Genomic DNA, 72,089 nt, shown 5'->3' on the forward strand with positions numbered 1-72,089 from the left:
GTCAAATCTTTTTCAAAATCACCAGAGATGATCTTCAGACCAAGCCTCACAAAAGTAAATAATTTTGATCCTCAAAACCGTTTGTCCGGTACAGCCACTCAAATTCAGCAGAAAAGGCGCCAAACAGGAAGTGAAGTCATATCTCAGCAAATCTTTGAGATATCAACACCAAACTTGTTATGTCACGTGGAAGACACTACAACATGTTCCCATGTGCAAAGGCAACTTCATATCTTCAAAAATGATTGATATAAAGCAAATTGCATTAACCGCTAACGCTAAAATAATGCGTTACACATTTTCCATTCAAAAAGTTCATATGAAGACACTTGAGAATGTTTAGTACACAAATCTGAAAAAAAGTTGACTGTAAGATGAAAAGTAGATTTTTGGTGAATATTTGAAACATGCATGCTTGGCTAATTGCTAGGGTGATTTCCAATGTAATGTCTCCCTCTCTGCTCCTTTGCTCCCCTGCGCGCGTGCTCCAATTCTCACAGACACAGACCTTCCCTTGACACATGCGCAAGCTTCCCGAGACGCACACACACCATTTCATAACATTGTGGCCTGACCAAGCCCCCACTCACTCCTTAGCTTGAAGCCAAGGCCCTTGTGGATCTTGACAGTATTGCATTTCAAATTGAATATCCCATTGGTAAGTCTGCAGCATGGATTTTTCTATACAGTGACAAATTCGAAGAGGAGAGGCATCATCTGTAAATAAGTTGGAAATGTGATGACAGATCTCACCTTTAACAATGAGTGAAACTGTGTGTGAAAGTTGTGATGTTTCATCAGCTGACGAACATTTCACTTTGACCACAGCAGGTAAACTGACCAGGCCTGACCATCTCATCAGTTTCTCCCCTGTGAGGGACAGTCTGCATGAGGGGGCTCTGTGCTTATGTGCCTCTTTCCCAAAGAAGAAATCACACTGAGACACAGGAGGAGACTGAGAGAAGTAACAGCTCAGCTCAACTGAGTCTCTCTCACTCATAATGTACGAGGACGCCCTCAGTGTGGGGGGAAACCCTGTGAAAATGATAATAACACATTTCTTAATAACAGATCACTCTGGTGACCTTTGTTGTTGTGTCAACACACAGCATCATAAATTTGACTTTTTTAGCCTCTCAGCTTATGCTGAGGTTATTAAAGGCACAACACATACAGCGTAGCTTTGTGTAGAAACAAACGCATCACAATAAAATAACATACATGAATGATGACAGTGACAGTGATTACTTGACCAGATCCTTGTGATACAAAGTCTGTAAACTTCAGCAGAAAAGGCTTTGACCAGATCCTGGCCTAATGATGACATCTCTGTTTTATCAGAAATGTGAAGACTATTTTACCATCTCCTTGCCCAATGCAGGCCAAACACAGCAGAACAAAAGATTAAACAGTTTTAACATTCAGGCTCAGTATAGCTTGTGAGAACCCCCGTCATGAAGTTACTGATTGTAACTTTAAAGAATAGTAACAACGCTGCACAATGGTTTGTATATATGCCCCAATTATTTAACGTGTTTTCATGCCTGAAATAATATCCCTGCTTGAATTAAGAATGTTCCAAAAGTTTGTTATTCAAGGCAATGCAACGTCTTCTGTCAGAGGTTATTTAAATGTCTGTGACAAAACATTGCCACGTTGAAAAATCCATTCAACAGCCTGGAGGAAAGAATTGGATTAAAGAGATAGTGGAAGCTGAAGGGGGTTACATTTAAAGTTTGTGAACTATGAACTGAACTAGTTCATGTAGAAAGTGAACTTTCCCAACACTGCATATTGAACCCCACTGTTTAAAATAACAGTGGGGTTCAACATGTTTATGGGTGGGTCACCCAATGAGACAAGTATTATTTCATTATTGTTCAACACTGACTACATTACATTACAAACATCTGTCATAAAACAAGCAGTTAAAGTTGCAAACTGACCTTGGGCTTTTGTGAACTGAGACAGATCTAAAGGAAAGAGAGACAAGGCTCCTTGTTCAAAAAAGGATACACACTGACAAATCATGTTTGCACTTTTAGACCACTTTAGCAATGATTTTCAGTGATATTTTACTATTGCCTATCAAAAAAAGGGAAACATCTGATCTGACAAAGGTAATGTATAATTAAGGGAGTTAAATTATCAAATGTGAGTAATTTCTTTAATTGTTTGGTTTTTCATCAATTAATTAAATGTGTGTGACAATTTTAACCACTACAGACCATCTTAGAATTAGTTACCATTAGTGTTGGAAATGTGCCAATGTGTTTAACACTAAGGTTCGGCTGGACTTTAAAGCTAGATAATAGGATGACAAAATATCAGTGGAATACTTACAGTTTAGGTGGGCAATGAAAAGGATGCCGTAGAGAAAGTACACCATTTTGCAAACTGCCGTGTAACTGAAGGATTTGAAAAAGTAACTGGACTGACAAATATAGCTGACATAAAAAGGGAAGTAGACTGAAAAAGGGTCACTGAAACCCACACACCTCAGAAAGAAAAAACGATATCTGTTTTCTGTGATGATATTTATGACCTCTGCATATTGTCATGAGTAGTTCTTACATTTTTTACTTTCTGCATTTCAGTTTCTTTTTTTGATACATGATGCTCACCTGGCTGTGATGATCATAGATATGTTGTTGTTGTTGTGACAAGACTCAACCCTTTCAAAACAAACAAAGCAACAAGAAACATATTAGGAATGAGAGACATCAGGATGATCTGATTTTTTTTTTCTGGTTTTAGTAAATGTGATAAAGTATCCGACCCTTAGAGGTTTATGGGTCACTGCTTGGAGTAGAAAATCTGACCTGTAAAGGTGTATGGGTCACTGTGTGGAGAGAGAGATGAAGGTTCTGTGTTCACTGTAAATTCACAGCTCACCCCTCTGCTCCTCACTGACTGCAGACGTCTGAATAAATCATCCTTACTCACTAGAAACTGGCAGGAAAGGTCTCCAGATGCACTCTTTGATGTCTCAGATTTGAGATAAAACTGAGGTTAATCTCCAGTATAAAGTTGGCAGCTGAGGGCATCACCAAAATGCTTGGGTATGTCACAGACAATGGAGGTGGAGCCATCGTGAAGGACCGTTATGTGTGGCTTCTGCAATCTGTCTGTATTGGGAGAGCAGACATTTATCAAATATTGTTTTAGATTTTCTATGGAGTTTGAATTGGGCCATGTCATATATGATTTTAAAAGTCTCTCAGTTCATGCTGAGGTTACTAAAGACTCAACACACACAGCGTAGCTTTGTGTGGAAAAATCACCCACAGAGTTCTGTTCATTCAGGATGTGGTCTTGCCCTCAAGCTCTTGACATGCAGTCACTTCAGTTACCATGGAGACTATTGAGATCATGCATATCCTTTCCTGAACTGTTAATGACAATATTGGCACCAATATGTTTCAGTGTGATAATTATGGAAAAGTGTGACACTTACATCAATATAAAGAAGACATTATTCCTCTCTAGTTATATCTAGGCAACAAGGTTATGACCCTAATGTTCATTCGTGCTTCTCACAAAGTGATATTGATGTACACAATGTTTTTAAAGAATACAATAGTGGTAACCTTGTCAGTTGTGATGATACTATTTCCACAACAGCTCACCTACTGGTGAGTCTGTTTCTGTGTTTGGCCTTTGATGTCCATTTCATTCTCTCTTCATTTTTACAGCTGAGGTGATTTCATATAGACGTAAAACTGAATAAAAACCAACGCATGTTAAAATTGAGGACCCTGTTCTAGTAAATGATCATATAACCGTGGAAGGGAGCTTTCAAAACCACATTGTCTGTGGGTTTCACTGCCGAGCTTCAGGCTGCTAATGAAACCCACAACTACTTGCCTATTTTAAGAACATCGCTTTTATAAAGAGCTGCAAAGACCCACATACATTTTGTCCTCTCAAGGGCAAGAAAAAACTGCTGTTAAATTAGACAGATTTTCCACTGTACATTCTGGAGTCTTTGTTTAACTCATGTGTTGCATTGGATCATGTCATATATGATTTAAAAAGCATTTCAGCTTATGCTGAGGTTGCTAAGGCACAACACATAAGAAAGATAAGAAACAAACGCATCACAATAAAATAACATACATGAATGATGACAGTGACAGTAATTCCGTGACCAGAACCTTGTGATACAAAGTCGTTAAACTTAAGCAGAAAAGGCTTTGACCAGATCCTGGCCTAATGATGACATCTCTGTTTCATCAGAAATGTGACGACTATTTTACCATCTCCTTGCCCACAACAGGCCAACCACAGCTGTTTAGTTTGTGAACTCATTCAAATTCCTGCCACTGTAGATGTTTTAGGGGTGACAGCGCTCCCTCACTAGTCCACGTCTTCCTTAGTTTTGGGGAACAGCCGGTATGGTCTGTCTCAGCCTGTCTGAAACAAAAAACACAATCACAATGAATTGCAGTGCAAAGGCATTCGAGCATAGTTATTGCTTTTTTTTTACAATTTGTGCCAAATTGCAGTGCAGAAAAAAATCAAGCATTGTTAATGATGTGGGATGTTTTTCGATTTGTACCAAACTGCAATGCAGAAAAGTTCAAGTACTGTTATTGCGATACATTATTGCAGATCTCTGTCGCTAAGTTGAGATCTTGGTCGGTCAGTTGGAGATCTCGGTGGAAAACCTCTGCGCATGCCTAAATACTTTAATTTACAGCTTACAGCAAGTAGTTGTGGGTTTCCTGTCTGCTTCTCCGCAACCTGCCTCCTTATTTCATTAGTATTTAATGCAACACTTGTTGTTTGTTCTCAGTAACATGTGAATGGGTAAAATGGCATCTTTCACAGTATTTCTGCCATCCTTTTACTTGTTTTGGGTCATCACTCCTTACTGTAAGTAATTCCTGTTTTCTGTTTCTGTTTTGTAGCCTGATGTTAAACCATTTGAGTTATCCAAGGACCGTTCATGTATAATACTATTGAGATACAACTAAAAACCTCATATTACCAATATGCTTTGACATCAGTATTATGTAAGAAATCAGTGTGTTATATGCTATTCTCCATTTAATCATTTGGCTCTTCGGTTTGTTCTTGGTACGTTTTGTATAGGTAGACACAGTTCATACTTCACTTTCAGTAAACTATCTATTGACTCTCAGTTTGAGTGGTTTGTGGGTACTAAATTCTTGGAGTACTGAATTCAGAAAGCTATTAACTGATAGGGAACAGAGCTGATGAAGTTACACATGCAGGGCTCATCTTTGACAGTTGTGCTGATGTTTTTTCATCTCATTTTTATAGTCCTGTTTGCATTCACTCATGTCCATGGTAAGTTTACAAAACATTAATAAAACATATTCATTAAAATAATATAGGTACCCTGTAGATGTCTTAGTGAATATGATATGCAAGCATAAGAGTCATACATCCTTTCAACAAACAAGCAAATATGAATCAAAAGATCTATGGAAGACTACAATAATTTTAAAGTCGTAACATGTACACATCGGTTATTTTTTTGAACTAATGTATTATATGTGTCCTTAATGACAATGACATGACACATATTATTACTTCTGTTTTAGGACTTCCAAAACCTGAGCTGTCTCTATCCTCTTCAGTAATTTTGCCGACAACCAAAGTCCATCTGAGTTGTATAGTCCCTCAGGATCCAGTGCCTCAGTGTTTTTTCTCAGTGGGAACACACACCAACTCTTCATCATCATGCCAGCTGACTCTCACAGGAGAACAAATGAAAGTCTGGGGACATGTAAACCCACCTTCAGTGCTTCCAGTGAAATGTTTCTACATTGTAAACAGGTCTGGTGTTAATCGTCCCTCTCATCCCTCTTCTCCTGTTTCAGTGTTTGTGCTGGGTGAGTGAAGAAGCATCACTACTGTTAATTTCACTTAACATTCACTCTGTTTGGCATTTCTGAGTTCATTCCTGCCTTCTGTCTGCTGACAGATCATTTGCAGAAACCCACGGTAAGCGTGCATCATGACCGAACAAATAAGCTGCTCGACATTGTTTGTGAAATACCCAAGCAGTCCTGGAATGTCACCGGATGCCAGTTTTATTCTGGACATGGGGAGAACTTTTACCCGACAGCTAAAATAGCATCTGGAAACTGCCATTTTTTTTCTGTGGACGAGGATGATTTATTCAGACGTCTGCAGTCAGTGAGGAGCAGAGAGGTGAGCTGTGATTATACAGTGAACACAGAACCTTCATCTCTATCTCCACGCAGTGACCCATACACCTTTACAGGTCAGTATGCTCAAAATATTATTAATTTATTAATAAATACATACTGTAAACATGACTCCTTATGTCTGTCTGATGTCTGTTCTAACAAGTTTTGTTTTGTTCTTCTTGACATTTTTGTAAAACAAAAATAACTTTAAAAAAAATTGTGAATCAGAGATCATCCTAACATCCTGCATTCATTGTGAATTGAAAGGATTTCTTGCAACAGTAAACCAGCCTCTGACCAAAAATACTCCTTTAACATCACCAGAAGCAGGTAAGTCATTTTTGCAACTCTCCAGGATAGAGAGCAGTAATAGCTTGTTCTTGGAATCACTTTGGACTTCTCATTAGATTCAAAATTCATCGATCAAATTTAATCTTTCTCAAAGAACTATTCCAAAGGTCCTCAAAGAACTATCCCAAGGATGCATTAGATTAGAATAGACTAACATTTTGCGCAGAGTGTACATCTACCTAGAAGTGCAAAAATATAGTATTATTGTGCATTGCGCAGTGATAAGTGCATAAGTGCTACTATATCTTACTTGTGACTTATAGTGATGCTATATATCGCGTGTGAACCTAAGCCTCTAGGTTTCAGTAAGTTTTAATAGTTTTCTATTTTAACATCAAGTAACCCCGCTGACATAAGAAAACCTTTTGATGTCTATGGTTAACACAATAAGACAACAGCCATATCTCTTTACAGACAGCTGTGAGAGTTCTGCGGTAAATGTTAAGATTGAGACCACATTACTCTGCAAAGTCCTTTGATTTAATCGTAGTTGAACTTTCTAACCTCCTGTTTAGGTTTAAGGCCTCAATCTACATCAGTTGAGCTCAAAGGTACCACAAGAGGTGATGCACACACTGCCACAGGTGAGTTCCTTGCTTTTTGTGGAAATACACAATAAAGTCAGCCCAGTTAGTCTGTTTTTCAGCATGACTGAATGTGTATATGAAGATTATTTTAACAATCTGAGTCGGTATGTATGTATATATGATAAATATAAAGATATGTTTTATAGTCTCTCCAGGTTCAACCCTTCACCTTACTTCAGAGTACACCATGGATGCTTCAGGTAGGTGATACATTAATTATCACACTATGACACATTATCAATGTTTTTCTTATTTAATTTAATTCTTGCTCATTCTCCGGCCTGGATTACCACATGGGCCTATCAGGCACACACCCAGGGGCCCAGAGGTCACAGGAGCCCTAAAACCCGCTGCTCCAGGGTTGACCCCTGAGACCCTAAAAGGCCCCTATCAATCCACAAAGGGATACATGGGCCCCCAGTCTGAACACAAGTGGTCTAGAGCTAGTCTGATCCAGTGACGTCATTAGGTCCAATCACTAGGGGCTATAAGTATTTGAACCCCTGCCGATTTCACAAGTTTGCCCACTTGCAAAGAAATGTGTGATCTATAATTGTAATGGTAGGTCTATTTTATCATTAAGAGACAGAATATCAACAAAAACTGCATTTTGCAAATCTGCAAAGAGGAGTGGACCAAAAATCCCTCCTGAGATGTGTGTAAACCTGGTGACCAACTAGAAGAACAGTCTGACCTCTGTGCTTGCCAACAAGGGTTTCTCCACCCAGTACTAAGTCATGTTTCGCTAGGGGTTCAAATACTTATTTGCCGCAACAAATGCAAATAAATTCATAACTGTTATAAAATGCAGTTTTCTGGATGTTTTTGTTGATATTCTGTTTCTAAAAAAAAAAATGGACAACGGTCTTTTTTATAGTGTCTCCAGGTTCAACCTCTCACCTTCATTCAGAGTACACCATGGATGCCTCAGGTAAGTGATACATTCATTATCACACTATGACACATTACCATACGTTATTTATTAGCACAGAATAAACACATACATGATCAGTTGTTATGTCATATTCGATGTACCAGATTCTGCGATGGCCAGATTTCTATTTACTGTATGTATGCTTGTATGTACATTATGTGTATGTCAACTGCCCTGAACAATACTGTTGATGAAAAAACATTGGTCTGTTTCCAACCAATTATTTTCTCACAACTACAACACTGACCCTCTCTACAGGTAAAGTCTCTGAGCATGGTTCACCAGATTCACACTTCTGTTTGTGTGACTGTCACAGCTAAAACTAAATTTAACAACGGAAAAGTGGGTAACACTTTATAGTAACAGACCACAATAAATAGCAAAATAACCGTTATCAAAAAGTTTGTTGATGATTGTTAATAGTGAAAACGGTGGTTGTTACGACCGGCTCGTGGGTCGCAACATAAAAACGGTAGAGACAGACAATGTGGCGGATTGTAACAAAAGACTATTTATTAACTAGAAAGTTTGATGCAAAGGAGAAAGTCTAGGGGTTTCCAAAGATGCGTGGATGCGTGAAGTGGGTATGTACGTGAGTAGGAGCGTTTGTCGAAAGTGTGTGTGAGAGTAGCGGAAGCTGAGAAGGGCCTCCCATCAGCCGTAGCAGTGCTTTTATATCCACACCTGGCGCCAGGTGTGGATAATCACTGCTCATCATGCTCCGTTGCAGGTCCACAGCCTGCTGCCTCCATATGGCCAGTATAGGGACTGCAGGCAGGGTAAGCAGGGCACAGGGGGTCGTAACAGTGGTTAACAGTCGGGAAATTAAGGTGATAAAAATGTTTTGAAAATTCTCTTGCCAAGCTTTGCTCTGTGTGTTTTCCCCACTCCCCTCCTCTTTTCCCTATCTCATGATACCTTTCATTATATCAATTATTTGTGCATCTCACTTATTTATTTCAGTGTCACAGGGAACAGTGCTGATCTTGGCGATGACTAGCCTGTGCATTGTCCTGGCTGTCGTGTTAGTACTCTGTCTCATCTGGACATGCCGTATGTGATATTCATGACATTTAATTCATAGAATAGATCTAGGAAAACACATTCATGCTAAAGGCAACACATTTGCAACTTTTTGAGGTCTGTTTTATAAGCAATCATCTTGAAGTAAAGACTCCTGTCATTCCCACTAGTTGCCCAGGCTATACACTGTGTAGTTCGGTGGTCTGGGACAGACAGAACGACACAGACACAGATCGACATTGCCCTCTATATCTCCAAAAGTCACCCGCTGGCACATTAGCAAGCTTTTATTTGTGTCAGATGTGCTGTTGTTAGTGTTATTGTTTGCATGTCTCAGGAGTTAGCTTGCTAGTTTTAGACCAAAACATCTTACTTCTGTATTAAAAGAAAGATACAGCCTTATTTACTCTCTGATAGGCACATCTTATTTTCTCTTTCAGGGAAACATAAACAACAGAGGTAAGATCATATGTGTTTTATTCTTTCAGATAACACGTTTATCGTTTTAAAGGAGCATAAGCAGCAACTGATTTCCCGTGTATCTTACAAACAGTTCAAAGGGTACTCTAGGCAGGACCAGACAGAGTAAGATCCTATATGTCTTCACACTCACCATATGTGTAGCCTATGTACTGGGAGGAACATGTTAATTTACAGACTATTTTATTTGTGTTTGTGCTTCAGAGAATCACCCGGACATTATGCCTGCACATAGTACAATTACAGTAAGTATGTTTACTGTCATTGATACTCTAGATCAATATAGGTTGATAGGTGAAAATTCACCCTAGTTACCTCAGGACTCCGGAGCAGCATATAAGTATGTTTATTAGACAAACAACAATTGCAATCGGGCTCACTCCCAGCACAAGGCTGAAAGTGAAGCAATGATAAACACATCGCACAAGGTTTATATAGACAGAAGTTTAGCGTTCAGCAGAGATAACCGCGTGGTGGATTTATGACGTCCAAGGCAAGGATGGAAGTTTTGCAAGAAGCACAGTTCGACCCTTCTTATCACCTCTGGTCTAAACATGCTCTTGTACATATGCAGACTAAGTGGCACCTAATATTCTAAGTTACACACACGCAGAAATACCATGTTCCTGCTTTCATAAGCACATGATTCATACAAGGAATATATTAATACAAAGCACTTGATTATTATTTTCATATATAGTCATTAACAGTGTTTGGAAAGTATCTCTATCACAGGTAAAACAGTGAAATTACAAACTCTGTTTTTCATCCTTCAGACTGTTAATGACACTGTTGAAACCTACACCATGATCACCTCAACACCCCTGACTGTAGCTCCAGGTAAAACAAGATCATTTTGATTTATTTTCATTTACAAAAAAGAGTTCTTCTTCTTCTTCCACAACTATGTGTCACTAACACAAGGTCTGTATTACTCGGCACATCTTGAAGACATCCTGATTAGAAGTACACAATGTATGTTTGCAGAAGTCAGACAATTACAGTTCTCACATTTGACTCTGTTCATTTAATCTTTCAGATGTTGACAAAAGGGAAGACATTTTCTCTGAACAGGATGATGTGAGTGCACTATGTGCAAAGTACTGTGCTTTGGATGTATAGCAAAAATCAATAGCTTTTCATTCAGATTAATTTACGGGGCCATCAGATATGCTTAGCTGTGTTTATTGCTACTGTTGTCGTTTAGTATTGATATGATGGTTGTAGTGTACCCTGTTGTGCTATAATACTTAAGCAAAGTTGTTGGGTATGAGTACTTGGATGGATCATGAGAGGTTTAGATGCTGTGGTCCCCAACCAATAACACAAGTAATTGAACATCTTTTTCTGTGAATACTAAAAACTACTGTATTTTACTATGTGTTAAATGTCTAAATCTCATTTCACCATGTTGTTTTTCTCATTTTCAGTGCCAGTAAAAGGCCATAAACTACTTTCATTTTTGTTTATTAAACCTTTAGTTATATGTGTAGTCTTTTTGTTTTTTAACAAACTCACTTTTGCCAGTTTCATGTCTACAACTCTATATCTGACACACCAAGTATCTCCAACCAGGGGGACCCCACACACATCTTGGTGCAGGACCACAGGAGCCCTGTTGTCACACAGCAGGACATGACCTACAGCCTTCTGCAGGTGCACTGATACAGCTGCACATACAGCATATAGCATTTATTATGCTTTAAAAGGCTTGTCTTGTGTTTTGGAATGCCTGCATATAGAGAAAATAGCTACAATGACTATGGCCTATTGAGGGTTTGGTGGACACCTTATCCAATTAAATTTCTGTTGTATTTTAGTTAGAATGCAAAGATTTCAGGAGGCTAGTTGAATACCGGTTTGCAGTATATAGGCAGATTTACTAACGGTAAATACGCTGTTAAATAAGCCATGCCCACATATGCATGTTCCAAAATTGCCCGGAATTACTGCCTCTCTGAGTATGTCTGCTGCTTAGTAGGCTAGTTATTATTGTTAGAGTTTTAGATAAGAAATTAAAACTTTTAAATATATTATTTATGTATCATTATGATATTGCTGTTATATATTGTTGCTTGGTTATATGTATGTCTAAAAATTATATTACTGTGTATAACATATTAGCGTATTTAAAAATGGTCAATAAAATTTGAATAAAATGGTTGTTTTAAGTGCAAGTGTCGGCGACATAAGTATAAACCAAGCTTAAGTCTGCCACTTCCGTCTGAATGAACAAAAGCCTGGTAGTATAAGTGCATTCACTGACATTTGTAGAACTGTTCTAGAATATTTAACCCAGTGGAACCTTTGGACTTTCAGACTATGTGGACAGATATGGGCTTGGCTATGTTTTGGAAAATAAAAAGGTATCGTCACACCAATGTTCGGTGATTAAACCCCTTTGTTAGAGTGATTACAAACACATTGTTATTCATTTCCATTTAAAGTCAAAGGGCTTCCTCTATTGGACATGTGTCATTGTAGGTGTATCTCAATCTCGTAGTTCTATTTGTTGTGACAAGGTTACATCAGCATGACAAACAACCCACATCTAGAACACAGCAGCAAAGCTTAGATGATTACAGCAATAGAAAATATAGAAAGTACAACAGAAATCTCATATATATTCATAAATATGATTTATAGAACATAAAGTTTGACAGAAATCTGGGCATACCACTCATATATATTCATAAATATGATTTTTTTCTAAAACAACAGAAAAGTTCAACAGAAATCTCATATTTATATATGATTTAAAATCCAACACCTGGAGGAGCGAGAGAACCCAATTCATAGATTCACTTACATGTAGCTTCCTTTTCCTCTTCCGCAAAAGCATTCTTGAGACATGGGGAAAAGTCCACCAATTTGAACTGCTATCAGGTTTAATAATGAACATATGAAGGGTTAATGATAGAATGAACACAATTATTCTCCTCAATTTAATTTAGTCAGTCGTTCTCATATCAAACTTGTGATACCTCATAAGTAACAAAATGTATTGAAGAGACCTTTTCACCAAAAGCAATATTTAAAAATAAGATTGTTTTCCAAATGACACATGCATGTTTTTACAAGGTTTCACAGTTGTGTCCCCACTTTTAGCCAAAACCATCAGACATCCCATTAAAATGTAACAAGATTCACAATGAAAATGATATTACATCCATGATATCTCAACACTGTCATTGGATTTCTGAGGACATTGAGAGAAATTTATTTTATTATTATGGCTACTACATAAACTTCTTTTGTGAAAATAATGCCTACTTTGGCACACTAATTTGTAACACTGTCAGATGTCAACTTAAAAATTAAATGTGTACAAAAATAACACCTTCACTATTATTTTCAATCACTGACTTAACGGATTTCAGTTTGCCAAATCCAAATAAAAGAAAGTTTTGCTGTGCTTAAAAAAGTTGTATTTGGTGTGATGGCACTAGTAACTCTGGTCAGGCTAAAAGTACTAAAATGTTTAAAAAATGGTCGACTGAAGTGGATTTGTGACATGCGGATAACCTTCAGTGAACCATATAAAGGCGAGATACCGGTAGTTTAACATTAAGTGAAATTACGCTAGTTACAGCTACGTTTGTTGAACACATGTAGTTGGGTTATTTTATTAGGCTCATAGATTTATCATAGAGGCTCATAGTGGCTAACATCGTGAAACTAGAGTCTCCGCTGTGAAGTGTGTACGATTTGATTAGAAAGCTGAAACAAACAAGTTTAGCAGTGGACGTGTACGTAGGTATTTCTTATGTCATTACAAAGATCTACCAGAGAAAATAAACAAAGACCAGTGTGTTTCATGGACACCAGATACAGATAAGTATCACCTACAATGTATTTCTGAAGATCCTAGTACAAGCTCATTGTATGGAGTGACAGGCCGTTGTGTGTTTAGGGACATACCAAACTTCATTGTAACACAAATATTTCCTCCTGATGTTATGCACTTTGTAATGAGGAAGTTCTTCCTCATGTCATAAAATTGGCTCTGAGGCGTCTTCACCAAGAAATAATTGACGGTGTGCAGGATGTTTGTCACGCTTTGGCATGCTTCACTTTTGGACACAATGACTCTTCAAAAAAAACCTCCTCCAATATCTGAAAGACTTCTGAAAAGTGGACAAAAGTGTTCAGGACTCTTCCATTCATTATTTCAGATAAAATACCATAAGGCAACAAGTATTTTGCATTTTGACTTCATAACGTGCATAAACATTCACATAATAAAACATTAAACCTCTATATAATATATACAAAAAATATGTATATAGTACTGAGACTACATTACAATGCATAAAAGAATAAAAGAAACGACTGGCACTTAAGGTACATGACTAAATGAAGGCCAAATGTGAAGAGGTGAAAGATGTCATTTTATCCTGTGAGTGGTTGGAAAGATATGGGCCAGTGAATCTCACAGCTAACTGCTACGTCACTCAAAGAGTTTTATGGGACTCTTTACCTTATTGCACATCCTTAGGAAGCCTTGACTTCTGAGTGGTTGGAAAGAGCAAAGACGAGGCCGTTTGACTGCAAGTAGTTTTAATAGAATGAGGAAGTAGGCAGCTGACAGACAAATAGGAAACTGCAAAATTCAACTAAAGATGGTCTGACACTCAAACACCACAATTGTCACTGATGCGTGTTGTGGTTAGTGGCTCAGAGTATTTTACCTGACGATGCATAATTTCCTCTCCACGGGTAGAAAAAGTGGCACACACACGTACGGACAAGGAAGTTAACTCTTTGGATCTCAAACTACTATATTTATGGAGCCGCCATTAAGAGTTGCAACTCAAAAAGGAGATTTCTATGTTTTTTTCCTATTTCATTAGTTTTTCTAAAGAGCTCTATTTTTTCTCTTTTATACAAGTACTGTGTATATTGCATTGCTGCTGTAAGGTAATAAAGTGTCATCTGTTCAACTCAACATCAACTCCTCTTGTGAGTTAGTCAGGGCATACCACTCCCCAAGCAGCATGAAACTAACTCCATTAGTGCAGGTCGCTTCCAGTCTTGATTTCTGGATGGGAGATGGTCAAAATTCAAAGTAAAAGCCCAACAATACTGCATTAGAACAGCACGAACAAAACAATCTTACTTTGATTTAATCCATAAAGCATTTTAACATGTAATGCTCTAAAGCACATGTAGATGCTACACAAAACTTGCTGGGCCAGCCAGGAGCCATTCATTACTGTCAGACATGTTTTCTATTACGTGGGTATAATTAAAAACCTAAAACTTTTAAGCTATTATGTTGTGGTAAAAAAAAAGTTCGACCACAGTTTGTGTTCTGTAAAGACTTTCCTACCGACCCTATTTTCAGTACTGCAGAGGTTCCCACAAACGAAAGCAACTCAATGAGAAAATGCTGGTTAACTACCTGGCAGTATCAACCTTTACAATGCTGCAGGGGATAGCAAGATAGTGGACAGGGGGCTCTGAAGGATGTGTTCTTGGTATTCTTGTGTTCTTTCGGTGGTGATTTTAACTGCCTACACACTACTGCATGTCAAGAGCTTGAGAACAAGACCACATCCTGAATGAATATAACTCTGTGGGTGATAAAGTATACTGTGTACTGGTGTTTATTTCAGGCTGCTGTACCTCATGCACGCCTCACAGTCAATGTTCCCAGCCGTCTCTTTGATGGTGCGCTCAAAAACAAAGGCAGGGTACTCCGTGTCACATGGAACCATCATGGTGCGGCCTCTTATTTTATTGTGATGCGTTTGTTTCTACCCAAAGATACGCTGTATGTGTTGTGCCTTTAGTAACCTCAGCATAAGGTTTTAAAATCATATATGACATGGCCCAATGCAAACTCCATACAAAATCTAAAACAATATTAGATAAATGTCTGCTCTTGTATGTTTCTTGTTGCTTTGTTTGTTTTGACAGGGTTAAGTCTTGTCACAACAACAACAACATATCTATGATAATCAAAGCCAGGTGAGCATCATGTATCAAAAAAAGAAACTGAAATGCAGAAAGTAAAAAATGTAAGAACTACTCATGACAACATGCAGAGGTCATAAATATCATCACAGTAAACAGACATTGTTTTTTTCTTTCTGAGGTGTGTGGGTTTCAGTGACGTTTTTTCAGTCTACTTCCTTTATATGTCAGGTATATTTGTGTCAGTCCAGTTACTTTTTCAAATCCTTCAGTTACACGGCAGTTTGCAAAATGGTGTACTTTCTCTACGGCATCCTTTTCATTACCCACCTAAACTGTAAGTATTCCACTGATATCTTGTCATCCTATTATCTAGCTTTAAAGTCCAGCTGAACCTTAGTGTTAAACACATTGGCACATTTCCAACATTAATGGTAACTAATTCTAAGATGGTCTGTAGTGGTTAAAATTGTTGCACACATTTAATTAATTAATCAGAAACCAAACAATTTGAGAAATTACTCACATTTGGTTATGATTGTGCCGAAGACTTTTCAGTTTGATAACCCTTAATTTAACTCCCTTAATGATACAGTATCTTTGTCAGATCAGATGTTTCCCTTTTTTTGATAGGCAATAGTAAAATATCACTGAACACCATTGCTAAAGTGGTCTAAAAGTGCAAACATGATTTGAACTGTCAGTGTGTATCCATTTTTGAACAAGAAGCCTTGTTTCCTTACCTCTCTTTCCTTTAGATCTGTCTCAGTTCACAAAAGCCCAAGGTCAGTTTGCAACTTTAACTGCTTGTTTTATGACAGATGTTTGTAATGTAATGTAGTCAGTGTTGAACAATAATGAAATAATACTTGTCTCATTGGGTGACCCACCAGTAACCATGTTGAACCCCACTGTTTAAATGTAACCCCCTTCAGCTTCCACTATCTCTGTAATCCAATTCTTTCCTCCAGGCTGTTGAATGGATTTTACAACATGGCAATGTTTTGTCACAGACATTTAAATAAGTTGACGCATTGCCTTGAATTACAAACTTTTAGAACATTCTTAATTCAAGCAGGGATATTATTTCAGGCATGAAAACACGTTAAATAATTGGGGCATGTATACAAACCATTGTGCAGCGTTGTTACTATTCTTTAAAGTTACAATCAGTAACTTCATGACGGGGGTTCTCACAAGCTATACTGAGCCTGATTGTTAAAACTGTTTAATCTTTTGTTCTGCTGTGGTTGTCCTGTTGTGGGCAAGGAGATGATAAAATAGTCTTCACATTTCTGATGAAACAGAGATGTCATCATTAGGCCAGGATCTGGTCAAAGCCTTTTCTGCTTAAGTTTACAGACTTTGTATCGCAAGGATCTGGTCACGGAATTACTGTCACTGTCATCATTCATGTACCGTAAATCCTCAAATAAAGACCGGGATTCAATTAGAGGCCGGGCTTCAGATAGTAGCCGGGGGCGTGGTCGATACGGAAAAATAAAGGCCGGGCCCGGAATACAAGCCTGGGGTAAAGAAAGGTACCGGTAGCCTATTTTACTGTAGCCCAGGGGCGGCGCCAGGGGGGGGCTAGGGGGTGCTATAGCTCCCCCTGGATTAGCCATAGCACCCCCATAGCACCCCCAAGAAAATAATGGTTTATTTATTATTGTTATTTAATTCAATTCTGCGTTATTAATTAAATGTATTGTGTGATAATAATATTTCAATCACAAAAGAAAATAATAACAGATTGAAATGAACAGATTGTTTACGTAGCACGACAGAGACACGTTGCATGCGTGAACGTTGACGTTTCCTGACGATTGAAGGAGAAAGAGAGCTAGTGCACTGTCAAAGTCAAAGTGAAGCGGTAGTATCAACAAATTCACAATAATGGATCGGTTTTTGATACCCAAAATGCCACGAGTAGAAGAATCATGTGACGTTGAAGAAGAAGAAGAAATGAAAGGGGTATCTGAATCTGATTTAGAAGAAGATGAACGTCGTGGTCAAAGAGATCAACCCTACACCTCTCTACTGAGGATGCTAGCCATGCTACACCTGGTCTGCTGGCTTGCCCGGATTTAGCTTTTCCAGCATAGTTTGGTTTGCATTTTTGCCTGTTCTTTAAGAGTTGTATTGTACAATGATACAATGATCTAGCTCTGATTATTGTGGTTTTGAGTGCCTACTGTTTTGTTTCATTCACTTTTAAAAGGGGCCTGCATCTTTATACCGTTTAAGATTTAAGGTGGAATGGTCTGGTTAGATGCGTATCATTAATGAATGCGGTCTCTTTTGGGGATTTTTCTGGATCCGCCTTAAATCAGAAATTCTAGCCTAGGACGAGCAGTCTGTCTGTGCTAGCCAGGTATACATAAGCTTCTATGTTTTTTATTGATTGTGACCTGAAATAATATATACTTTTTGAAAGCATTTCTGACTCTTTGACTGTTTTAGTTCATTCTATCTGCTATTCTAATTTGCCCTCTTTAGTTTAGAATGTATTGAACTGTTTAGTTTAATTTGTCAGACATGGTAGTGGTGACCTGGTGGTCATCTGGCGCCAACTTTAACCCCCACTGAAGTAAGTGAAGTATTTGGGATTGCGGAATCTATAACATGCTGCATGCATTTTGTCAGTGACCGTCGCAGAGGAACACGGCTATGTGCGCGTCCGTCGGAAGCAGCCTAATGATAATAATAATGCGATCGATTTGTATGGCGCTTTTCATGGACCACAAAGACGCTTTAGAGAGCAAACATGTAAACAGATATGACGATATGGTGGGGAGGTGTTGTAGTAAAGAACCATGTGACACATATGCTATCACCCTAATTTCATAGCACCCTCGGTAAAACGCCGAGCACCCCCATAGCACCTGCAGAAAAAAAATCTCTGGCGCCGCCACTGCTGTAGCCTACCAGCATCCGTCTATTCATGAGTACCACGTGACGTCACTGTGTTTAAGCGCCGCCATCTTTGTGTCCGAAAGTCTAGCTGAGTGTCGGTCACAACACAGACAATAGTCGGTCACAACCCGCAGAAAGTTAAAATGCCCTGCTTATGTTGTGCTGATGGATGCGACAATAGTCGCGAAAATTACCCAAAGAAACAATTTAATTGTATACCAAAAGATTTAGATCGGCGGAATAAATGGTTGGCTGCAAATTAGAAGAGACAACTGGCAGCCAACATCTAACTTCAGATTGTGCAATCAACACTTTTTATCTTCCTGCACCACTATCCACGGACATGTTGATTTTGTGTTCAGAGCCTGGGAATGACTGACATGTTAAGTGAAATGCAGCACGTTGATACAATCGTGAATAATTGCTGTGTCTTATCAGAGCTAAACTCTCCTGAGCAAGCTAGAGTGCTAATAGTTAGCGAGCTGTTTAGCCCTTCACTAAAGGCGTTAGCTACACCTAGCTAGCCCACATTGGCACTCTTAACCACCACTAAAATAAATCGGTTCATAATCGCTGTTTGAATTACTAAGATGTCATGTGATGACATACATATTTTTTGTCTCCAAATGCCATATCTTGGTGTCGTTCACCCATCCTGCAACTGCATATTGATGTACTTTTGAAAGCCTTAAGGCTATCTCCGGTGTATGGGGATGGATTGTGTACAAGATAAATATATATGTCGGGAAAGGACAGTTGGGGCAGACGTTTCGCAGACTTTAAGGGACAAAATAAAGTTGCCGATAATAAATATGGATCGCAGCCAATAATCAATGTTTTTTCTAAATATCGTTGTCTTTCTGCTTCATTCAGATGTGCTGTGTTCGTAGTCATGACTGTTCGCTGGCTAACTATGAAAGCTAACTAACTAACCACTAGAATTAGACAATACTACTTTTAAAAAGTCTAAATTTTAAGAACCTATCAATAGAAAACAATACCATTATTATATTTATATTATTATTATTATTATATTATTACTATATATTAATATATATGACTAACTAGCTACTATTGGGTACAAATACAATGGGAATAACGGTAGAGTTGGACACAAAGATGGCGGCAGGCTTCACGGAAGTGACGTCTTTGGTACTCATGAATCAGCACAAAGCAGACATCACAATTGCATTTCATAAATACATGTTCTCCTCATGTTTAATGTTGTTGGCTAATTTCATGACTGTTTGCAATAAAAAAATTAATGTTTCAGCCTTCAAGGCGGATTTGTTATTATACAGTTATTTGCCTAAACGGTAGAAGACATTCCCCCAAAATACCTCTTTTTAATGATTTTGTTGCCGTTTCGTGATTTCCGCTAAGAATTTTTTTTTCTTCAGGCTAATATAACTTTAACGTTCCAGGTGTTGCGTAGCAACCCATTACTTGCTGACTTCAAGTTACAATGACTTTCCGCTATGTTAAATGACTGGACTTCTTGCAGAATGATACGAATAAGAAGCACAAAACCCGTTGCCAATCGCAGCGGTCATTAACTTTTTGCAGTAGTGAATATCAAGAAATTGCAAACCTGCTAACGTTGGGGTGCCCCATTCAAATTGCCCCTAATACAAGCCTGCCCCAAATACCCGGTGCGCTGTGCAGCCTAAGGAAATAAAAGCCCCGGCCACAATTTGAGGATGTACGGTATGTTATTTTATTGTGATGCGTTTGTTTCTACACAAAGCTACGCTGTATGTGTTGTGCCTTTGGTAACCTCACCATAAGCTGAGAGGCTAAAAAAGTCAAATTAATGATGCAGTGTGTTGACACAACAACAAAGGTCACCAGAGTGATATCAAGAAATGTGTTATTATTCAAATGTGTTATTATCATTTTCACAGGGTTTCCCCCCACACTGAGGGTGTCCTCGTACATCATGAGTGAGAGAGACTCAGTTGAGCTGAGCTGTGACTTCTCTCAGTCTTCTCCTGTGTCTCAGTGTGATTTCTTCTTTGGGAAAGAGGCACATAAGCACAGTGCCCCCTCATGCCAGCTGTCCCTCACAGGGGAGGAACTGATGAGATGGTCAGGCCTGGTCAGTTTACTTGCTGTGGTGGTCAAAGTGAAATGTTCGTCAGCTGATGAACCATCCCAACATTCACACACAGTTTTACTCATTGTTAAAGGTGAGATCTGTCATTACATTTCCAACTTATTCACAGATGATGCCTCTCCTCTTCTTACCAATAAAGCACAAAAGTATTGTCACCGTTTGGCCTTCATCATGAAACACAGGACCTGGAAAGGGATCACAGAATTAGGAATCTTTGACAAATACGTTTAATGTAAAATGCAATCGCAATTGTACAGAGGATTTTCAAATTCCAAAAATTCTTACAATGTCCGGATATTGTACAGTCTTACCCAACGTGCACCATAAATTAAAATGTGTGTTGTTGTTCCACTGTAGCACCTTCTGTTCCTCCAAAAGCCCACCTGGTGATCTCCCCTGCAGTCATCAGAGAGAGTGACACACTTCAGATGACTTGTGAAGTACCTCAGTCTCAGTCTGCGTCTCTGTGTTTATTCTACCCTGATGGGATAGAGACTCCTCCATACAGTCACCCAGCATGTCAGATCTCCCTCACTGGTGTTCAGCTCCTGCAGTGGACATGGCAGAGTTCCCCTCTAGAGGCTAAAGTGGGGTGTTATTATACAGTAACATCACCAGGGCAGCAAATCCAACAATCTGCTCACTCTGACCTTGTTTCAGTGACTGTTCTAGGTGAGCATCCCCATAGTTTAGTGTTAATCTATCATTTAATGTTTCAATATGTTACTACTGATGACATATACTCCTGTAGCTGTTAAGATATAGGTGCATTTCTGAGAGATTTGTCGGTTTAGAAAACTGGACAAAAATATTTGATAAATGTCTGCTCTCCCAACACAGACAGATTGCAGAAGCCACACATAACGGTCCTTCACGATGGCTCCACCTCCATTGTCTGTGACATACCCAAGCATTTTGGTGATGCCCTCAGCTGCCAACTTTACACTGGAGATGAACCTGAGTTTTATCTCCAATCGAAGACATCAAAGAAGACCTTCTGGAGACCATCTGGAGACCTTTCCTGCCAGTTTACAGTGAATAAGGATGATTTATTCAGACGTCTGCGGTCAGTGAGGAGCAGAGGGGTGAGCTGTGATTATACTGTGAACAGAGAACATCCATCTCTCTCTCCACGCAGTGACCCATACACCTTTACAGGTCAGATGCTGTATCACACTTACTAAAAGTGAAAAATAAAAATCCAGATTATTCCATGTCTCTCAATGCAATTATGCCATCTATTTGTTTTTCGACAGAATTTAGCCTTGTCACAACAACGACGTGTCTGTCATCATCACAGCCAGGTAGGCATCATGTATTTTAGTGTGATGTGTTGTCATTGCTTACCCATGGAAAGTCCTCAATATTTCATATGTCACTGTAAAACTACTTTTATGATTTTATAATGAAATTAATCTAAACAACCTTTAAGTAGAATGTCTCAAAATAATTAATGTTTATTGAATAATGTTTCACATTCTTACCCAATGTGTGTTAATGAAAATGTGTGTTGTTGTTCCACAGGAGCACCTTCTGTTCCTCCAAAAGCCCACCTGATGATCTCCCCTGCAGTCATCAGAGAGAGGGACACACTTCAGATGACTTGTGAAGTATCTCAGTCTCAGTCTGCGTCTCTGTGTGTATTCTACCTGGATGGGATAGAGGCTGCTTCATACAGTCACCCATCATGTCAGATCTCCCTCACTGGTGTTCAGCTCCTGCAGTGGACACAGCAGAGTTCCCCTCTAGAGGCTAAAGTGGGGTGTTATTATACAGTAACATCACCAGGGCAGCAGATCCAACAATCGGCTCACTCTGACCTTGTTTCAGTGACTGTTCTAGGTGAGCATCCCCATAGTTTAGTGTTAATCTATCATTTAATGTTTCAATATGTTACTCCTGATGACATATACTCCTGTAGCTGTTATGATATAGGTGCATTTCTGAGAGATTTGTCAGTTTAGAAAACTGGATACAAATATTTGATAAATGTCTGCTCTCCCATTACAGACAGACTGCAGAAGCCACACATAACGGTCCTTCACGATGGCTCCACCTCCATTGTCTGTGACATACCCAAGCATTTTGGTGATGCTCTCAGCTGCCAACTTTATACTGGAGATGGACCTCAGTTTTATCTCCAATCGAAGACATCAAAGAGTGTATCTGGAGACCTTTCCTGCCATTTTCCAGTGAATAAGGATGATTTATTCAGACGTCTGCAGTCAGTGAGGAGCAGAGGGGTGAGCTGTGATTATACAGTGAACACAGAACCTTCATCTCTCTCTCCACGCAGTGACCCATACACCTTTACAGGTCAGATGCTGTATCACACATACTAAAAGTGAAAAATAAAAATCCAGATTATTCCATGTCTCAATGCTATTATGCCATCTATTTGTTTTCGACAGAAACAACAACAGAAACAACAACAACAACAACAACAACGTATGTATCATCATCACAGCCAGGTAGGCATCATGTATTTTAGTGTTGTCATTGCTTAGCCATGGAAAGTCCTCAATATTTCATGTCACTGTAAAACTACTTTTATGATTTCATAATGAAATTAATCTAAACAACCTTTAAACTACCCACCTAAACTGTAAGTATTCCACTGATATTTTGTCATCCTATTATCTAGCTTTAAAGTCCAGCCGAACCTTAGTGTTAAACACATTGGCACATTTTCAACACTAATGGTAACTAATTCTAAGATGGTCTGTAGTGGTTAAAATTGTCGCACACATTTAATTAATTAATCAGAAACCAAACAATTTGAGAAATTACTCACATTTGGTTAAGATTGTGCCGAAGACTTTTCAGTTTGATAACCCTTAATTTAACTCCCTTAATTATACAGTATCTTTGTCAGATCAGATGTTTCCCTTTTTTTGATAGGCAATAGTAAAATATCACTGAACATCATTGCTAAAGTGGCCTAAAAGTGCAAACATGATTTGAACTGTCAGTGTGTATCCATTTTTGAACAAGAAGCCTTGTTTCCTTATCTCTCTTTCTTTTAGATCTGTCTCAGTTCACAAAAGCCCAAGGTCAGTTTGCAACTTTAACTGCTTGTTTTATGACAGATGTTTGTAAAGTAATGTAGTCAGTGTTGAACAATAATGAAATAATACGTGTCTCATTGGGTGACCCACCAGTAACCATGTTGAACCCCACTGTTTAAATGTAACCCCCTTCAGCTTCCACTATCTCTTTAATCCACTTCTTTCCTCCAGGCTGTTGAATCGATTTTACAAAGTGGCAATGTTTTGTCACAGACATTTAAATAACCTCTGACAGAAGTCGACACATTATCTTGAATTACAAACTTTTGGAACATTCTTAATTCAAGCAGGGATATTATTTCAGGCATGAAAACAGGTTAAATAATTGGGGCATGTATACAAACCATTGTGCGGCGTTGTTACTCTTCTTTAAAGTTACAATCAGTAACTTCATGACGGGGGTTCTCACAAGCTATACTGAGCCTGATTGCTTAAACCGTTTAATCTTTTGTTCTGCTGTGGTTGTCCTGTTGTGCGCAAGGAGATGGTAAAATAGTCGTCACATTTCTGATAAAACAAAAATGTCATCATTAGGCCAGGATCTGGTCAAAGCCTTTTCTGCTTAAGTTTACAGACTTTGTATCACAAGGATCTGGTCAAGTTATCACTGTCACTGTCATCATTCATTTATGTTATTTTATTGTGATGTGTTTGTTTCTACACAAAGCTACGCTGTATATGTTGTGCCTTTAGTAACCTAAGCATAAGCTGAGAGGATACAAAAGACAAATTAATGATGCTGTGTGTTGACAACAACAAAGGTCACCAGAGTGATCTGTTATTAAGAAATGTGTTCTTATCATTTTCACAGGGTTTCCCCCCACACTGAGGGCGTCCTCGTACATCATGAGTGAGAGAGACTCAGTTGAGCTGAGCTGTGACTTATCTCAGTCTCCTCCTGTGTCTCAGTGTGATTTCTCCTTAGTTGAGAAAGAGGCACATAAGCACAGAGCCCCCTCATGCCAGCTGTCCCTCACAGGGGAGGAACTGATGAGATGGTCAGGCCTGGTCAGTTTACCTGCTGTGGTCAAAGTGAAATGTTCGTCAGCTGATGAACCGTCACAACATTCAGACACAGTTTCACTCATTGTTAAAGGTGAGATCAGTCATCTTATTTCCAACTTATTTACAGATGATGCCTCTCCTCTTCCTACCAATAAAGCACAAAAAGCATTGTCACCATTTGGCCTTCATCATGAAACACAGGACCCCGAAAGGGATCATGAAATTAGGAATCTTTGACAAATATGTTAAATGTAAAATGCAATAGCAATTGTACAGAGGATTTTCAAATTCCAAAAATTCTTACAATGTCCGGACAATGTAATCCACTTCTTTCCTCCAGGCTGTTGAATCGATTTTTCAACGTGGCAATGTTTTGTCACAGACATTTAAATAACCTCTGACAGAAGTCGACACATTGCCTTGAATAACAAACTTTTGGAACATTCTTAATTCAAGCAGGGATATTATTTCAGGCATGAAAACACGTTAAATAATTGGGGCATGTATACAAACCATTGTGCAGCCTTGTTACTCATCTTTAAAGCTAACATCAGTAACTTCATGACGGGGGTTCTCACAAGCTATACTGAGCCTGATTGCTTAAACCGTTTAATCTTTTGTTCTGCTGTGGTTGTCCTGTTGTGCGCAAGGAGATGGTAAAATAGTCGTCACATTTCTGATAAAACAGAGATGTCATCATTAGGCCAGGATCTGGTCAAAGCCTTTTCTGCTTAAGTTTACAGACTTTGTATCACAAGGATCTGGTCACGGAATTACTGTCACTGTCATCATTCATGTATGTTATTTTATTGTGATGCGTTTGTTTCTACACAAAGCTACGCTGTATGTGTTGTGCCTTTAGTAACCTAAGCATAAGCTGAGAGGATACAAAAGTCAAATGAATGATGCTGTGTGTTGACAACAACAAAGGTCACAAGAGTGAACTGTTATAAAGAAATGTGTTCTTATCATTTTCACAGGGTTTCCCCCCACACTGAGGGCGTCCTCGTACATGATGAGTGAGAGAGACTCAGTTGAGCTGAGCTGTGACTTCTCTCAGTCTCCTCCTGTGTCTCAGTGTGAGTTCTCCTTAGTTGGGAAAGAGGCACATAAGCACAGAGCCCCCTCATGCAGGCTGTCCCTCACAGGGGAGGAACTGATGAGATGGTCAGGCCTGGTCAGTTTACCTGCTGTGGTCAAAGTGAAATGTTCATCAGCTGATGAACCGTCACAACATTCACAAACAGTTTCACTCATTGTTAAAGGTGAGATCTGTCATTACATTTCCAACTTATTCACAGATGATGCCTCTCCTCTTCCTACCAATAAAGCACAAAAGCATTGTCACCATTTGGCCTTCATCATGAAACACAGGACCCCGAAAGGGATCATGAAATTAGGAATCTTTGACAAATATGTTAAATGTGAAATGCAATCGCAATCGTTTTTCAAATTCCAAAAATTCTTACAATGTCCGGATATTGTACAGTCTTACCCAATGTGCACAATAAATGAAAATGTGTGTTGTTGTTCCACAGGAGCAGCTTCTGTTCCTCCAAAAGCCCACCTGATGATCTCCCCTGCAGTCATCAGAGAGAGTGACACACTTCAGATGACTTGTGAAGTACCTCAGTCTCAGTCTGCGTCTCTGTGTGTATTCTACCTGGATGGGATAGAGGCTCCTCCATACAGTCACCCATCATGTCAGATCTCCCTCACTGGTGTTCAGCTCCTGCAGTGGACACGTCAGAGTTCCCCTCTAGAGGCTAAAGTGGGGTGTTATTATACAGTAACATCACTAGGGCAGCAAATCCAACATTCTGCTCACTCTGACCTTGTTTCAGTGACTGTTCTAGGTGAGCATCCCCATAGTTTAGTTTTAATCTATCAGTTAATGTTTCAATATGTTACTACTGATGACATATACTCCTTTAGCTGTTATGATATAGGTGCATTTCTGAGAGATTTGTCGGTTTAGAAAACTGGATACAAATATTTGATAAATGTCTGCTCTCCCATTACAGACAGACTGCAGAAGCCACACATAACGGCCCTTCATGATGGCTCCACCTCCATTGTCTGTGACATACCCAAGCATTTTGGTGATGCTCTCAGCTGCCAACTTTATACTGGAGATGAACCCCAGTTTTATCTCAAATCAAAGACATCAAAGAGTGCATCTGGAGACCTTTCCTGCCAGTTTACAGTGAATAAGGATGATTTATTCAGACGTCTGCAGTCAGTGAAGAGCAGAGGGGTGAGCTGTGATTATACAGTGAAGACAGAACATCCATCTCTCTCTCCACGCAGTGACCCATACACCTTTACAGGTAAGATGCTGTATCACACTTACTAAAAGTGAAAAATAAAAATCCAGATTATTCCATGTCTCAATGCTATTATGCTATCTATTTATTTTCGACAGAATTAAGCCTTGTCACAACAACAACATATTTATCACCATCACAGCCAGGTAGGCATCATGCATTTTAGTGTGATGTGTTGTCATTGCTTACCCATGGAAGGTCCTCAATATTTCATGTCACTGTAAAACTACTTTTATGAAAAACATTTTTATTCAGGAAGGCATTTCTGGCCTTGTGATAAATCACTGTCACTAAGTTTTCTATTATGCTTATGTTAACTAGTCTTATTTTATTTTATTTTATTATTATAGTTAGTTTCTACTATGTTGGCACACTGAGATTTTTCTGAATGAAGAGTGCGTTACAAATAAAATGTATTATTATTATTATTATTATTATGATTTCATAATGAAATTAATCTAAACAACGTTTAAATGGAATGCCTCAAAATAATTAATGTTTAATGAATAATGTTTCACTTTCTTTTCAATAGAATTGTCATATGAAAGCAACAGCACCCATACCACTAGTTTTACCAGTAGTTTGGTATCTTAGTTATTTTCATATCATTATTGTTTGTATTTGAGCTTCTTTGGCAGTCTAGCTTGCCTCTGGTACATGCTGGGTGCTTGAGTGTACTGTAACTGACCTCTGTATCACTGTCTGTAGATGCTACATAGAAAAGTCATTGGAATGAAGAGAAACCCATTCTATGTCTCTCATTGCTAATATGTCATTTATTTGTTTGACAGGGTTAAGCCTTGTAACAACAACAGCAACACCAGCAACAACAGCAGCACCAGCAACAACAGCAACAGCAACAGCAACAACAACAGCAATAGCAACAGCATCAACAACAACATATCTATCATCCTCAGGGCCAAGTAGGTATCATTTATTTTAATGTAGTAATAGTTGTAGTTTATGTATTTAGCAGGTGCTTTTGTTCAAAGCAATTTGCAAAACTAGGCAATAATGCAACAAAGTGTATGTCATTTATTTTCTTTCTTTCTTTTTATTATAATAATAATGTTATACACATTTAACAAAACTATGAATCTATAAAAAAATGTATGGTTGGAACAAATTAACTAGTAAGACAGATGCTGTTTGAAAAGGTGAGTTTTTGGACACTTCTTGAATATACCACCGCTGTGATGTCTTTTCATTGCTTACCATGAAAAATCCTCAATATTTTATACTTTTAAATTAAAGCAACCAGTCTGTACACTTGAAGATACAGTGTGAAAGGTTTTGATTTGAAAAATATATCTTACTTGGATGATCAACATCCGTGCTTCTGTCTGCTACTTTCACCGTAGAGACTGAATAGTGCTTAAGCGATATTCCTTTCCTGTTCCTCTGCATTCATTATAGATAATCACAATTTAAGACCAATCATTATTATCAATCAATTATCAATCAATCATATCACTTTTAATCTCAGAGTAACCGAGAATAATAATGTTTAATAATAATAACATTTTAGTTGAATAGAATGGAACTTTGAATAGAACCCTGTACTGTACTGTACATTGAGTAGAATGTAGTACTGTGCTGTTCTGTGTGTTTAGATTAGGGATATCATGGGAGAATTGATAACACTTTGATGGGCTACAGTGGTGTTCGAAAGTTTGTGAACCCTTTAGAAATTTCTCAGACTCTTTGGCCTTGTGGTCAGGGTGCAAGTTTATTATTTATTACCCCTTGAGACAGAAATATGCTTGACAGAAAGAGTCCTTATCACCTCTTCATCTGCCATAGCAACACTTAAATTAGCCTCCACACCAACACCATACCACTCTACTTGCCACCATATTGGGTAATTGTAATAGAACGTTTAAGAAAGACTATGCATGGATAATATATTACTGCCATTGTCTGCTTCATTATGCAATTCATTGGTGCATCTACTCTGCAGTTTCAACCGTGACTAGTCCAAGGTCCACTCATCCTGCAGAGGATTCTTCAAAATTTGGTAAACCACTCATTTTAAAATGAAATATCATAGTTTATGATACCTGGTTTAAAGTGAGTCGTATACACATTCTGTATTTGACACTGTCTCTGACTGAAGGTCACAGGGCATTTTTGACGGGGTCAGTGGTGGCGTCTGGAGGGGGCCTCTTCCTGGGGGTCCTCATTGCCTCATGTCTCTGCTTCAGTAAGTTGATCACTTATTTACCACCTGGAGGACTCACGTCAGGGGCTTTTTATTAAGAGTTACTGAAACTGCCTTCCCTCAGAGTCTTTAACTAAGTTTCTTGATGTTTTATTGTGACAATGACAATGAAGGCAGCTTAGTGTCTGTAGTGTTTGTGTTTAATATGCGAAGGTTAAACAGACATCTGTGTGTATTTACTGTATGTATGTGATTTTGATTTGTATGTGTTTTGTGAAAAGCATGTTCATGTAAAATACTTTCCTCTACAGAGAGACATAAACATGCAAGGTAAGACAAAGCAGCAGTCTGCACATCAAACACAGAGACACAAAAATACATCTTCAACAACACTACATTTTCAGTTACAGTAACTGCACAGGTAGTAAAAATATCTTCTTCTTTTTGTCTTGTTCCTGCCCAGACCTCAGCATACTACCCACTATAGAAGTAAGAAATCACCACACACCCACCTCTAGTCCCTTTAATAACACATACTACAATAACACAAATGTCAGTGATGTGTTTTAGTTTAATGTCTTGTGCTTGTAATAAAAACACTTTGTTTATTCATAGGTGATTCTGTCAGATGTGGTCCAGAGGAGGGCAATAATGATGTGAGTGTTATGAGAATGAACTGGTGGTGCTTATGTATTACATTTTTAAATGTTGTTGTTAAAGACAAAACAGTGACTTACATCAAGGTCGGGCAACTCATCCTTTAGCTGAACATAATGATATCTGTGAAAAATCACATCTACAAAAAACACAGAGCTCTCACCCTCTCTTTAAGAACAAATTCAATCACAGATAACACAGATCTACAGTGACATGCAAAAGTTGGGCACCCCTGGTCAAAACCTGTAGAAGATGAACAGATCTCCAAAAGGCATACATTTAACGATGAAACATTCTTTTCAAAATTTTCAGCAAGATTAATGTATTACTTTTGTTTTGTAGAATTTTAGAGTCAAAAAGCACTAAGTTTGGGCACCCTAAGAGATTTTTTTGCCAAGGTCTCAGCCCTTAATTAACTTGTTAGGGCAATGGCTTGTTCACAATTGTCGTTAGGAAAGGCCAGGTGATGTACATTTCAAAGCTTTATAAACACTCAGACTCCTCAAACCTTGTCCCAAAATTCAATTAAATACCACTAAATTCTGGAAGCAAACATAACAGGTCACACCTCAAAATCCTCAATTCACTACCTCAAGAGGCACAAGCTGAAGGTTTTGCCTTGGCCCACGGTCACCCAACCTAAACATCATTACAAATCTGTGGCTGGACTCAAACTAAACTAGAAGCCATTGGCAAGGAAGGCCAGGTGAAATCCCCCAAATAACAATTGAAAGCTGGCTTCAAAAAGCGTTTACAGGCTGTGATACTGTTACTAGGTACTGACCATGCAGGGAACCCAAACCTTTTGCTTTGGGTCTTTTTCATTTTTTGTTATTTTGAAACTGTAAAATGAAAAAAAAAAAACTTGATGAAAGAAATGTCATCTTTAACTTCATGCCTTTTAGAAATAATCATCTTATACTCGCTTAGCTACTCACAGTAACATACATTTTAAAATGGCGTGTCCAGACTTTAGCATGCTATTAATTGTGGTGTTCTTCCAGCTTGATAGGGGGAATGATGAGCGTTTCCCTACTATCTTAGACACCTCAGGTAAAAACTGCATCTGCATTATTGATTTTAGTTTAAGTTATTTAAATATGTAATTGTAAAGATTGATTAAGATCCAATTTTCCCTCCAGCTTTAATAACACATCTAACATGAAAACACATCTGGACATGTCGTATGTGATAATCATGACATTTCATTCATAGACTAGCTCTAGGGAAAATATGCTTTATGTTTTATAGGCAACTGGTTTTGTTATCATCTTGAAATTCATTTTGATGCATTGTGGTCATATGACGGACATTCACACTAGTCTAGTAGCCTAGGCTATGCACTGTGTAGTTTGATTGACATTGCCAACTATATCTCCAAAGGTCACCAGCTGGCACATTAGCAAGCTTTTATCGGTGTCAGATGTGCTGTTGTTTGTGTTTACAAGGTTTTTGCATGTCTCAGAAGTTTTAGACCAAAACAGAGACAGAGTAAGATCCTATATGTTTTCAAACCCACCATATGTGTAGTCTATGTACTGGAAGGATCATGTTAATTTACAGACTATTTGTTTTTGTGCTTCAGAGAATCACCCGGACATTATGCCTGCACATAGTACAATTAGAGTAAGTATGTTTACTGTCATTGATACTCTGAAACAATACAAGTAACACAGTGAAATTACAAACTGTGCTTTTTCATCCTTCAGACTGTTGACACTGTTGTAACCTACACCATGATCACCTCAACACCCCTGACTGTAGCTCCAGGTAAAAAAAAAGATTATTTTCATTTACAAAGAGGAGTTCTACTAACCTGAGTATTCAATAAGATGCAAAAGATGATCAATCTTCCATTGATGCTCATTCTCATATCTTGTCTCTGCCACACACACACACACAAAACCCTCTAAAATATGCAGATTTTCTCTTACAGTATGAAGAAGCTAGCACCATATACTGTATATGACAATTACAGTTATCACATTTGACTCTGTTCATTAAATCTTTCAGATGTTGACAAAAGGGAAGATATTTTCTCTGAACAGGATGATGTGAGTGCTCTATGTGCAAAGTACTGCGCCATGGATGTATAGCAAAAATCAATGGCTTTTCTTTCAGATTAATTTACAGGGCCATCAGATATGTTTAGCTGTGTTTATCGCAACTGTTGTTGTTAAGTATTGATATGATGGTTGTAGTGCACCCTGTTGTCTTATAATACTTAAGCAAAGTTGTTGGGTATGAGTACTTGGATGGATAATGAGAGGTTTAGCTGCTGTGGGAAGCCCCCAACCAATAGCACAAGTAATTTAACATCTACTAGAAATACTGTATTTACTATGTGTGCCAGTAAAAGGCCATAAACTACTTTTATGTTAGTTTATTAAACCTTTAGTTAAATGTGTAGTCTTTTTTTAACTAACGCACTTGTGCTCTCTCCCAGGTAAACCAATATAATACAGTTACATACATCTTGGTGCAGGACCACAGGAGCCCTGTTGTCATACAGCAGGACATGACCTACAACCTTATGCAGATGCACTGATACAGCTGCACATACTGTGTAACTGTATATTATCTAAATATGAACTGTTAACAATTGATTATTTTAAAATGTATGAGGTTACAGCATTTATTATGATTTAAAAGGCTTGTCTTGTGTTGTGTTTATATAGTGTTTGTTTGTAGTATGTGTAGTGTATAAAGTATAGTATATAGTGTTTTGAATGCCAGCATATAAAGAAAATATCTACAATGGCATATTGAGGGTTTAATGGACACCTTATCCAGTGACATTTCTGTTGTATTTTAGCTAGAATGTAAAGATTTCAGGAGGCAAGTTGAATACCGGTTTGCGGTATATAGGCAGATTTACTAACGGTAAATACATTGTTAAATAAGCCACGCCCACATATGCATGTCCCAAAATTGCCCAAAATTACTGTCTCTATGAGTCCGTCTGCCAATTAGTTGAGTATTTTCATCAGATGTTACATCAGTAGGCTAGTTATTATCGTTAGACTTTTAGATAAGAAATGTAAACTTTGAAATGTATTATTTATTTAGAAATCCAGATAATGTTGCTTGGTTCTCTGTATATAATACAAAAAATGGTCAATAAAATCTGAATAAAATGGTTATTTTAAGTGGTACTGTAAGTGTGCCGCCTCCGTCTGAATGAACAAAAGCCTGGTAGTATAAGTGCATTCATCTTTGCCAAGAGCTCACTGGTGCATGAGATACGAGGCAAAGCACCTCTACTTCAAAAAGGTAGGTCTGTGAGCATCTTAGTTTGGGCCTTAGTTTGTGTGTCATCTAAAAAAAGAAAGCAGACCTGTGGTGAACTTAGAGGAAGTTTTTAGAATGATTCTGGTTGCAAGGGGGCTGCAGACAATGATGATGTGTCTCTCCTCCTAAGGAAAAGCTACATGACAGTAAGAGCTCAGATAACTAAATCTAATTAAACATTGATATCAAGATCTCTTGGGGTAGAACATTTACACTTTTTCTGTGAGGCGTATTTAGAAACATTGGGAACAAAACTTGCTTTTAAATGTTATAAAATGAAAGGAGAACAAAGCATTTTCTAGCTAAGAAACAGTGAATATGACATGAAGCAGCACAGCAGGTATCCATGTCTTTACCCACAAAGTAGAAATGCCACACTGACTCAAGAATGGGCCAGTGAATCTCACGGCTAACTGCTACGTCACTCAAAGAGTTTTATGGGACTCTTTACCTTATTGCACATCCTTAGGAAGCCTTGACTTCTGAGTGGTTGGAAAGAGCAGAGACGACGCCGTTTAACTGCAAGTAGTTTTAATAGAATGAAGAAGTAGGCAGCTGACAGACAAATAGGAAACTGCTAAATTCAACTAAAGATGGTCTGACACTCAAACACCACAATTGTCACTGATGCTTGTTGTTATACTGACTCAGAGACTTTGACCTGACAATGCATAATTATCATATAATTTATCCTAATCAGTTCTTCTAAGAAGCTGCCTGAGCCCAGCCATGAAACAGAAAAGCAGAGACTCAGACCCTGGACATTTACCCTAGTGATCAGGCACGTGCACAGATAGACCCCTAGTGGTGCTCAAGCACCTGCCCTTTTGCCCTGGATGAGAAAAGTGCCCCTTCTGCTGGAACCAAATTTTGTCTTCATTCATCAATATTTAAGAATAAAAAATACTCTCTCTGTCATCAATTCCGTCTGTCATCAATTCCCCCCAAATGTGTTTTGATATATAACGGGGCATTTATTTGAGTTCTTGTGAGAATTTCGCCCCGACATGCTCCGCGGCGCTCACAAGCCCCACGCGCCCCTCCCTCATCCTCCTCCACTTAGTGCGTATGCAGTGCTGAGCGCCAGGCCAAACGGCTGCAGCCTACTTCTTCTCTGACCTGCAGCATCAGACAAACAGGTAATGACGGTGTTTGTGCAATCCCCCGACGTTGTTTGGTGATAAATTAACCACAACATTAGCGCCGCTGAAAACATTACGTCACAACTGGTCCGACGTTTCCTAAAACAATAAACAAACACAAAACTCACGAAATCCGTGATTTCAAAGACTTGTCCAGCTGTTTACTGACGTTTGTCAAGTTTAATGAAGGGAGAGAGATACAGGCAGGTAGACAGACAGACAGGCAGGCAGGCAAACAGGCAGGCAGGCAGGCAGATAATTTAAAGGCAGTTTTACGGTTCTACAAATTAGACAAGTTCACTAGTTTTGTTTAATTTAAAATCGTAATTATTGAAATGAAAGGTAGGTCTTAAGTTGAGCTACATGACAGTCTGGTGAGGTATATTGTGGTATATTATTAGTGTAATGCTGCTTATGCTTCAAATCAGTCAGAAAAGAGTAAAACAAAATGTTGGTGTACTGTGTTGTCAGCTTTACAGAGATAATGTAAGTCACTCTTGATCATTATGCACAACATTGATTTATCTCATTTACAAAATTTGAAGCATAATGCCAAGAAAATAGAGACTCCAAAAGCAGAAGGACAGGGAACTGCAGCAAGCAGCTCTCTTTTATCTTGGATCAAGCCATCAACTAGTAAAACAAATAAGGGAGAATCAGTAACCCTACCTGGTTCAGAGGAGCCCATCATGGATGAGGGAGGACAGACAGAGTGTAGGACTGAGTTATGTTCAGGAGATAATTTGAGTTAGTTTGTTAATAAAAATAAATATTTAAGTTGAGAATATCCTACTGTGTTTTTTATTTATTTATTTATTATTATTATTTTTAATTTCATTAATCATTTTGGCGATGGGTGCCCTTTTTTGGTTTGAGCACCTGCCCCCCAAAATGTCTGTGCACGTGCCTGCTAGTGATATATAGAGAGTATACCTCTCTGGCACCTGCTGAAAAATCATTGCACTGGACATAAACTGCAGAGAGACTAAGTGCCCTGGCGTAAACTTTCATGTGCAAACTACTAATGCTCAGGTAAGAAGGAATATTTGTACAAACTTATGTAAACCATTTCAAAGAAGATATGGAAAAAACCTTTGTTGCATTTTCTTGTTGCTTGTCTTCAGAATGTGCTATGCTCTCCTCTAAATATGACATCACTAAAAGACTACAGTACATTCTAAGAAGAGTACAAGAGTCCAAGTTCTGATAATCGAGGCTAATTTATTTGCAATTCATTTAAAATATCTTTTCTGTCACGAGTAGGGACATTTGATGGCCTCTAGAGGCCGCCAAAAGAAAATACCTTTGTTTGGTGTCACCATGTGTTTTTGTGTTCACTTTGGTTGTCCATGTGCTTTAGCCCTGGGGGGTATTCGTCGTAGGATTGAAGCTAAGCGGTTTAGCGAGCTAATTTTCAGGCTTAGATAAAAAACGCCCCTCTTTTTGGTTCGTGGAAGCAACTTTTGATAAATTACCATAGTTACATATCGATTAGCACTAACCTGCTCCAGGGCAGGCTAACTTAAGTGTAGCTGGATAAGCTTGCCACACCCCCGGAAAAAGGAGGGATCCCATTGACCAAGGACTGATGTTAGAGTTAGATTAGCGGAGGGAGAGAGTTATTTGCGATCGCCAAGATCCATTATTCTTGTATGAGCGCTACCGATTCAGCCGACAAGGAATCATTAATTTACAAGACCTTCTCGAGTCATTTATTGCAAACACCACAGTCGAACATTGACTGTCTTGCGCTTTTTTGCGAGTGGTACATTTTTGTAGTGTCGGTGATGTGGAGAACAAAGCACTCATAATGATATGAGTGTTATTAGTACACCATAGCATATCATTATTGTAGAAAATGATTACGGTGGACTCATGATAAGAATAGAGAGAAATACAGACAATTTATTTTCACTGCTTCAATTTATTGCATTTGTTATTAATACATTTAGTCATTTAACAGACGCTTTTATTCAAAGCGACTTCCAAGGAAACGTAAAACTACATGGAGGAAGGAGGTAAGGAGATTCAAACTAGCAACCATGCAGATTCAAACCGGTAGAGGAAACCGCTGTACCAGCTGACACTTCTTGTCAGGTATTCATACATAGATATCACCCTATAAACATCCCAACACACCTTGCTCTCACAGCCGTGGCGGTGTTGAATTTTGCCACGATTATGGTCTTGTATTCTTCATAAGCGTTCATATTCATCTCCTACTCGCCAGCGGAGAAAAAAAGAGCCCTTTTCTTTGAGTTTAGAACCATTATACCGTTAGAAAATCATGGTTTTGGTGATCGACCTTTCCTGCCTTTTGAAGTAGGACGTGCACGCGCAAATGCCATGATAACTTTAGCCTGGTTGAAATTAACCACATGATTAGGATGCGGATCAGCCGTTAACGAACCGATATTTGCTGTTCTCAATCAGCTCGCTAATCTTAACGGGCTAAAAGGCAAATTGATTAACTTAGTTTCAACCCTACGACGAACGGGCCCCTGACCTTTCACCTTTCACCTGTGTTTGTTTTTCTCACCATTTTCTGTTCCCACCTGTGCATCAGAAAGGCACATGACTAATTACCCTAGTATTTACACCTGTCTTTCTCTATCTTTAATTCTTTTGGGATTTTCTGTGTTTTGGGGATTTTCCCTTGCCTCTGTTTTTCATCTGAGGCCCGTTCGTCGTAGGGTTGAAGCTAAGTTAATCAATTGGCTTTTTAGCCCGTTAAGATTAGCGAGCTGATTGAGAACAGCAAATATCGGTTTATTAACGGCTGATTCGCATCCAAATCATGTGGTTAATTTCAACCAGGCTAAACTTATCATGGCATTTGCGCGTGCACGTCCTACTTCAAAAGGCAGGAAAGGTTGATCACCAAAACAATGATTTTCTAACGGTATAATGGTTCTAAACTCAAAGAAAGGGCTCTTTTTTTCTCCGCTGGCGAGCAGGAGATGAACATGAACGCTTATGAAGAATACCAGACCATAATCGTTGCAAAATTCAACAACACCACCACCGCTGCGAGAGCAAGGTGTGTTGGGATGTTTATAGGGTGATATCTATGTATGAATACCTGACGACAAGTGTCAACTGGTACAGAGGTTTCCTCTACCGGTTCGAATCTGCAAGGTTGCTAGTTTAAATCCCCTCACCTTCTTCCTCGATGTAGTTTTACATTTCGTTGTAAGTCGCTTTGAATAAAAGCGTCTGTTAAATAACAAATGCAATAAATTGAAGCAGTGAAAATAAATTGTCTGTAATTCTCTCTATTCTTATCATGAGTCCACATTTTCTACAATAATGATATGCTATGGTGTACTAATAACACTCATATAATTAGGAGTGCTTTGTTCTCCGCATCACCGACACTACAACATGTCGGCATCATCCTCCAACATCTACCTCTAACTGCCCCCAGCTGATCGAGGCCAGAGGGGCCGCATCGTGATGGTTCCATGTGACACAGAGTACCCTGCCTTTGTTTCTGAGCGCACCATCAAAGAGACGGCTGGGAACATTGACTGTCAGGGTTGCATGAGGTACAGCAGCCTGAAATAAACACCAGTACACAGTATACTTTTTCACCCACAGAGTTCTGTTCATTCAGGATGTGGTCTTGACATGCAGTAGTGTGTAGACAGTTAAAAACAGCACCGAAAGAACACAAGAATACCAAGAACACATCCCTCAGAGCCCCCTGTCCACTATCTTGCTATCCCCTGCAGCATTGTAAAGGTTGATACTGCCAGGTAGTTAACCAGAATGTTCTCACTGAGTCGCTTTCGTTTGTGGGAACCCAACCTCTGCAGTGCTGAAAATAGGGTTGGTGGGAAAGTCTTTACAGAACAAACTCAAACTTTTTTTTACCACAACATAATAGCTTAAAAATAAAAGACAAGCAATAGTGTGTAGACAGTTCAGTGGCTTTCATGTGTGGGAACCCAGAAGTGAATAAGTGCATGCAAGCTAATTAGCAGCCCTGTGCACTGTGTTCCTCTACCTCAGCTGGTACAGTAAGTTGATTCAGCTGATCTGTAGGGAACGTAGCTTCTCTAAAGAACTGATTTCTATTAAAACATATATTTATTGTAAATAAAATGATAAAACATTCACCGATAAGTCATCTGCCCCCTTTTGTTTGCAGGACCTTTGTCATTCAGCAGATTCCCAGCAGTAACCTCTTCATGGTTGTCGTGGACAACAAATGTGATTGTAGCTCCATCTCTTCAGTTACCATGGAGCCTATTGAGATCATCTATATCATTTCCTGAACTGCTAGTGACAATACTGGCACCAATATGTTTCAGTGTGATAATTATGGAAAAGTGTGAAATTTACATCAATATAGACAAGACATTTTTCCTCTAGTTCTATCTAGGCAACAAGGTTATGACCCTAATGTTCATTTGTGCTTCTCACAAAGTGACATTGATGTACACAATGTTTTCCAAGAATACAATAGTGGCTACCTTGTCAGTTGTGATTATACTATTTCCACCAAAGCTCATCTACTGGTGAGTCTGTTTGTGTGTTTGGCCTTTGATTCCTGTGAACACAACGAGTCTCTGAAGTGTGAGCGCCTGAAGTTCCAGAAGGACAGGAAGAAACCAGACTCCTGCCACCCTTTCCATCCTGAGGTGGGACCCACATCCCAAAACAACCACCTCCTTGTGTGTGTGTGTGTGTGCGTGCGTGTGTGTGTGTGTGTGTGTGTGTGTGTGTGTGTGTGTGTGTGTGTGTGTGTGTGTGTGTGTGTGTGTGTGTGTGTGTGTGTCTGTGCGTGTGGTCTTGAGAGATTTGGAGTATCAATCCATAATAACCTGACAAATATTTCTTGCCCAGAAATGCATTAGAAATTACACATAGAATTTTACATATTATTAAAATTAGTATTCCCTTAGTATTAGTATACCATGACTAATACAGCACCTACAATCTGCAACTTCATCATGGTTATTGTTTTTTTGCATGCAGGAGAATGCAAGGGAGTGTGGAGGCGCCTCGTGTCTCTCTCCCCACCTCACAGCTGCTCTGCTCCCCCTACTGATCCCCCTCATCACCAGGTGACCTTCTTGGACCCACGCTGACCTGTGAAGGCCACCTATCAGAGAACACCATACAGATGACTAATATCAGATGCCACCTATCAGAGTACACCATACAGATGACTAATATCAGATGCCACCTATCAGAGAACACCATACAGATGACTTATATCAGATGCCACCAGTCAAAGCCAACCATGTTAATAACCTACAATGGAAGCCACTAATCAGACCACATCACGCTTAACCAAGAGCAAACGGTGACCTCTATGCATAGAAAGCCTTGCGTATTCGGAGGGAGATTTCCAATTAGAGCTCACTATGCTGTGAACATATAGACGAAACTGCCATCCAGAGAGCACATCGCTGTAGGGAAGGCCATCTACTAGAGAGATCTTTCAAAAACCTCTTTGTTACTCACTGTGGGCCATAGCTCTGCTGTTGGTCAGACTGACTTTCCAAACTGGAATACCATTTAGACACTGGACAGAATATGTAAGAAAAGTGTATCAAATGTTACAACCAGCACCATTAAGGCTGACATGACAGTATATAGGAATGACGTTTTGCCGTGAATGCTTTTGTCTATTGAATAGTCTGATGTGTTTAAGTTTGGGTTTTAATCAAAAAGAATGACAAATATCCTGCTGTCCATTTCATTCTACCTCTTCATTTTAACAGCTGAGGTGATTTCATATAGACGTAAAACTGAATAAAAAACGGTGCATGTTAAAATTGAGGACCCTGTTCTAGTATATGAGCATATAACCGTCGCAGTGAGCTTTTAAAACCACAGTGTCAGTGGGTTTCACTGCAGAGCTTCAGGCTGCTAATGAAAACCCACAACTACTTGCCTGTTTTAAGAACATCGCTTTTATAAAGAGCTTCAAAGACATACGTACATTTTGTCCTCTCAAGAGTAAGAAAAAACTGCTGTTAAATTAGACATGTTTTCCACTGTGCGTTCTAGTCTTTGTGTATCTCATGTGTTAGCCTGAGTACATGCAGAGTGAGTGTAGTTTGGATTTCAATACATTATATATATTATATATATATATATATATACAGCAAAGTTTTATTTTCAAAATGTTGTATTGTTATATGAACGTTGTACTGCAGAGGTCAAGAGATCGTATAATGTGGTAAAAATCTTAGGTGTAAGCTTTATTCACGGCACCGGGGAAAGTTACAAGCAACAAATCCAAAGCTCTGTGGGGCAAGGCCCCTTCTTATTACAAACTCAACTCATGTCACACATACAGTCCCATTATTTCAGTAAAAGACATGTGGCTAACAAACATATGACCAAAGGGAGGGGGAAGGCTTTGACCAGATTCTGGCCTAATGATGACATTCTGTTTCTGTTTCATCAGAAATGTGACGACTATTTTACCATCTCCTTGCCCACAACAGGCCAAACACAACAGAACAACTTTTTTAAATTGAGGCCAGTTTTATATAATGCTGTTTAGATTGTGAACTCCTACAACAGCATTCAAATTCCTGCCACTGTTGATTTTTTAGGGGGACAGCCGATCTGGTCTGTCTCAGCCTGAAATATATAACACAATCATGATGAATTACAGTGCAAAGGCATTCAAGCATAGTTATTACTTTTTTTTCCCAATTTGTGTCAAAAAAATCAAGCATTGTTAATGCTGTGGGATGTTTTTTCAATTTGTGCCAAACTGCAATGCAGAGAAATTCAAGCACTGTCATTGAGATACGTTATTGCAGACCTTGGTCAGTCAGTTGCAGATCTCGGTCAGTCAGTTGCAGATCTCGGTCAGTCAGTTGCAGATCTCGGTGGAAAACCTCTGAGTGTCTAAAGACTTTAACTTGCAGCTTGCAAAGTAGTTGTGGGTTTCCTGTCGGCTTGACAGCAAACTGCCTCCTTATTTCATTAGTATTTAATGCAACCCTTGTTGCTTGTTCTCAGTGACACGTGAATGGGTAAAATGGCATCTTTCATAGTATTTCTGCCATCCTTTAACTTGTTTTGGGTCATCACTCCTTACTGTAAGTAATTCCTGTTTTGTAGCCTGATGTTAAACCATTTGAGTTATCCAAGGACCTCATGAAATTACTTTGTGCCCAACTGTTCATGTATAATACTATTGAGAAACAACTGAAAACAAGCTAAAACAACAAAAAACCTTATATTACCAATGTGCTTTGACATCAGTATTATGTAAGAAATCAATGTGTTATATGTTATTCTCCATATAATCATTTGGCTCTTCGGTTTGTTCTTGGTATGTTTTGTATAGGTAGACATAGTTCATACTTCACTTTCAGTAAACTATCTATTGACTCTCAGTTTGAGTGGTTTGTGGGTACTGAATTCTAGGAGTACCGAATTCAGAAAGTCTTTAACAGATAGGGAACAGAGCTGATGTAATTACACATGCAGGGCTCATCTTTGACAGTTGTGCTGATGTTTTTTCATCTCATTTTTATAGTCCTGTTTGAATTCACTCATGTCCACGGTAAGTTTACAAAATATGAATAAAAAATATGAATTAAAGTAAAATAGGTACCCTGTAGATATCTTAGTGATTATTAGGAGTCATACATTTTTTTAACAAACTGCAAAGATGAATCAAAAGATCTATGGAATACTACAATAACTACAAAAGTCGTAAACATGTACACATCAGTTATTTTTTTGAACTAATGTATTATATTTGTCCTTAATGACAATGACATAACACATATTATTACTTCTGTTTTAGGACTTCCAAAACCTGAGCTGTTTGTATCCTCTTCAGTAATTTTGCCGACAACCACAGTCGATCTGAGTTGTGTAGTCCCTCAGGATCCAGTGTCTCAGTGTTTTTTCATGGTGGGAACATACACCATCCCTTCACCATCATGCCAGCTGACCCTCACAGGAGAACAAATGAAACTCTGGGGACATGTAAACCCACCTTCAGTGCTTCCAGTGAAATGTTTCTACACTGTAAACAGGTCTGGTGTTAATCGTCCCTCTGAAAAATCTTATCCTGTTTCAGTGCTTGTGCTGGGTGAGTGAAGAAGCATCACTACTGTAAATTCACTTAACATTCACTCTGTTTGGCATTTCTGAGTTCATTCCTGCCTTCTGTCTGCTGATAGATCATTTGCAGAAACCCACGGTAAGCGTGCACCATGACCGAACAGACATGCAGTTCGACATTTTTTGTGAAATACCCAAGCAGTCCTGGAATGTCACCGGATGCCAGCTTTATACTGGACATGGGGAGAACTTTTACTTGACAGCTAAAATACAGAAAGCATCTGGAAACTGCCATTTTTTTTCTGTGGACGAAAATGATTTATTCAGACGTCTGCAGTCAGTGAGGAGCAGAGAGGTGAGCTGTGATTATACAGTGAACACAGAACCTTCATCTCTCTCTCCACGCAGTGACCCTTACACCATTCAAGGTCAGTATGCTCAAAATATTATTAATTTATTATTAAATACATATTATAGACATGACTCCTTATGTCTGTCTGGTGACATTTTTGTAAAATAAAAATAACTTTAAAAAAAATAGTAAATCAAATATTATCCTAACATCCTGCATTCATTGTGAATTAAAAGGATTTCTTGTAACAGGATACCAGCCCCAGACCAAAAATACTCCTTTAACATCACCAGAAGCAGGTAATTTGCATTTTTGCAACTCTCCAGGATAGAGAGCAGTAATAGCTTGTTCTTGGAATCACTTCTCATTAGATTCAAAATTCAATCTTTCTCAAAGAACTATTCCAAAGGTGCCAAAAGAATTATCCGAAAAGTCCTCAAAGAACTATCCCAAAGGTCCTCAAAGAACGTATTACATTAGATTAGAATAGACTAACATTTTGCCTAGAAGTGCAAAAATATAGTACTATTGTGCATTGTGCAGTGATGAGTGCATAAGTAATTCTATATCTTACTTGTGACTTATAGTGCTGCTATATCTGACTAGTGATATGCATACAGTAAGTGCTGCTATATCTTACCCGTGACTTATAGTGATGCTATATATCGCATGTGAAGCCTCTAGGTGTCAGTACGTTTTAATAGTTTTCTATTTTACATTTACATTTACATTTAGTCATTTAGCAGACGCTTTTGTCCAAAGCGACGTACAAGGGAGAGAACAGTCAAGCTAAGAGCAATAAAAAAGCATGGTGTAACAATAAATACTACTTTACATGAGAATTAGAAAAACAACAACCTAGAAAAGAGGAAAAAGAAGTGCAGGAATGTAACTGCTGAAGTGCAAGTTAAGCGCTAGTCAGGTGCCAGTTAGGAGGGGAGGTGCTCTCTGAAGAGTTGGGTCTTCAAAAGCTTCTTGAAGGTAGAGAGGGACGCCCCTGCTCTGGTAGTACTAGGCAGTTCGTTCCACCAACGTGGAACTACAAATGAAAATAGTCTGGATTGCCGTGCTTGCACGGACGGCAGTGCCAAACGACGCTCACTAGACGAGCGCAGCGTCCTGGGTGTAACATTTGCCCTTACAAGAGCATTTAGGTAGGTGGGAGCAGAACCAGTAAGCACTCTGTAGGCAAGCATAAGTGACTTGAACTTAATGCGAGCAGCTACTGGCAGCCAGTGGAGCTCGATGAGTAGCGGGGTGACGTGTGCCCTTTTCGGTTGGTTGAACACCAGACGCGCCGCCGCGTTCTGGATCATCTGTAGTGGTTTCACCACGCAAGCCGGCAGGCCCGTTAGGAGGGCGTTGCAGTAGTCAAGGCGGGAGCTCACCAAGGTTTGCACCAGCAGCTGGGTGGCATACTGGGTTAGGTACGGCCTGATTTTGCGGATGTTGTATAGCGCAAAGCGGCACGACCTGGAGACAGAGGCGATGTGGGCCGTGAAGGTCAGTTGGTCATCAATAATGACCCCGAGGTTTCTTGCTGTTTTGGATGGAGCAAGAGATAAAGAGTCAGTATTGATCTTGATGTTGTGGTGGATGACCTGTTTGGCTGGGAAGACCATCAGTTCCGTTTTGGCCAGGTTCAGCTGAAGGTGGTGATTTTTCATCCATGTGGATATATCAGCGAGACAGTCCGAAATCCGCGCCGAGACCGTGGTGTCCTCAGGAGGGAAAGACATTTTAGTATCAAGTAACCCCGCTGACATAAGAAAACCTTTTGATGTCTATGGTTAACACAATAAGACAACAGCCATATCTCTTTACAGACAGCTGTGAGAGTTCTGCAGTAAATGTTAAAATTGAGACCACATTACTCTGCAAAGTCCTTTGATTTAATCGTAGTTTAACTTTTTAACCTCCTGTTTAGGTTTAAGGTCTCAATCTACTCCAGTTAAACTCAAAGCTACCACAAGAGGTGATGCACACACTGTCACAGGTGAGTTTCTTGCTTTTTGTGGAAATACACAATAAAGTCAGCCCAGTTAGTCTGTTTCACAGCATGACTGAATGTGGATGTGAAGATTCTTTTAACATTCTGAGTCGGTATGTATGTATATATGATAAATGAACAAATGTAAATGGACAATGATCTTTTTTTATAGTTTCTCCAGGTTCAACCCTTCACCGTACTCCAAAGTACACCATGGATGCTTCAGGTAGGTGATACATTCATTACCACACTATGACGCATTATCATACGTTCTTGGTATGGTAAATATCTTCCTATTTCACTTAATTCTTGCTCATTCTCCGGCCTGGATTACCACATGGGCCTATCAGGCACAGGCCCAGGGGCCAAAAGGTCACAGGAGCCCTAAAACCCGCTGCTCCAGGGTTGACCCCTGAGGGTCCCTAGGGGCTATTGCCCCAAATATAGCCCGGAATATTGAAAATGGAGGTGTGAATAGCAAAACAGACAGAACGTGTAACAGAGTTGAACTTGACTTGCAATGTCTGAGGAGAGGGGAGTAATCAAGCGCTGCACACAAAGCTGGAAGAAGTGCACACTCAGATGAAAAGCTCTGGTTAAAAAAAAATTGCTATTTTAAGAAGAAAACTCATAAATCATTGAGCATGGGTATTACACAATGTATCAAATTATATTGATGCCAAAGAAATTACATGACTATACAGCAACCCAATCTAGATAGCCATTACACCAATAATAAGCCCACGCTGAACTGACGGCCAAGTCTGTCATGTAAAATAAAGACAAGCCCCAGGCAAACTTGACTTAGCTTCTGATCTTTTCAACAGCTGGAAACACCCCTGGTCTGATCATCGATCAGACATGTACTGCTTCAAATATATGTTTTGCACCATATGTGAAGTCGTGTATGCCTTGAATGTCTAGCGTGTGTGTGTCAGTGACAAGGGCACTGCTTAGAATTCTGCACCCCCCGACAGAATCCTTGACTTTGTGCAATTATCAACCTTGTTTTTATTTGGATGACCTTTGACAGTTTGGGTGTTTGACGGTGGATTTTTAGTTGTCTCTTTGTGACTGATTTTCATCATAATTAAAATCATCACCAAGAGATCCTGCTTCAATGTCTCTGCAACTGTGCCCTACCACTTCTCTACAACTCAACTGATGAAAGTTCCCACACTAGTTATTATCAAGTAACCCCATTGACATAAGAAAACCTTTTGATGTCTATGGTTAACACAATAAGACAACAGCCATATCTCTTTACAAACAGCTGTGAGCGTTCTGCAGTAAATGTTAAAATTTAGACCACGTTACTCTGCAAAATCGTAGTTGAACTTTCTAACCTCCTGTTTAGGTTTAAGGTCTCAATCTACCTCAGTTAACCTCAAAGCTGCCACAAGAGTTGATGCACACACTGTCAAAGGTGAGTTCCTTGCTTTTTGTAGAAAATACACAATAAAGTCAGCCCAGTTAGTCTGTTTCACAGCATGACTGAATGCGGATAGGAAGATTATTTTAACATTCTGAATTGGTATGTATGAAAAACAAAAACATACTGTATGTGTGTGTCTCCAGGTTCAACTCCTCACTTTACTTCAGAGACCACCATGGTTGCTTCAGGTAAGTGATACATTCATTATCACACTATGACACATTATCATACCTTATTTATTAGCATAGAAAACACACATATATAATTATATATAATATGCAGTATTCGATGTACCAGATTATGCAATGGCCAGATTTTTATTTACTGTATGTATGCTTGTATGTATATTTATGTGTTGTATGTCAACTGCCCTGAACAATACTGTTGATGAAAAAACATTGGTCTGTTTCCAACCAATTCTTTTCTCACAGCTCCAACACTGACCCCCTCTACAGGTAAAGTCTCTGAGCATGGTTCACTAGATTCACACATCTGTTTGTGTGACTGTTACAGCTAAAACTAAATTTCACACAGGAAAAGTGGGTAACACTTCATAGTAACAGACCACAATAAATAGCAAAATAACCGTTGCCAAATAGTTTGCTGATGATTGTTGATAGTGAAAAGGTGGTTCAGTCTCCAAATGTTTTTAAAATTCTCTTGCCAAGCTTTGCTCTGTGTATTTTCACCACTCCCCTACTTTTTTTCCCTATCTCATGAAAGCTTTGATGATATTAATTATTTGTGCATCTCGCTTTTTTATTCCAGTGTCACGGAGAACAGTGCTGATCTTGGCGGTGACTAGCCTGTGCATTGTCCTGACTGGTGTGTCTGCACTCGGTCTCATCTGGATATGTCGTATGTGATATTCATGACATTTCATTCATAGAATACGTAGCTCTAGGAAAACACATTCATGCTTAAGGTAACACATTTGCAACTTTTTAAGGTGTGTTTTATAAGCAATCATCTTGAAATTAATTTTGATGCGTTGTGGTCATATGAAGGACAGGTAAAGACTCCTGTCATTCCCACTAGTCGCCCAGGCTATAGACTGTGTAGTTCGGTGGTCTGGCACAGACAGAACGACACAGACACAGATCGACTGTGCCCACTATATCTCCAAAAGTCACCAGCTGGCAAGTTAGCAAGCTTTTATCGGTGTCAGATGTGCTGTTGTTTGTGTTTACAAGATTTTTGTATGTTTTAGGAGCAGTGGCGGCTGGTGATTTATTTATTGAGGGGGGCGCAGTTGGGCAGTGCGGTTTAAATAACACACAAGAGAGGTTTTGAGTAGAATATATTAAAAAACAAAGATTTATTTCATGAAAACAGTGCTCAACACTGTCCATTAACAACTCTCAACAAACTGTAAAATTGGGCATGAGCGGTTTAGAGCAGAATGGTTTAAGAAACATTGGGTTGGGTTCCAGAGGTTTAAACATTGGGTAGTAGAGGTTTAGAGTAGACTAGATTCAGAAACATTGTGTACAAGAAGTTTAAAACAGAGTAGATAAAAAAACACAGGGTGTAGAGGTTTAGAGCAGAATAGAGTGAGAAAGACTGGATGATACCAGTGGTTTAGAGCATAATAGATTCAGAAACACTGGATTATACTAGAGGTTTAGAGCAGAATAGATTCAGAAACACTGGATGATACTACATGTTTTCAAATGCCAATTTGGTACCCTTCGTCCAACTGCTCTGCAATACTCAGTCTTCCAAAGAGGTTTAGCTTCAGGCTCTTATTTAGATGGCTAAGGCCAGATTCATGCTTTTACATTTTTCAGTAACGTGCTTTAGATCCCTTATTCCTGTTGTTATCCAGAGTGTTTCAGACCCAGGACTTTGGAACAACAAGACAGGGGAACCAAAAAAACGCATTACTAACTGAACAACCAGCTAACCAACTCTGCTTAGCATAGCCTACAGGTTTGACGAGAAGCTCCGGGTGCTATCAGTGGTCTGCTGCTGAATGTTTATATCCGTTTGAGTCCCAAGTCTTTCACTCTCCTCTTGTCAATATCTAATCGTCGATTAAACGGTGTTTCACATAAGGATACCACAGAGTTTTCAGTCACCGATGTCGCCATATTCACAAACCAACGTTTCTGCTAGCTATGGTGCTCTCCTATGTGCTTATGTGACGGGAATGACATAACATCATCATTTCTGGTCTCTGATTCGCCGAATAGTCCAATCGTGTTGAAATAAGAAACGATAGGAAACAATGTCATTGGTCCAGGATCGAACTTTCATCCGCCAATGAGAAGCTGCCCTTCTCAAATGACTGTGAAAAGTATGAGAGCTCTGCCGGCGGGGAAAACGTATTTCCTAAAGAATCCGTATTGAAACCGGATATCGTCACTTTACTCCGGTCTCTGGTTGGATAAAACTTGTCACATGTCCTGAACAGAAATGGACAAGGACCTTTGATTTATTCTTTAGGAACCATGTCGATGCCTGACTTTTAATGTTGTGTCACGTTAACATTAATAGCGATTGAATTACACTTGTAATCGCTAGCGGTAAATAAACGTTAATAACTTGAATGACTGATTAAGGATATATGTTACACATCACAAACACACACAATCAATGGGTTTTGGGGGAAATGAGGTAATTGGTCAGCTTAAATTACAGTATCTTAGGCGAGCTAATTGCCCTAGCTAGCTATACCGGAATTAACAGTGCTAGCTTTGTGTTTGGTCATATAGCTTCGTAAAAGTTTGGTTAACAAGTCACTTGTGTGTTTAGTTGTATGACTTCGTAAAAGTTCGGTTAACAAGTCAATTGAGCATTAAGCCACCTGACTATAATGGGTCAATTCATATCAGCATGCTAACGTTATACTTATTAGCAGCGAGGCTAACTAGCTACTATGTGTTCCAATGGATTGTTGGTCTAAGCGTTAGCAGCAACCTAACAATAATGGAGAGCTTCAGTTAAGACCTACAATACTCTGCAACATTCGTGTACCACATGAACAACTAACCGAGTCAATGTAGACATATAAAAAGTCGTGTAGATAGCTTTATTCACATAAGCCATATAACTTCACAAAAATAATAATAATTTAAAGAAAACCGATCGTTTGAATGTCAGGCGATCAACACAACTTCTCAACTAAAAAGTAAAAGGTCCTAATCAAACGGATTAAAGTGACGACTTCCGGTTTCAATACGGATTCTTTAGGAAATACGTTTTCCCCGCCGACAGCTCCCATTGACTTCCATTTGGCCGGTGCCCAACCAGGGAGGAGGGGCTTTTCAACAAATGGCAAAATATTATACTTGGTCACATTTAAGTGGTTGTTGACAGGGGCTTACGGTCTCCCACACGCATTTACGCGTTAACAAGGTACATTTCTTATTTTAATTATTTGGTATATAATGATTTTTGACATGTCTTTATTTTTTTTTTCATCTCAAAATTTTAAGTGGGGCGGCGCCCTACCGCCCTGTATTGACGCACCGCCACTCCTTAGGAGTTAGCTTGCTAGTTTTAGACCAAAACACCTTACTTTTGTATTAAGAAAGATACAGTCTAATTTAATCTCTGATAGGCACATCTTATATTCTCTTTCAGGGAAACATAGACAACAGAGGTAAGATCATATGTGTTTTATTCTTTCAAATAACACGTTCACCGTTTTAAAGGACCATAAGCTGCAACTGATTTCCTGTGTATCTTACAAACAGTTCAAAGGGTACTCTAGGCAGGACCAGACAGAGTAAGATCCTATATGTCTTCACACTCACCATATGTGTAGCCTATGTACTGGGAGGAACATGCTAATTTACAGACTATTTTATTTGTGTTTGTGTTTCAGAGAATCACCCGGACATTATGCCTGCACATAGTACAGTTAGAGTAAGTACGTTTACTGTCATTGATACTCTGGATACAAGTAAAACAGTGAAATTACAAACTGTGTTTTTTCATCCTTCAGACTGTTGACACTGCTGGAACCATGATCACTTCAACATCCCTGACTGTAGCTCCAGGTAAAACGAGATTCTTTTGATTTATTTTCATTTACAAAGAAGAGTTCTTCTTCTTCCACAACTATGTGTCACTAACCCGAGGTCTGTATTACTCTGCACATCTTGAAGACATCCTGATTAAGAGTACACAGTGTATGTTTGTAGAAGTCAGGAATAAGTGTGGAGAAGTATTTAATAAGATGCAAAAGATGATGGATCTTCCATTGATGCTCATTCTCACATCTTGTCTCTGCCACACACACACACACACACAAAACCTTCTAATATACTGTATGCAGATTTCCTCTTACAGTATGAAGAAGCTAGTACCATGCACATGTTCATGTCACACCAATATTACAAGGCATGAAAGTTATGTGACAATCACAATTCTCACGTTTGACTGTTGATTAAATCTTTCAGATGTTGACAAAAGGGAAGACATTTTCTCTGAACAGATTTATGTAAGTGCACTATGTGCAAAGTACTGTGCTGTGGATGTATAGCAAAAATCAATAGCTTTTCATTCAGATTCATTTACCTGTGAATTCTAAAAAATAATGTATTTAACTATGTGTGTAACATCACATAAATCTCATTTCACCATGTTGTTTTTCTCATTTTCAGTGCCAGTAAAAGGCTATAAACTACTTTTATTTTTGTTTATTAAACCTTTAGTTATATGTGTAGTCTTTTTTTTATCTAACTCACTTTTGCTCTCTCCCAGGCAAACCACTCTATTATCTACGACTCTATTATCTGACCCAGCAAGTATCTCCAACCAGGGGGACCCCACATACAGCTTGGTGCAGGACCACAGGAGCCCTGTTGTCACACAGCAGGACATGACCTACAGCCTTCTGCAGGTGCACTGATACAGATGCACATACTGCATATAGCATTTATTATGCTTTAAAAGGCTAATCTAAAATTACTACAATGACTATGGTCTATTGAAGGTTTGATGGACATCTTATCCAGTGAAATTTCTGTTGTATTTTAGCTAGAATGCAAAGATTTCAGGAGGCAAGTTGAATACCGGTTTGCAGTATATTGGCAGATTTACTAACGGTAAATACATTGTTAAATAAGCCACGCCCACATATGCATGTCCCAAAATTGCCCAAAATTACTGCCTCTCTGAGTACATCTGCCACTTAGTTGAGTATTTTCATCAGATGTTACATCAGTAGGCTAGTTATTATTGTTAGAGTTTTATATAAGAAATGTAAACTTTGAAATGTATTATTTATTTAGAAATCCAGATAATGTTGCTTGGTTCTCTGTATGTCTTGTCTGCATATTTTAAAAATGGTCAATAAAATCTGAATAAAATGGTTATTTTAAGTGGTATTGTAAGTGTGCCGCCTCCGTCTGAATGAACAAAAGCCTGGTAGTATAAGTGCATTCATCTTTGCCAAGAGCTCACTGGTGCATGAGATACGAGGCAAAGCACCTCTACTTCAAAAAGGTAGGTCTGTGAGCATCTTAGTTTGGGCCTTAGTTTGTGTGTCATCTAAAAAAAGAAAGAAGACCTGTGGTGAACTTAGAGGACGTTTTAAGAATGAAAGAGAAGTATTTCTTTCCCAATTCTGGTTGCAAGGTTGCTGCAGACAATGATGATGTGTCTCTCCTCCTAAATAAAAGCTACATGACAGTAATCAAATTAAACATTGATATCAAGATCTCTTGGGGTACAACATTTACACTTTTTCTGTGAGGGGATATTAGAAACATTGGGAACAAGACTTGCTTTTAAATGTTATAAAATGAAAGGAGAACAAAGCATTTTCTAGCTAAGAAACAGTGGATATGACATGAAGCAGCACAGCAGGCATCCATTTCTTTACCCACAAAGTAGAAATGCCACACTGACACAAGAATGGGCCAGTGAATCTCACAGCTAACTGCTACGTCACTCAAAGAGTTTTATGGGACTCTTTACCTTATTGCACAACCTTAGGAAGCCTTGACTTCTGAGTGGTTGGAAAGAGCAAAGACGACGCCGTTTGACTGCAAGTAGTTTTAATAGAATGAGGAAGTAGGCAGCTGACAGACAAATAGGAAACTGCTAAATTCAACTAAAGATGGTCTGACACACTCAAACACCACAATTGTCACTGATGCTTGTTGTTATACTGACTCAGAGACTTTGACCTGACAATGCATAATTATCATATAATTTATCCTAATCAGTTCTTCTAAGAAGCTGCCTGAGCCCAGCCATGAAACAGAAAAGCAGAGAGACTCAGACCCTGGACATTTACCCTAGTGATATATAGAGAGTATACCTCTCTGGCACCTGCTGAAATATCATTGCACTGGGCATAAACTGCAGAGAGACTAAGTGCCCTGGCGTAAACTTTCATGTGCAAACTACTAATGCTCAGGTAAGAAGGAATATTTGTACAAACTTATGGAAACCTTTTCAAAGAAGATATGGAAAAAACCTTTGTTGTATTTTTTTGTTGCTTGTCTTCAGAATGTGCTATGCTCTCCTCTAAATATGACATGACTAAAGACTACAGTACAACCTAAGAAGAGTACAAGAGTCCAAGTTCTGATAATCAAGGCTAATTTATTTGCAATTCATTTTAAATATATTTTCTGTCACGAGTAGGGACATTTGTTGGCCTCTAGAGGCCGCCAAAAGACTCTACACCTGTGTTTGATGTCACCATGTGTTTTTGTGTTCACTTTGGTTGTCCATGTGCTTTAGTCCTGACCTTTCACCTTTCACCTGTGTTTGTTTTTCCGCCCATTTTCTGTTCCCACCTGCGCATCAGAAAGGCACATGACTAATTACCCTAGTATTTACACCTGGCCCTTTGGCAAACTCATCACTGAGTCTAAGTGGTCTGTGTATCTCAAGTCACCACTCTGAAGTTACCTCTTGTCTACCTATGAGGGTTTTTTTTATGGGGGGGGGGGTGCTCCAGGTTTCTTACCCTACTGTTCAGAAGTTAGATACTTTTGTTTTTCGACTCGTTCTGGAGCTTGCATTCACCTGGGTTATCTGCCCTGTTTTGGCAAAGTTATCTGGATTTTCTGTGTTTTGGGGTTTTTCTCTTCCCTCTGTTTTTCATCTGGAAGGATCTTCTGTGTTATGGTAAATAAAGACAAGGCCTTTTTCTAAGATCTGTTCTTGGGTCCTACCTTTGCTCAGCATATTACACACTGGTTCAGCAATCCAGTGACACCGGCCTGACAGTTTCAGAGGTAGAGAAAAACACAAGAGCCTTGGCTACAGCCTAATGTAGTCTTTGAACTGCAAATGTACATTATTGTAGCAGCAGTCTGAAGACCGCAAGACCAGTGGAATTAGTTCTTCTGCAGAAGGTGATGGGTGTTTTCTGGATCCCTGTAACTGGTGTCTTGATGGTTGGAAACATCTCGTGTGTCAGGTATGGAGCTATACACATGACACGGGTCAGACTGAGAGAGACACACAAAACATGTGGTTTGTTAGTTACAGACTATTGAACATGTCCTTTAACACTGAACTAAGATAGATCATGAGGTTTTTGGTCCAGTTAATGGTTGAATTTATGCTGTGATGTGCTTCAGAGGAATATAGAGCCATGTATCCTTACCCCATCCTGCCAAGAGTTGTTCTCCACGTCACCACCTGAAACCACAGACTGCGTGAGAACAAGACATACACTGTGCTGTGTGCGTTTTAGTGGTTAGGATGTGGTGTTTTACATGGGGAACAGTGCACTGCCCCTGTTAACGTGTGTTCTGCTGCTAAAAAAAAACACTCAACATCTCTACATCTTTACCAGGAAAGTGCACACACAATAACCAAAGGAATGTCTGTCCGGATGGGTTTTCATGTTAGATGTGTTATCAAGGCTGGAGGGAAAATTGGGTCTTAATCTTTGCAATTAAATATTTAAATAACTTAAAGTAAAATCAATAAAACAGATACAGATGCAGTTTGTACCTGAGGATTCCAAGATGGTAGGGAGACGCTCATCATTCCCCCTATCCAGCTGGAAGAACACAACAATTATATGCATATATGCAGTAGCATGCAAAAGACTGGGAACCCCTGTTCAAAATGTAACTAAGCGAGTAAAAGGTTTCCAAAAGGCATGAAGTTAAAGATGACATTTCTTTAATATTTGAATCAACATGTTTTTATTTTGATCTTTTACCGTTTCAAAATAAATTCTGTATGAATGATCCTGTACATACAAAACACATCAGATTGCTCCCTCATGCTTCCTCATATCATACACGTTGACCAGACTCAACCACACACACACACACACACACACACACACGCAAACAGACAGATAGACACACACTCACACACACACACACACACACACACACACACTTACACACACACACACACACACACACATTATCCACCTGACAGATAGTCTTATGCCTCTCCACCTTAGGATACCCCTGTATGACTACCAGGCCCTGTGCAAAGAGTATGCAGGAAGTGGTGACAGCGCTCATTCCCTGCTGAACGTGAGTACTGGGGAACTCTCACCCCACACACCCCTGGGTCATGCTTCATGTATGCACACCACTATACACGTACACTTGGGTTTCTCAACAGACACATATAGACACCAATGCCCAGTGGCTTCCAATCAGTCACAGTTCAAATCAACTTCTAAAGAGCAATGACTGTCAGGAAACAAGGTTCCACAGGACACTCCTAGTAACAACGCCAACAGGTCCCTTCAAAATGGGGCCACATCTAGGAAGCCCTCAAATGACCCCTATGGTTGGTGCAGTGACCTGCGGGAGCTACACACGAGGGGCTTGGAATTGGGCCTGTAAAGGCCACATGTGGGCAGCCCACAGTATGCACTTTCCAGTATGCACTTTCCAGTATGCACTTTCCAGACACTTTTTACTTTGGAGAAAAGAAAGAAAGTTATTCTTATTTGTCTCATGATCACGGATTTGTATGATCAAAGTTGGGCCATGCAAAGGTGTGTGAGCTGGTCTGCCCACATTAAAGGGTCATTTAGTTCCATCATTTTTAGTGATTTCAGGTGATTTCATATAGATGGAAACTCAACAAAAAACGACGTATAGAAAAATAGAGGAACCAGCTCTAGTATATGAGCATATAACCGTGGCAGTGAGCGTTTAAAACCACAGTGCCAGTGTTGGCAGGGGCGGTTTTTCCTACAGGCGGTATAGGCGGTCGCCTAGGGTGCCACTCAGAGGGGGGCGCAAAAAACTGCGCCCAGCAAAAAAAAAAAAAGAAAACAAGAATTGTGGGTTTTTTTTGCTGGACAGAGTTTTTTTTTGCGCCGTCTTCTATATCTCCAACCAATATTTTGCGAAAACGGAAGGGGTACGTAGCCTACGTCCTTGGTCAGAACATGCCAGCACAGTGAGGCGTTGGGTTAGAGTGTGTATGTGTTCAAGAAACTTTGAAAAACAAAATAATGAAGAGGCAAAAGCCATCCGGGGCGCAATTTAAGAAGAAAAGAAAGGAAGAAGAGAAACGTGCCAAGGAGAAAGGTAAATCCTTAAATCCTGTTCTAGCCTAGAATGAATTCCAGATAAGAAAACGTTCACGAATGCGTGAAATGCCCCCGGCACTTTAGTGGAGTTAAGAAGAAAAGATGTACCTTATCATTGAAAGTTTTCCTACTCCCTGTCACATAGTTCTTTAAGGATTTTACAGAGGCGGGTATATTAAAAATGATATGTCCATTTTTTCTACATTATACAAAAAAAGACATGATTAAAATAGGGGCGCACATATAAAGCCAATAGCCAGTGCTACAACACTACACATATCTTACTCGTTGCATAGCACACCCATTAAGGAAGCCAAACACGTTAACTTGTCAACAAGTGAGGAATACTGGTAAAAATCAAAGTGTTGTATTGTCAACTTTAGCGAATAGATTGTATGTAATCTTGCTAGTTAGCTAACGCTAGCTAGCCAGTGACTTGTGACGTCCCTTGTTATTGCCATTCAGTCGAAACATCAGTTCAAGTTCAGCTGTATCGCAATTTGTGTCATTTTGCGTCATAACAATTTGAGTAATCATAACAACGTTAGTTTTGGTGGAGCGAGCTAGCCAGTTTAATTAGACATGATTCAACTAATCAAGAGCTATGCATCTTGGAATAAAAAAATGTCAGGCTGTCCAAATACACCAAAATGCTTAATAACTACATAATAGCTACATTTAACAAATGATGATAATACATACTTTTGTTATATCATTTTAGATTCACTTTTAGAAGACTAAGAAAACATTATTTGCATGCGATTGGGAAGATGACGTGGCGGTGTGTGTGTGTGTATGTCCATAAACAGTTGAACAGGGGGCGTGGCCGGAGCGTAGTCCAGCACAGGCGTGACATTTTCTCAGTGATTTGTTCTTGAATTAATGTTTGTTCATCGTTGCAATCGTTGTTGTGTTTATGTGAAAAAAAATGCAGTCTTACAGGGCAAAGTAGCGTTTGAAAGTTGCAATTCCGTTTTCGTGGGGGAAAAAAATATTTTGTATTTTGGGGGGGGTGGGGGGCGCCAGGATTGAAGCTCGCCTAGAGCGCCAAATGTGCTAGGGCCGCCCCTGAGTGTTGGTATATGAACTTTGAACTGCAGGGGTCAAGGGATAGTATAACTTCTACATTCAGTGTTTACAGTCTCACTATTTCAGCATTAATATTACATTAAAGACATATTTTCCACTGAACACCTTTTTTTTCTATTTCACCAGCCATTCTCTGCAGTAAAATGGCTCCTGACTGAAATCGTCATGTGAGTAGAGTGGCTATCAATTTCTCTGGCAAAAACACAGCACCCTTTCTGTATATCTATTAAAGAGTAACATAAGTGATGTATTGATATTGGTCTTACCTCCTTCCTTACTGTCTCAGATTTCTTTTGGAGTTCAACCTGTACAGTTGGTGGAATATTGATCTCTCTGTTAAAGGTTGGTATACATTTGCAACATTACACCCTGATTTTGACACAGATAGAGAGAGAAGTCAACCACTCTAAATGCTACTCTTTTAGCATGTCCATCTGTCCATCTGTCTTCCTGTCACTCTGTCTCTGCTGATCCTCTAACTGCCTCCAGCTGATCGAGGCCAGAGGGGCCGCACCGTGATGGTTCCATGTGACACGGAGTACCCTGCCTTTGTTTCAGAGCGCACCATCAAAGAGATGGCTGGGAACATTGACTGTGAGGGGTGCATGAGGTACAGCAGCTTGAAATAAACACCAGTACACAGTATACATTATCACCCACAGAGTTCTGTTCATTCAGGATGTGGTCTTGTCCTCAAGCTCTTGACATGCAGTAGTGTGTTGACAGTTCAGTGGCTTTCATGTGTGGGAACCCAGAAGTGAGTAATGCATGCTAGCTAGTTAGCAGCCCTGTCAACTGTATTCCTCTACCTCAGCTGGTACAGTAAGTTGATCCAGCTGATCTGTAGGGAACATAGATATAAATACCTTAGCTTCTCTAAAGAACTGATTTCTATTAAAACATATCTTTATTGTAAATAAAATTATAAAACATTCACCCGATAAGTCATCTGCCCCCTTTGTTTGCAGGACCTTTGTCATTCAGCAGATTCCCAGCAGTAACCTCTTCATGGTTGTCGTGGACAACAAATGTGATTGTAGCTCCATCTCTTCAGTTACCATGGAGACTATTGAGATCATGCATATCCTTTCCTGAACTCTTAGTGACAATATTGGCACCAATATGTTTCAGTGTGATAATTATGGAAAAGTGTGAAATTTACATGAATATAGACAAGACATTTTTCCTCTAGTTCTATCTAGGCAACAAGATTATGACCCTAATGTTCATTCGTGCTTCTCACAAAGTGATATTGATGTACACAATGTTTTCAAAGAATGCAATAGTGGATACCTTGTCAGTTTTGATGATACTATTTCCACAAAAGCTCATCTACTGGTGAGTCTGTTTGTGTGTTTGGCCTTTGATTCCTGTGAACACAACGAGTCTCTGAAGTGTGAGCGCCTGAAGTTCCAGAAGGACAGGAAGAAACCAGACTCCTGCCACCCTTTCCATCCTGAGGTGGGACCCACATCCCAAAACAACCACCTCCTTGTGTGTGTGTGTGTGTGTGTGTGTGTGTGTGTGTGTGTGTGTGTGTGTGTGTGTGTGTGTGTGTGTGTGTGTGTGTGTGTGTGTGTGTGTGTGTGTGTGTGTGTGTCTGTGCGTGGTCTTGAGAGATTTGGAGTATCAATCCATAATAACCTGACAAATATTTCTAGCCCAGAAATGCATTCGAAATTTCACATATTTCACAAATTTCACGAATTTTTCATATTATTAAAATTAGTATTCCCTTAGTATTAGTATACCATGACTAATACAGCACCTACCATCTGCAACTTTAAAAAAAATATATATATTTATATATACAGCAAAGTATCAGTTTTAAAATGTTGTATTGTTTTATGAACATTGTACTGCAGAGGTCAAGAGATAGTATAATGTGGTAAAAAACTTTCAGGCAACATAGGTGTAAGACTGCAGCTTTATTCACAGCACCGGCGAAGGTTACAAGCAACAAATCCAAATCCAAGGGGCAAGGTCTCTTCTTATTACAAACGCAACTCATGTCACACATACATACATGTCACACAAGCCTGCCACCCACTTTTGACTCCCACCAGTTTGCATACAGAGCAAACAGGGCTACAGAAGATGCTATTGCCACGGCTCTCCACACCACACTTACACACGTGGAACAGAGAGGGAATTACGCCAGGCTGCTCTTCATAGGCTTCAGCTCTGCTTTCAACACGATCATACCAAGCAGACTGGTCACCAAACTGATGGACTTAGGGCTCTCACAGCAAATCTGCTACTGGATCAGAAATTTCCTGACAGACCGCTCCCAGAGGGTTAGAGTAGGATCCCATCTCTCCTCAGCTCTCAGCATCAGCATCGGCTCCCCGCAGGGCTGCGTGTTGAGCCCCCTACTCTACACCATCTATACCCATGACTGCACCCCCACCCACCCGAGCAATGCCATCATTAAGTTTGCAGATGATACAACCGTGGTGGGGGTCATCTCAGGAGGAGATGAGACTGCATACAGGGAGGAGGTGCAAAGGCTGTCGACATGGTGCACCTTGAACAATCTTGTCCTCAACACCTCCAAGACAAAAGAGCTGATAGTCGACTATAGGAGGAAAAAATCGGACATGCAGCCTATTGCCATCAATGGGGAGAGAGTGGAGAGGGTATCAGACTTCAGCTTCCTGGGCACTCACATCGAGGAGGACCTTTCCTGGACCAGAAACACCATTGCACTGCTGAAAAAGGCACAACAGAGGCTGTATTTCCTGAGGTTACTCAGGAAGAACAAATTAAAAAAGAAACTGTTAGTGTCCTTTTACCGCTGCTCTGTAGAGTCAGTGCTAAGCTATGGCATCTCGCTGTGGTTTGCCAGCTGCACGGCAGCAGAAAGAAAGGTACTCCAGAGGGTCATTAACACAGCGCAAAAAGTAATTGGCTGCTCTCTTCCACCTCTTGAGGACATTTATAAAACACGCTGCCTCAGAAAAGCCCACAGTATCCTCAGAGACTCAACACACCCTGGTTACCACCTATTTGAACTGTTGCCCTCAGGGAGACGCTTTAGGACCATCATAGCAAAAACAGACAGGCTGAGAAACAGCTTCTATCCCAGAGCCATCATAGCACTTAACAATGCACAAAACTGACCTGTATTTGTCTCTCTGTTGTGTTATATGTCTTGTGTTTTTATAGTGTAAATATGTATATATATATATGTTCAATCTATATTTTTATTGTTTTTGTGTCTGAGAGCTGCTACCTCAATTTCGTTGTACTTGTGCAATGACAAATATATATATTCTATTCTATTCTATTCTACATACAGTCCCATTACTTCAGTAAAAGACACGTGGCTAACAGACATATGACCAAACTAGTTTTGGCTGGTTTCTATCAAGACTAGGAAAAAGTGATGACTCGGTGACCAACATTTAGCAAAACTAGATGGATGTAGATTTTGTATGGAGTTTGCATTGGGCCATGTCATATATGATTTTAAAAGTCTCTCAGCTTATGCTGAGGTTACTAAAGGCACTTAAGTTTACAGACTTTGTATCACAAGGATCTGGTCACGGAATTACTGTCACTGTCATCCTTCATGTATTTTATTTTATTGTGATGCGTTTGTTTCTACACAAAGCTACGCTGTATGTGTAGAAACAAGCGTAGCTTTGTGTAGAAACAAACGCATCACAATAAAATAAAATACATGAAGGATGACAGTGACAGTAATTCCGTGACCAGATCCTTGTGATACAAAGTCTGTAAACTTAAGTAGAAAAGGATTTTACCAGATCCTGGCCTAATGATGACATCTCTGTTTCATCAGAAATTTGTGCACTATTTTTACAACTCCTTGCCCACAACAGGTCAAACACAGCAGAACAATAGCTTAAACAACTTCTTCAAATTGAGGCCAGTTTTATAAAATGCTCTTTAGATTGTGAACTCCTACACCAGCATTCAAATTCCTACCACTATAGATTTGTTAGGGGTGACAGCTCTTCCTCACTAGTCCATATCTTCCTTAGTTTTGGGGGACATCCAGTCTGGTCTGTCTCAGCCTGTCCGAAATAAGAAACACAATCATGATGAATTGCAGTGCAAAGGCATTCAAGCATAGTTATTGCTTTTTTTTTCAAACTGCAATGCAGAAAAATTCAAGTACTGTTATTGCGATACATTATTGCAGATCTCGGTCAGTCAGTTGCAGTTCTCGGTGGAAAACCTCTGAGTGTCTAAATACTCTTGCAGCTTGCAAAGTAGTTGTGGGTTTCCTGTCGGCTTGTCAGCAAACTGCTTCCTTATTTCATTAGTATTTAATGCAACACTTGTTGCTTGTTCTCAGTGACACATGAATGGGTAAAATGGCATCTTTCACAGTACTTCTGCCATCCTTTTACTGGTTTTTGGTCATCACTCCTTACTGTAAGTCATTCTTGTTTTCTGTTTCTGTTTTGTAGCCTGATGTTAAACCATTTGAGTTATGAAATTACTTTGTGCCCAACTGTTACTATTGAGAAACAACTGAAAACAAACAAAAACAACAAAATACCTCATATTATCAATGTGCTTTGACATCAGTATTATGTAAGAAATCAATGTGTTATATGTTATTCTCCATTTAATTATTTGGCTCTTCAGTTTGTTCGTGGTACGTTTTGAATAGGTAGACACAGTTCACACTTCACTTTCAGTTAACTATCTATTGACTCTCAGTTTGAGTGGTTTGTGGGTACTGAATTCTTGGAGTACTGAATTCAGAAAACCATTAACAGATAGGGAACAGAGCTGATGGAGTTACACATGCAGGGCTCATCTTTGACAGTTGTGCTGATGTTTTTTCATCTCATTTTTATAGCCCTGTTTGCATTCACTCATGTCCATGGTAAGTTTACAAAATATTAATTACAAATATTAATTAAGGCAACATAGATCTCCTGGAGATGTCTTAGTGAATATGACATGCAAGCATAGGAGTCATACATATTTTCAACAAACTGCAATTATGAATCAAATGTTCTATGGAAGACCACAATAATTGTAATCAGTTATTTTTTTAACTAATATATTTCTCCTTAATGACAATGACATGACACATATTATAACTTCTGTTTTAGGACTTCCAAAACCTGAGCTGTTTGTATCCTCTTCAGTAATTTTGCCAACAACCACAGTCCATCTGAGTTGTGTAGTCCCCAAGGGACCAGTGTATCCGTGTATTTTCTTAGTGGGAGAGAACTACACCACCCCTACATCATCATGCCAGCTGACCCTCACAGCAGAACAAATTAAATTCCGGGGACATGTAAACCCACCTTCAGTGCTTCCAGTGAAATGTTTCTACACTGTAAACGACGCTGTTGTTAAACGTCCCTCTGAGCACTCTTCTCCTGTTTCAGTGCTTGTGCTGGGTGAGTGAAGAAGCATCACTACTGTTAATTCACTTAACATTCACTCTGTTTGGCATTTCTGAGTTCATTCCTGCCTTCTGTCTGCTGATAGATCATTTGCAGAAACCCATAGTAAGCGTGGCCCATGACCGAAAATACATGCAGTTCCACATTGTTTGTGAAATACCCAAGCAGTCCTGGAATGTCACCGGATGCCAGCTTTATACTGGACATGGGGAGAACTTGTACTCAACAACTAAAATACAGAAAGCATCTGGAAACTGCCATTTTTACGTGGACGAAAATGATTTATTCAGACGTCTGCAGTCAGTGGGGAGCAGAGAGGTGAGCTGTGATTATATAGTGAACACAGAACATCCATCTCTCTCTCCACGCAGTGACTCATACACCATTCAAGGTCAGTATGTTCAAAATATTATTAATTTATTATTAAATACATATTATAGACATGACTCCTTATATTTTTTTCTGATGTATGTTTTAAAATATTTTGTTTTGTTCTTCTTGACAGTTTTGTAAAACAAAAATAACTTTTTAAAATAGTGAATCAGAGATTATACTGCATCCTGCATTTATTGTGAATTGAAAGTATTTCTTGTAACAGGATACCAGCCCCTGACCACAAATACTCCTTTAACATCATCAGAAGCAGGTGAGTCATTTTTGCAACACTTTAGCTTGTTCTTGGAATAACTAAGGACTTCTCATTAGACTCAAAATGAATCTATCAAATTCAATATATCTTAAAGAACTATCCCAAAGTTCCTCAAAGAACTATCCCAAAGGTCCTCAAAGAACTATCCCAAGGACGCAGTTGATACATTAGATTAGAATAGACTAACATTTTGCGCAGAGTGTACATCTACCTAGAAGTGCAAAAATATAGCATTATTGTGCACTGTGCAGTGATAAGTGCATAAGTGCTGCTGTATCTTACTTGTGACTTATAGTGAAGCTATATCTTACTTGTGACTTATAGTGGTGCTATATCTAGCTTGTGATTTATAGTGATGCTATATCTTACTTGTGACTTATAGTGGTGCTATATCTAGCTTGTGAACCTAAGCCTCTAGGTTTCAGTAAGTTTTAATAGTTTTTATTTTATTATCAAGTAACCCCATTGGCATAAGAAAACCTTTTGATGTCTATGGTTAACACAATAAGACAACAGCCATATCCCTTTACAGACAGCTGTGAGAGTTTTGCAGTAAATGTTAAAATTTAGACCACATTACTCTGCAAAGTCCTTTGATTTAATCGTAGTTGAACGTCTCAATCTACCTCAGTTAACCTCAGTTAGTTGCCACAAGAGTTGATGCACACAGTGTCACAGGTGAGTTCCTCGCTTTTTGTGGAAATACACAATAAAGTCAGCCCAGTTAGTCTGTTTCACAGCATGACTGAATGTGGATATTAAGATTCTTTCAACATTCTGAATTGGTATGTATGTATTTATGAAAAATGAAAACATTTAAATGGACAATGGTCTTTTTTATAGTCTCTCCAGGTTCAACCCTTCACCTTACTTCAAAGTACACCAAGGATGCTTCAGGTAAGTGATACATTCACTATCACACTGTGACACATTATCAAACGTTCTCGGAACGGAAAAGATTTTCTTATTTCAATTAATTCTCCCTCATTCTCCGGCCTGGATTACCACATGGGCCTATCAGGCACACACCCAGGGGCCCAGAGGTCACAGGAGCCCTAAAACCCGCTGCTCCAGGGTTGACCCCTGAGACCCTAAAAGGCCCCTATCAATCCACAAAGGGATACATGGGCCCCCAGTCTGAACACAAGTGGTCTAGAGCTAGTCTGATCCAGTGACGTCATTAGGTCCAATCACTCGGGGTTATAGCCCCTAATATAGCCCAGAATATTTTCACCCTGAAAATGGAGGTTTGAATAGCAAAACAGACAGAACGTGTAACAGAGTTGAGCTTGACTTGCGATGTCTGAGGAGAGGGGAGTAATCAAGCGCTGCACACAAAGCTGGAGGAAGTGCATACTCAGATGAAAAGCTCTGGTCTAAAAGAAGAAAACTCATAAATCATTGAGCATGGTTATTACACAATGTATCAAATTATATTGATGCCAAATAAATTACATGACTATACAGCAACCCAATCTAGATAGCCGTTACACCAATAATAAGCCCACACTGAACTGACGGCCAAGTCTGTCATGTAAAAAAAAGACAAGCCCCAGGCAAACATGAATCAGTTCCTGATCTTTTCAACAACTGGAAACACCCCAGGTCTGATCATTAATCAGACATGTACTGCTTCAAATGTATGTTTTGCACCATATGTGAAGTCGTATATGCCTTGAATGTCTAGCGTGTGTGTGTCAGTGACAGGGGCACTGCTTAGAATTCTGCACCCCCCGACAGAATCCTTGACTTTGACCTTGTTTTTTTTTTTGGATGACCTTTGACAGTTTGGGTGTTTGACGGTGGATTTTTAGTTGTCTCTTTGTGACTGATTTTCATCATAATTAAAATCATCACCAAGAGATCCTGCTTCAATGTCTCTGCAACTGTGCCTACCACTTCTCTACAGCTCAAATAATGAGAGTTCCCACACCCAGACACAAGAGTTATTATCAACTAACCCCATTGACATAAAGAAAACCTGTTGATGTCTATGGTTAACACAATAAGACAACAGCCATATCTCTTTACAAACAGCTGTGAGCGTTCTGCAGTAAATGTTTAAAATGTAGACCACATTACTCTGCAAAATCATAGTTGAACTTTCTAACCTTCCTGTTTAGGTTTAAGGTCTCAATCTACCCAGTTGACCTCAAAGCTGCCAGAAGAGTTGATGCACACACTGTCACAGGTGAGTTCCTTGCTTTTTGTGGAAATACACTATAAAGTCAGCCTAGTTAGTCTGTTTCTCAGCATGACTGAATGTGGATATGAAGATTATTTAACATTCTGAATTGGTATGTACTGTATGTATATATGAAAAATGCTAAATGAAAAATGTAAATGGACAATGATCTTTTTTTATAGTCTCTACAGGTTCAACCCTTCACCTTACTTCAGAGTACACCATGGATGCTTCAGGTAAGTGATACATTCATTATCAAGCTTTGACACATTACCATTAGGTTTAAGGTCTCAATGTACCTCAGTTAACCTCAAAGCTGCCACAAGAGTTGATGCACACACTGCCACAGGTGATTTCCTTGCATTCTGAATTGGTATGTGTGTATATATGAAAAATGTAAATGAACCAAATTAAATGGACAATGGTCTTTTTTATAGTGTCTCCAGGTTCAACACCTCACCTTAATTCAAAGTACACCATGGATGCCTCAGGTAAGTGATACATTCATTATCACACTATGACACATTATCATACGTTATTTATTAGCACAGAACACACTCATATATAATCAGTTGTTATGCCACATTCGATGTACCAGATTCCGCAATGGCCAGTTTTCTATTTACTGTATGTATGCTTGTATGTATATTATGTGTATGTTAACTGCCCTGAACAATACTGTGATGAAAAAACATTGGTCTGTTTCCAACCAATTATTTTCTCACAGCTACAACACTGACCCCCTCTACAGGTAAAGTCTCTGAGCATGGTTCACCAGATTCACACATCTGTTTGTGTGACTGTCACAGCTAAAACTAAATTTCACACTGGAAAAGTGGATAACACTTTATAGTAACAGGCCACAATAAATAACAAAGTAACCGTTACCAAATAGTTTGTTGATGATTGTTAATAGTGAAAACGGTGGTTAACAGTCTGGAGATATATATTTTTTTAATTATCTTGCAAAGCTTTGCTCTGTGTATTTTCTCCTCTTTTCCCTATCTCATGAAAGCTTTCATTATATCAATTATTTGTGCATCTCACTTATTTATTTCAGTGTCACGGAGAACAGTGCTGATCTTGGCGGTGACTATCCTGTGCATTGGCCTGACTGGCATGTCAGCATTCTGTCTCATCTGGACATGTCGTATGTGATAATCTTGACATTTCATTCATAGAATAGCTCTAGGAAAACACATTCATGCTCAAGGCAACACATTTGTAACTTTTTTAGGTCTGTTTTATAAGCAGTCATCTTGAAATTAATTTTGATGCGTTGTGGTCATATGAAGGACAGATAAAGACTCCTGTCATTCCCACTAGTTGCCCAGGCTATGCACTGTGTAGTTCGGTCTTCTGGGACAGACAGAACGACACAGACACAGATCGACATTGCCAATTATATCTCCAAAGGTCACCAGCTGGCACATTAGCAAGCTTTTATTTGTGTCAGATGTGCTGTTGTTTGTGTTTATAAGACTGTTGCATGTCTTAGGAGTTAGCTTGCTAGTTTTAGACCAAAACACCTTTCTTCTGTATTAAAAGAAAGATACTCCCTAATGTATTTTATACATCTCTGATAAACACATCTTATTTTCTCTTTCAGGGAAACATAAACATCAGAGGTGAGATCCTATGTGTTTCATTCTTTCAAATAACACGTTTTAAAGGACCATAAGCAGCAACTGATTTCCTGTGTATCTTACAAACAGTTCAAAGGGTACTCTAGGCAGGACCAGACAGAGTAAGATCCTATATGTCTTCACACTCACCATATGTGTAGTATATGTACTGGGAGGAACATGCTAATTTACAGACTATTTTATTTGTGTTTGTGCTTCAGAGAATCACCCAGACATTATGCCTGCACATAGTACAATTGGAGTAAGTACATTTACTGTCATTGATACTCTGGATCAATACAGGTAAAAAAGTGAAATTACAAACTGTGTTTATCATCCTTCAGACTGTTAATGACCCTGCTGGAACCTACTCCATGATCACCTCAACACCCATGACTGTAGCTCCAGGTAAAACAAGATTATTTTAATTTATTTTCATTTACAAAGAAAAGTTTTTCTTCTTCTTCCACAACTATGTGTCACTAACCCGAGGTCTGTATTACTCGGTACATCTTGAAGACATCCTGATTAGAAGTACACAGTGTATGTTTGCAGATGTCAGACATACAGTACATTGTGGATAAGTATTTATAAGATGTGAATGATGATGGATCTTCCATTGATGCTCATTCTCACATCTTGTCTCCCCCACACACACACGCACACAAAACCCTCTAAAATATGCAGATTTCCTCTTACAGTATGAAGAAGCTAGTACCATGCATATGTTCATGTCACACAAGTATTACAAGGCATGAAAGTTATGTGACAATTACAACTCTCACATTTGACTCTGTTCATTAAATCTTTCAGATGTTGACAAAAGGGAAGACATTTTCTCTGAACAGGATGATGTAAGTGCCCTATGTGCAAAGTACTGTGCTATGGATGAATAGCAAAAATCCATAGCTTTTCATTCAGATAAATTTACCTGTGAATACTAAAAACCTATGTACCTATGTTAACTTTGTGTGTAAAATCACATACATCTCATTTCACCATGTTGTTTTTCTCATTTTCAGTGCCAGTAAATGGCCATAAACTACTTTATTTTTGTTTACCTTTAGTTATATGTGTAGTCTTTTTGTTTATCTAACTCACTTTTGCTCTCTCCCAGGCAAACCAGTATCATGTCTACAACTTTATATCGGACCCACCAAGTATCTCCAACCAGGGGGACCCCACATACAGCTTGGTGCAGGACCACAGGAGCCCTGTTGTCACACAGCAGGACATGACCTACAGCCTTCTGCAGGTGCACTGATACAGCTGCACTTACCGCATATAGCATTTATTATGTTTTAAATGGCTTGTGTTGTGTTTTGGAATGCCTGCAAATAGAGAAAATAACTACAATGACTATGGTCTATTGAGGGTTTGATGGACATCTTCTCCAGTGAAATTTCTGTTGTATTTTAGCTAGAATGTAAAGATTTCCGGAGGCAAGTTAAATACCGGTTTGCAGTATATAGGCAGATTTACTAATGGTAAATACATTGTTAAATAAGCCACGCCCACATACGCATGTCCCAAAATTGCCCGGAATTACTGCCTCTCTGAGTACATCTGCCACTTAGTAGAGTATTTTCATCAAATGTTAAATCAGTAGGCTAGTTATTATTGTTAGTTTTAGATAAGAAATTAAAACTTGACTTCATAACGTGCATAAACATTCACATAATAAGACATAAACCTCTATATAATATATATAAAAAATATGTATATACATCACAATACACAAAAGAATAAAAGAAATGCCAGATGTGAAGAGGGTGAAAGATGTCATCTTGTCCTCTGAGTGGTTGGAAAGAGCAAAGACGAGGCCGTTTGACCTCTAAGTAGTTTTAATAGATTGAGGAAGTAGGCAGCTGACAGACAAATAGGAAACTGCTAAACTCAACTAAAGATGGTCTGACACTCAAACACCACAATTGTCACTGAGGCTTGTTCAGCGACTTTGACCTGACGATGCATTATTTCCTCTAGCTGGGTAGAAAAAGTGGCACACACACACGTACGGACAAGGAAGTGACCTCTTTGGATCTCAAACTACTATATTTATGGAGCTGTCATTGACAGTTGCAACTCAATTTTTTTTTCTAAAGTGCTCTATTTTTGTATTTTTTCTCTTTTATACAAGCACTGTGTATATTGCATTGCTGCTGTAAGATAACAAAGTGTCATCTGTTCAACTCAACATGAACTCCTCTTGTGAGTTAGTCAGGGCATACCACTCCCCAAGCAGCATGAAACTAGCTCCATTAGTGCAGGTCGCTTCCGCTCTCGATTTCTGGATGGGAGATGGTCAAAATTCAAAGTAAAAGCCCAACAATACTGCAGTATAAGAGCACGAACAAAACAATCTTACTTTGATTTAATCCATATAGCAGTAAAGCATTTTAACATTTAATGCTCTAAAAACACATGTAGGCCTAACACATCGCCCCATTGCACCAATGTTGTTAGCCTAGGTTTCATTTCTATGCTTTAGTGTGGCATATCAAACTACCCCAATTTCACAACTGTTCAGAGACATGTCTCACCTTAAAAACAAAAGTAAACCTCCTTTCTTACGGCACTTATGTCACTGCACAATGAAGTAAAAATAAATACTCACTACATCTCACGGATTTTCATTCCCAATAGCATGGGTCCAACAGACTGATGCTGCAAAAGTTGTTAGGCTGGAAAAACTACAAATTGTACCCCCTCAATATAGGGGTCAAATGTCTTTATTAGAGGGTGTAGAACATGATTCTGGAATAAGAAGTGGGGAATTGTCGTCCATGTAGCATCCACAGCCTCTCAAGCGCGTGGCCTATTGACCTCTATAGGCCAAATTGACATACAGTCAAGGAGGAAAGTCTGCACACCCCTTTCACCTTGTCCACGTTCTATTACGTTACAGACATTTTCTACAATAGATTGAGCTCATTGTTTGTCTAAAAATTCTACACAAAATCGCCCATAATGACAAAGTGAAAACAGGTTTTTAGGCTAATTCATTAAAAATCTAAATGTAAAATATCATATGTACACAAGTGTGCACACCCTTTGATATGACACCCAAAAGTGACCTGAGGTGCATTTTGTTTCCACTGACACAGCATTCACACGATACGCGTTGGAATGCGTTGATCCGTCAGGGTTGACGGATCCCCATTCACTTTGAATGGGGTGACGTCATCGTTTGCCGAACTGAATTGTGGCTCCGTTGGGTTCCCGTGCGTTGCGTTTCATGCTTTGCTTGCAGCAAGAATGTTCAACTTTTCGTGAGGCAATGCATGCGTCAGCCAATCAAATTGCCTTTCATGCATAACTGACAGAACAGGCGCTAGCCAATCAGATCCCGTATATGCTCAGGTCTAAAAAGCGGCAAGCTCAAAAAAAAAAGATGGCGACCAAACTCCGTAGATGGTCGTATTTGTACCTAAAAGTTGTTTGTTTGACTTTTTTTTGCTTAGATTTTTTTAAAGTTACAGAGAAATAGACACTGTACAATGTAAAAACCCCTTTATTGTAACTGAAAAATACGTCTGATAGGATTTGCGAGGTGTGTGAGCACCCTAACTAATGTTAGCATGCTACTGCTAACAAGGTAAGCAGCTTGCTAGTGGCGTGATTGGTTTGTTGACCTGTCAATCTCACTATAACGTCTCTGGTATCAACAGAACCCCACGCGCCAGACTCCTCCTCCGCCATCCGTTGGTGCAACGCATTCCAACATGCACGTCTGAATGCTGCCTGATACTGCTTGAGATGTTTCTACTAGTGATGGGCAAATGAAGCTTTGGTGAAGCATTGAACCATTAGGCACATTGTTTCAAAAATCGGTTCATTACTTGAAGCTTCAGTAACAGTGACCTCTCCTGGTGATGTGCCATGGCTGCAACTAAATTAGCCCAGCTAGACAGTGGCACGAAGCTTTAAAACAATGACAATCTAGTGTGCACGCACCAAATCCCCCCCCCACACACACACACACTTACACACACACATGCACCCGTATACAAAGATTGTGATATCATTTTTTTTTTTTTACAAATAAAGATTCATTCTTTTTTGTATATTGTGTTATTGAAGAGAGAGTGCTTGGGGAAAGGATGTGCTGGACAAATATGGCACAAGTTGGGTGTGCTTGTGTAACCATGTTGGATAGGGAACAGTCAAAGATTTTGATTTAAAAACATTATTTGTTCTACACTTTTTGGACTGAGCCTGTTGATATAGTCTACTTTTCCTATAGCCTAAATATTTAACAGCCAGCGCACCTTATCATGAGCGATCAGAATAAAGTGTTCCCACATGTCAGAACGACCTCTCTTCCTAGATGCTTTCATAATGATGATAAATCAATACGAACGTAATGACTGTCACAGAATGAGATAGGCTACTACGAACCAAACGCAATGTTGTGCGCGGAAGTTTTTATGCTTTGAAGGCGCTACAATTCAGACTCAAAACGAGGCAACTGACTGTTTCGTGCGTGGCGCTGTGAACCACTCAGCTGGTTCATTCGGAGAAAGAAGCAGTTGCTGTTTCGCACGTAATATGTCACGTGATTTTCCCGTACCAAAGCAACCTTCGAAGCAGTGGTTTTATGGTTGGTCAGTGTCAGGCTGCCATCACTAGTTGACAGTGCATGTCAGAGCAAACTCCAAGCCATGGGGTCAAAGGAATTATCTGCAGACATCAGAAACAGGATTTTGTCAAGGCATAGATCTGGAGAAGGGTACGGAAAAATCTCTGCAGTTTTACAGGTCCCAAAGGAACCACCAAGAATCTTCCTAAACCTGGCCACCCGGCCAAACTGAGCAATCGGGGAAGACGGGCCTTGGCCAGGGAAGTGAGCAGGAACCCGAGGGTCACTCTGACAGAGCTCCAGTGTATCCTTGTGGAGAACCTTTCAGAAGATCAACCATCCAGGCAGCACTTTACCATCAGGCCTTTATCGTAGAGTGGCCAGACGGAAGCCCCTCCTTAGTAAAAGGCACATCACAGCCCACTTGGAGTTTGCCAACAGGCACCTAGAGGACTCTCAAACCATGAGAAACAAGATTCTCTGGTCTGAAGAAACCAAAATTTGACTTTTTGGCCTGAATACCGAACGTCATGTCTGGAAGAAACAGGGGTAAAATCTCTTTATTAGAGGGTTTAGAACATGATTCTGAAATAAAAAATGGGGAATTCTCATCTGCGTGGCATCCATAGCCTTTCAAGCGTGTGACCTATTAATCTCTATAGGCTTGAAATTGAAAGCAAGCAAGACATGTAAATCAATGTGATTTAATGATGGCTGTAATGTGTAAATTCTCAGCTGTCAGTACATAACTTCAATTTCAGAGCAGTTATGTGTCACTGTCAAGATAATTTCACAAAATAAATAGATTTGTTTCAAAGACATTAATTTGAAACCTTTTGGTAATAATTTCTATCACCAATGTTTTCTGTTTCTCTGAAACATTTCTTAATAAATAAAGGAATTTGAACATGAGATTCAGTTGTCCGCTTCTTGTTAAAAATAAATGTATTTTTCTATGATATTTTCGGTCATTCATTTCAATAACATGTAACATGATCCATACGAGGAAGTGTGCAGGGGGCTTAGCATTTCTAGGCTACTGCATTGGTGTGCTATATTGTTTTGTATATTTTGCATTGTAT

At 39.2% G+C, this 72,089-nt stretch overlaps 1 protein-coding gene and 1 long non-coding RNA gene across 2 annotated transcripts; both read left to right on the top strand.

Moving 5' to 3' along the window:
• The first annotated feature begins 4,796 nt into the window (after window positions 1-4,796).
• Window positions 4,797-46,857, top strand: LOC116220608. Its single transcript, XM_031568579.2, has 9 exons — window positions 4,797-4,878; window positions 5,290-5,316; window positions 41,952-42,642; window positions 42,818-42,865; window positions 44,494-44,562; window positions 44,729-44,782; window positions 45,914-45,982; window positions 46,135-46,179; window positions 46,760-46,857. Exons 3-9 carry the CDS (start codon window positions 42,381-42,383, stop codon window positions 46,855-46,857), a joined length of 645 nt encoding a protein of 214 aa, XP_031424439.1. The 5' UTR covers window positions 4,797-4,878; window positions 5,290-5,316; window positions 41,952-42,380.
• Window positions 46,858-49,234: 2,377 nt separating this feature from the next.
• LOC116220568 lies at window positions 49,235-51,129 on the top strand. Its single transcript, XR_004163750.1, has 4 exons — window positions 49,235-49,864; window positions 49,944-49,998; window positions 50,401-50,441; window positions 50,705-51,129. It is a non-coding gene; the product is annotated as an uncharacterized LOC116220568 (long non-coding RNA).
• Window positions 51,130-72,089: the final 20,960 nt, after the last annotated feature.

This window comes from Clupea harengus, chromosome 5 (genome assembly GCF_900700415.2).
Source record: "Clupea harengus chromosome 5, Ch_v2.0.2, whole genome shotgun sequence".
Taxonomy (NCBI): domain Eukaryota; kingdom Metazoa; phylum Chordata; class Actinopteri; order Clupeiformes; family Clupeidae; genus Clupea; species Clupea harengus.

What these genes read in the sequence shown, in the direction of transcription:
- LOC116220608 (XM_031568579.2), top strand. Translation starts at nt 42,381, where the DNA reads ATGCAGTTCGACATTTTTTGTGAAATACCCAAGCAGTCCTGGAATGTC. An exon ending in TGACCCTTACACCATTCAAG is followed by an intron (nt 42,643 to 42,817) that starts GTCAGTATGCTC and finishes TTCTTGTAACAG; the next exon opens with GATACCAGCCCCAGACCAAA. An exon ending in TGATGCACACACTGTCACAG is followed by an intron (nt 44,563 to 44,728) that starts GTGAGTTTCTTG and finishes CTTTTTTTATAG; the next exon opens with TTTCTCCAGGTTCAACCCTT.